Genomic DNA, 72,089 nt, shown 5'->3' on the forward strand with positions numbered 1-72,089 from the left:
GAAAAGCCCATCTTACACGAAAGAAAAATTACAAAATCAAGCGCTTAAAGAAATCTGCAGACTTGGAGCATGTTTGGATTGCAGTTAGAAATTACAAAAGTGTTTTGAAATATGTGAAACTGAGGTTGCAAATTGAGTTGGACAAAAATTGTTGTTTGGTTGAGCTAACTTTTTCAATTAATTTCTGGCTTTCAACCTTAGTTGGACTCAATGGAGAAAAATTTGACTTTTCAAACTACAATTTCAAATGGTGATTATCAAAAATGAGTATCCCACATTTACCCTCGCATTTTTCTCTCTGCCTCATCTCCTTCATTAGCATAATGAGCTTTTATTTAGACCCAATGAATTTTAATTTATATTCATGTTTGTCCATTATGTATACCTAATTAATTATCTATAATGTGTTTTTAAATTTTTCTTTGTAACAAATATTTTCATTTTATAATTTCACAAATAAACTATTTATATTTTATCATAATAATTTTACATATTTTTAAACTATTATCACATTAAAAACATAAAATTTCAAATACAACTATTCAATAAAGTTCATGTCCTTTTCAATTATTTTACAACTAAACTAACTTTTCTATTAATCATTTAAACAACTTTCAACTTTTTCAATTGACTTTTTAAAAACACCTATCCAAACATGTCCTAACTGACATTTACTTTAACTTCTTACAAAAATCAGTTGAGCTAAAAGTCAGTTTTGGCACATTGTGATCAGGCAGCGATAGGACTTCATTGACTAGTCTATATGGCTGAATATCTTCTTTGCTAAAATGGCCACGGCGGATTCCGATGGAGGAAAGAGAGGAAGCTAGTTGGAGACAGCGACGATGGGTTTGGGACCACGTGAAAGTGATGTTATTATAGATGATGGAATTGCAGTCACCGTAGACGGTGGAAGCTCTTTCGAGAAAACCTAAAGGAGTGAGGAGAAGAATTTGGAGAGCCTGGCTTGAGATCTTCCATGTCTACGACGGCGCCGACGACGACTTAATTATTTGCTTCAACTACACAAAACAGCATTTCCAGTTTAAACGATCAAGAAAGAGGGAGAAATGCGTCCGCCTTCCGCGCTCATCAGCCTGATGAGCGTGCTCAGCACTCGAACGGTAAAAAAGGGAGAAAAAGCAAACACTCTAAATTATTTTTCAGATATGTCAAGCATCCTAAAAATATTTTTCGATTCATCCATCACCTTGAAATATTTTGTCAAATCCATCTAATATCCTAAAATATTTTGTTATTCATCCAACGTTTAAAATATTTTTCAGATACATCAGTATTTTTACTGAATACATGTGAAAAAATATTTTAGAGTATTAGATGAAGCTTAATCCAAAAATAATTTTCATATACACTACCCCAATCCTTAATATAAGAATTGGTTGATTAATTTGAGTTGATTAAGAAAACTAGTTAAATTAGTTATTTACAATAAGTATGTGTTATCTTTTCTAAAATATTCTTACTAATCAAATGTATTGACTAAAACTATCATTATTATAATGACTATTTTGAGAAAAAATAGATAAATATAAGAGATAAAGTGGATTAGAATATTATATTTAGGACCAAAATAAAAGTTAAACAAACTTTCATATTAAGAATCCGAAATAGTATATATTTTTGCAATGAACAAGAAGAGGAAAAAAAGCACAAAAAAAAAAAGAGACTCAGGTTCCCACTGCTCAGCACCCAAAACACCAGCATTTTGAGTGTTGAGCAAGTCGTGCTCATCACCCTAATGCTATTTAATACATATGGTTTTCAAAGAAAATAACTATATAAATAAATGATAAAATAGTATATTTATGCCAAAAATTTAATGAAGTAACTTATATATAGATTTAAGAAAAACTTCCTCTGTACTTTATAAACAAGACGAATATTTTAACCATTTTTCCATATTTCGTGCTTCAGCAAATTGCAGTTGTTTGTTTTCCAAATGACAAAGACAATACACCTGCATGTGCATCCATTTATATAAAATATTTAGAAGGATCAATAATTTATCGGCTTTCGTCTTTTCTCTGCCTTATATAGGCACAAGTTTACATACATGCTTTGCATTCGGTAGTCATTATTATAATGCAATCTAAACCATTCGAAATCTAATATAGATAGTTTAGATTTAAAACTTTTAATATATAATTTTTTCAAGGATAAATTTAACTTTTAAAGATATGTTAATTATGATATTATATTTATTTTAAATTTGAATTTTGTATCTATTAAAACAAAAAGTTCATTAAAATATAGAAAAAATTTAAATTCGATCTGAACCATCTAAAATTGATCTGGATGGTCCAAATTGCGATGAGCACTCCATGCTTATCATTGTGATGAGCATGGGATGCGCTCCCGTATTAAATAAGAATAAAGTATAAAGTTATTATATTTTAATGAAAAGTTAATGCAGTTTAAAGTTTTTATTGTCTATGTAAAATATACTAAAAGTGTTTATAAATAAGACTAGAGGAGTATTAATTAAGTAAGTATTAGCTCTAGTTTTTAATATAAAACCTAATTGACTAATTTGAAAAGAAATTAAGAAAGCTGCTGAATTACTTTAAACTATTTATATTTATCTTTTTTTTAAAACTAATTTACTTTACTTATAAAGTGATATATAATCTAATGATCTACATAAGTATTTTAAAGAGATTATATAATATATGCTATAAATAAGAATTTAGTAATTTTCTTAATATTTCTAAATTAGTTAATTGGGTCTTATATCTAATAGTTTAATCTGACTCTTCTGGGTGCATTAAATAATAAGCGATATATAATTTTGAGATTGGCGATTTGGCAGATACATTATAATGGCTTAGTTGTCTCTAAAATGTCAATCTTAGGATTCACATGGACGTTATTCAATTACTTTAATGTATACAGGATAAGTCTCTGAAACTTAATCACACACATATATAGTCACATAAATAATATCATATATAGATATATATTACTTCCAGTCATTAATATAACATCTATATTAAAAACCAAACATAGCATATATTATACATAAGATGGGTTGGAACAATCTTCACGTACACTTCACCCTATAATCTTGATTACCTGAGCTAGTTTCCGGTAGCTTACACATACATTAAGTACCTAATTAAGCAATACCAATTATATACTCCCCTGGTACTTCATATAAGAATTATTTGACTAATTTGAGTAGATTAAAAAAAATTAGTTAAATTAGTTATTTGTAATACATAAGTTTTATTTTTTCTAAAATATCCTTGCTAATAAAATGCATTAGCTAGCATTGCAAAAAAAAAAAGCAAATTAATGATGGAATTTAGTGACAAAATTTTTGTCACTAAATTGGCAAAAATAGAACTACCATCTCATGTAACATTTAACATGTATAACTATTACAAAAATTACCTTAGCAAAAATAGATAAATATAAGAGTCAAAGTGAATTAGAGTCTTATATTTAGAACTAAATGAAAAATCAAACTAATTCTTATATTAAGGATAAGAAGTAGTATAATACTCCTCCTGTCCTCTTATCCCTAACATAGGAATTAATTTGGGAGTTAGATTTGATCCTAAATATAAAATCTTATTTCATAATATCTTTTATATTTGTTATTTTTCCCTAAATTAGTAACCTAACTTATAAGTAGATATATATATATATATATAATTTAATAATATTATGTAGAATATTTTAGAGAAGTCGCATATGTTATCCTTAACTAATTTATCTGACTCTTTTAATCTATTCAAATTACTGAAGTAGATTTTAGTTATATTAAGAATAGGAAGGAATAAATACTATGTAAGTTGGAAATCGGCCGGAAAATTGAATCTTAGTACGTAAATTAAATAACTGAAATTTATATTGTAAAACTTCTTCCCCTTCCTTTCTTCTTAACCAGGTGAGCTTTAAGGTGTTCTTAGCTTATTATTTAAATTATAACTGAAATTAATTTTCTTGTACTCAAGTTGTAATTATTTAAATTGGAATTGACTAATTCATTATTTGTAAACTAATGCATATGGATTATATTCATCTTGGTTTTTATGACACTCCTCTCCTTATTATGAAGCCATCGATTGTAATCTCCTACTTCCTGTCTCATTGTCCATGTGGTCTCCCCCAATAATAATATAATTCCATTCGATCTTTTAACTTTTTACTGATTTACAAGTAAAAAAATTAATAGTAGTTAAACTATCAGAAAAATAACATAGTTTTGTATAGATAATTATAACAAACCCATTATCATATTATTTTATATTTTTCCTTAATATTTTAACATCATTGTTTCCAATACAGGGTATTTAAAAATATTCGACAAAACTATAAAATGATTAATAAACGAGATGAAAAACACATTTTAAAAAATGCCTTGTACAAGACAATATTATTACCTTTATATTTATATATACATATACACATTTTAAAAAACACATTCTCAAGTTACTTTAGACTTGAGACAAATCTCAAGTTAACCTTGCATATGTGCTTCCTCGGATTCGAACTCGTATTCTCCTCCTCATAGGAGTAAGACCACTTGCCATCTCAACTAACAAAGTATAATTATTCTTGAGTTTCCTTTTTTAAAGGTTTGAATGGTTTTGCAATTAATGAGGGAAAATATGCAGGGAGTAGTGCCACATAATGAGTCAGAGAAAAATGTTATTATCTTATTTATGACTTAAATTATGAATTTTTTTTATAAATATACCATTTTATTCTTCATTTATTATATAATTTAGTTGGCAAAAAAATTATATAACTTAAATACGTACATAAAGAAGTTTTTACAGTTTAAACAGGTAGCTGCTTCTTTTTTGAATACTTTTTATATTTCAAAATAATACAACTTTTCTTTTTCAAACCATTGATGCTTTATATATAATCGATTAAATTGAGAAGATAAAATAATCAAAAAGATATAAATTCATGCTTATACATCTATATATTCCATTTTTCCAATCAGTGTCATCGTTAAATTTTCTGCATACCTTCAGCTCAAACACTTTTCTTCATCCTTCTCTTTCTCGCCTCAATCTCATCATCTTCGTCGGTCATCACAATCTGCTGTGTTTCAACGATCCCATATCATTGGCTTCTTTTCTCAGCAAGAACTTCTGAATCTTACCGGTCGAAGTCTTTGGAAGATCTTCCTTGAACACCACCGTTTTGGGCACCATGAAATGCGGCATCCTCCCTCTGCAATACTCCATTATCTCCTTCTCCGTCGGCGTCTTCTCCAATCCCTCCTTCAATCGCACGAACGCGCACGGTGTTTCTCCCCAGAACTCATCCGGCCTCGCCACCGCCGCCGCCTCGCTCACCGCCGGGTGGCTGTACAGCACCGATTCAACCTCCACGCTGCTCAGATTCTCACCCCCACTAATGATCACGTCCTTTGATCGATCTTTAATCTCTAAGTACCCATCTGGATGCATCACTCCCACGTCCCCAGTGTAGAACCATCCATTCTTGAAGCACTTGGAGTTGGCATCTGAATCTTTCAAGTAGCCCAACGTGAGGCAACCGCCTCGAAGAACTACTTCACCAAGGGTCGACCCATCTCGCTCCACGCTTATACCCGAATCCGGATCCACCACGTCCAACTCCGTCATCCCGATGGTTCTCACCCCCTGCCTTGCCTTCAGCCGGGCCCTCTCCGTCGCCGGCAACAAGTTCCACTCAGGCTTCCACGCACAAGAAGCCGCCACCCCACCTGTTTCTGTCATCCCATATACGTGGGTTACCACAAATCCTAACGCTTCCGTGCGGTGGAGCACTGCTGCAGGTGGCGGTGCTCCTCCGGTGAAGACATGAACAGGGCTTCTCAGTGGTTTCTGTCTTGCAGAGTTTGTTAGCATGCTGAGCACCACCGGTGCTCCGCACATGTGTGTGACGCCGTGGCGTTCGATCAGAGTAAATACGGTGGTGGCATCGAATTTACGGAGGCAGATATTGGTTCCTCCCACGGCTGCCATCCCCCACGAGAAGCTCCACCCGTTAGCATGGAACAGATTCAGCGTCCACAGGTAAACTGGATGTCTCGGAATGGCACAGTCGATCAGAGAATCTATGGTCATCACGAAAGTCGCTTGGTGGCAATGAACCACACCCTTGGGAGAAGATGTCGTACCGGAGGTGTAATTTAAGATCATCGGATCCCATTCACTTTTGGGTCGGATCCACTGAAAATTCGGATCACCTTTCCTCACCAACCCCTCGTATGTGTCAAAGAAGCCCTCTGATGATGTGGGCTCAACTGAGTCGTCGGTGATGAGGATGAGTATAGGCCGTTGAGTTTCTGGAGGCAACAAGGAGATGGCACCGAGGACCAGAGAGCGTGAGGCACAATCAACGAACACGAGCTTGGATTCACCATGGCGGAGGATGACGGAGATAGTGCGAGCGTCAAGGCGGGTGTTGATGTTGTTGAGGACAGCGCCGGCGAAGGGAACTGCAAAGTGGACCTCGTACATGGCGGGGATGTTGGGTGCCACGACGGAGACAACTTGGCCACTGCGAATTCCGATGGATGAAAGGGAGGAAGCTAGTTGGAGACAGCGACGGTGGGTTTGGGACCAAGTGAAGGTGGTGTTGTTATAGATGATGGAAGTATAGTCGCCGTAGGCGGTGGCAGCTCTATCGAGGAAGCCTAACGGAGTGAGAGGAGAAGAGTTTGCAGGGCCTGGCTTGAGCTCTTCCATGTCGACGATGATGAAGACGAAGAACTATGAAGGACTTAGCTTCGCTGCCCAAGACAGAATCAGTGGCAGTATAAAAGAGAGGAAAAAGGGTTTATCAAAAAAAAAAAAAAAACAGAGAGAGAGAGGAAAAAGGGACATGGTTGACGACTGATTTTATAATTATTAAGCATAAAATCATCATAAAAATTAATTTGAAAACTGACGTATTCCCTAATAATGAAGATGATAACTATAATTATGATGTTAATTATGAAGGCTGAGAATCACATATATATGTAAGGAAGAGGAGTCAGTTCAAGGGCAAGTAATAGGATAAGAAAATGGCATAGAGAAAGGAGGGATGCAGACTATTATTGATCCTTGCAAGTATTTTATATAAATGGATGCATCCAATTAGTTCATTTTATTAAATTGAAAAAATAGAAAAACTACAATGTCCTTGTGCACAAAATGGTTAAAATATAGGTTTTGTTTTTTCTTAATAAATTAAAATAAACTTTAAAATTATAGTAATTTTTTTAATCTCCATCCTACCATGTAAACACCCAAGATGAGGGTTTAGTAATGCTTAGTAAGATTTTATAAAAAGAATCAAAATAATTCAAATTTTAGTATCTTATAAATAGCACCTGTAAGGGTATAATTTGACTCTTGGGGTTACATAAATTAATGGCCGTTGATGTTGAAATTAGCAATTTGACAGATAAGCTATAGTGGCTCGGTTGTCTCAAAAAGTCAATCATAGGTTGGGACTCACATGGGATACTAATCTGCCCAATTATGTATGATTTCTCCAAGCTAAACATCATATGCTCTAGTTAGTCTACTAACAAACAAAGTACTCCTTCGTTTTTTATTATGAACTTTAAGTAATTAATTTGTGTATAATAAAAAATTAGTTAAAAAATAATAATTTTAATTTTCAAATATGCCTCTGTAATAAATGAGAAAAAGAATGAACAAGATTGTATAAAAAAATATGATGAGAGAGTGTGTGACAAATAAGAGATTAAGAGAATAAATTAATTAAGGACAGAATTGAAAAAAGACACATTAAATATTAAGACAAACTCAAATTAATGCTTATAAAATAGATAATTTCAGCTTTTTGAAAAGTTTAACCATCACAAACCAAACAACTGAAACTTAATTATTTTTGGAAGGGTTAATACAAACTTTGATCCTTCAAATTTACCATCATATTGGTTTTGGTTCCTCAAGTTTCAAACCATAAGTTTTGGTCCCTCAAGTTTCTTTTCATTTAAAACATTGGCTCCTATAATCCAATAAAAAATTAGACCATTTTACTCCTTGAGAAATCAAAACCTATGGTTTGAAACTTGAAGAACTAAAATCAAAATAAAAGACAAATTTGAGGGACTAAAGATTATATTAATTTTTTTTGGAAAGTGTAACCCTCTTCCCCTTCCTTGAGATATGATCAAAAGTCAAAACTAATAAATTCCAATAAAGTTCTTATCTCATCCTCTACTACAAAAGTAATAACGCTTTCATTTGAATTTCTAGATTACCAACTAAATAATTTACGTTGATAATAAATGAAATTATATCAATGAGTAATTAAATAGAAGTGAAATGAAAAATTGACCAAAAAAAATTGAAAATAACTTCTAAGTGTCTTTTACAAATAAGAAAATCCATACTAAAAAATTATCTCTTACAAAAACAAATGGAGGAAGTAGTATATCTTTCGGAGTCCAAAAGCTGTCATGATACATATAACCAAGTTTCCAAATTAATCTCCATTTTTTAAGTTCTTCTATTCTTATAGCATCATTTTTTCTAATCTTTGCGCTCTAGCATGTTGTTGATAATTCAATCTCTTCATTGTAATGCTCTTTGTCTATTTTTATAGACGAATCTACATTAAAATTATTGATTCACAAGACAAATAGCAGTTTAGTTTGCTTTGAAAGAAGCCAAAAAAATAATAAATAGTTGGGAATTACATAAATGGTATCATAGGAATACAGAGGAACATTATTTAGCCAGGACGTATTCATCTTGTTTTTCAAAACATGCTCTTCTCCTTTGCTTTTATTTTTATTTTATTTTTTTAAGCGGAAACAAGGTATCGTTAATCCGAGGAAACAGAGAGAAGATCGTAACAAAAGGGAATTAGACCAAGGTAATTAAGTTAATGAAAATTAAAAATGAAGTTTATAGCATTACAAGTATAGTTCTTTAATTTCTTTCCCGCGTTAATGTCAACACATAAATCTTCGTCATAGTCTGCTGTGTTTCAAGGACCCCATGTCTCTAGCTTCCTTTCTCAGAACGTACTTCTGAATCTTACCCGTCGAAGTCTTGGGAAGGTCCTCCTTGAACACCACCGTTTTTGGCACCATGAAGCGTGGCATCCTCTCTCTGCAATACTCCATTATCTCCTTCTCCGTCGGCTTCTTTTCCAATCCCCCCCTCAGGCTCACGAATGCGCACGGCGTCTCTCCCCAGAACTCGTCGGGCCTCGCCACCACCACCACCTCGTTCACCGCTGGGTTGCTGTACAGCACCGATTCAACCTCCACGCTGCTCACATTCTCACCGCCACTGATGATCACGTCCTTTGATCGATCCTTAACCTCCAAGTACCCATCTGGATGCATCACTCCAACATCTCCGGTGTAGAACCAGCCGTTCTTGAAGCACTTGGAGTTCGCATCTGGATCTTTCAAGTAGCCCAACATGACAAATGCGCCCCGAACAACCACTTCCCCAAGGGATGACCCGTCACGTTTCACGCTTTTACCCGAATCTGGATCCATCACGTCCATCTCCGCCAGCCCGATTGTTCTCACACTTTGCCTAGCCTTTAATCGTGCCCTCTCCGTCGCCGGCAGCAAGTTCCACCCAGGCTTCCACGCACATGTAACTACCACCCCTCCAGTTTCTGTCAATCCATACCCGTGACTCACCACAAATCCTAACGCCTCTGTTCGGTGCAGCACTGCCGCTGGCGGCGGTGCTCCCGCGGTGAGAACTTGAACGGGGTTTCTGAGAGGTTTTTTCGTTGACGAGTTAGTTAGCATGTTGAGCACCACCGGTGCAGCGCACATATGTGTTACACCGTGGTGTTCGATGAGACTGAACACGACTGCGGCGTCAAATTTACGGAGGCAGATATTGGTTCCTCCGACGGCTGCCATCCCCCACGGGAAGCTCCACCCGTTAACGTGGAACATGCTCAGCGTCCAGAGGTAGACCGGCCCTTTGGGGACGGCCCAATCAATCAGAGAATCGACGGTAATGACGAACATACCTCGATGGCAATGAACCACCCCCTTTGGAGACGAAGTCGTTCCGGACGTGTAATTCAACACCATCGGATCCCACTCACTTTTGGGTCGGATCCACTGGAAACTCGGGTCACCCTTCGCCACCAACCCCTCGTACGTATCCGAGAAGCCCTCCGATGATACGGGTTCCAATGAGTCGTCAGTGATGAGGATAAGGATAGGACGTTTAGTCTCAGGAGGCAGCAAGGAAATGGCGTTGAGTACCAAAGCGCGTGAGGCACAGTCGACGAACACAAGCTTGGATTCGCCGTGGCGGAGGATGACGGAGATGGTGCGAGCGTCCAGGCGGGTGTTGATGTTGTTGAGGACGGCGCCGGCGAAGGGAACTGCAAAGTGGAGCTCGTACATGGCGGGGATGTTGGGTGCCACGACGGACACGACATGGCCACGGCCGATTCCGATGGAGGAAAGAGAGGAAGCTAGTTGAAGACAGCGACGGTGCGTTTGGGACCAAGTGAAAGTGGTGTTGTCATAGACGATAGAAGTGCAGTCGCCATAGACGGTGGAAGCTCTATCGAGAAAGCCTAAAGGAGTGAGAGGAGAAGAATTTGCAGAGCCTGGGTTGAGATCTTCCATGTGGAGGATGATGAGGAAGAAGTAGGACTGAGCTTCCGCCGCACAAGACGGCAGTTGTAGTGCAATACACAGGGAGATAGGGAAACGGGGAGGCAGGTGAGGAGTAATGTATAATAATAGTGCTTAGTTGTCTCAAAAAGTCAATCACTGGGACATTAATAAGCCTTAACGTGCAGCATAAGTATTTTATCAAGTGTGTTCATTGTCAAAGTATTTTAATCTCAAATTTCTTTTTAATATCTTACAATATTTTTTAGATGTATTTAATACTCTAAAATATTATTTGGTCTACCTAGCATCAAAGTAAGAAAAATAGTCTAGGGTGCTAGACTCACTTGGAAAATACTTTATATTACTAAGGTGGTGTTTAGCATTAAGGAAAAGTGTTTTTAAAAAGTATTTTTCTGCAAAACGAGACAAACTCCTCCATATATTTACTTCGTATACTGTAAAAGTATTTTTAAAATCATAGTTTGAGTTCTATCCAAACACTCTCTAAATAAACCACAAAATACTTAAGAGTATTGGAGGCACCTGAAAAGACCCCTTATGTGCATATGATTAATTCTCTATATTGATAACATGCCTTCAACTTGGAATCAGGTTTGGTGCTTGTTGTTTTGATGAATGCCCTAAGCTTATTAGCTCTAGACTGTCCATATTTCATTGGGATGGTCTGGATTTGATTTTTTTATTTTTATTTGTTTAAAATAATTATTTTAATATGTATAGAATCTAAAATAAAGATAATCTCTTAACTATTATTTTTTTTTCAAAAAATAGTTTTTTATTTGAAAATAATTAATTAAATATTTTAAATCTAGACTGTTCAAATATAGATGATATAAATTTAATAAGCTTAAGATACTCATCAAAGTGATGAATACTGAAACTGGTTTCCATTCCACCATCTCATATCAATATTATGACGGCTTATTAATTAGCTATATATGGGCCATAAATTTATTTATAGAAGAATTACAATGAAATCCCAAACAAGAAAAATAATTAAAAAATAAGTTCCAAATATTGTCATTCTTACTATAAAACTTGTCATTATATACTGTTGAAGTTGTTATTGAGACTTTTTAATAATTATTTTTCTTCTGTAGAACTTGATTATAATTCTCTTTTTATTTATTTTAGGTACTAACTAAACTATTTGTCATTTTCGGCGGGCCACATCCCTCCTCACCGCCGCCAGTCCCCGCAAGATCTATGAGAAGCTAGATGCTCCCTTCAATTCCACTTTCCACGTATAATTAAAAGTTATTGAATTATTTGTGGGGATTTTGGGCTCACCGTTGTTTTGGTCAAAATTTTGGCTCACTTGTTATGAGATACTTTAACATTTTTACACATATTAAAACATTATTATATTATTTTATCAAAAAAGAGTTGTACTCCATCTTTATTAATAAAATGACTATTTTGATAAAAAATAATAAAAATGAATATGAAACCTCCTCTCACACTTCGTAAAGAACTTGATATATAGAATTTTTTGGGCGAAAATTTAAAAAAAAATTATTGGATACTTTTCTTATAACACCATATATTTTGAATCAAGAAAGCCTTTTATAGGAGATGACTTAATTTTAAATAAGAAGAGGAGAAAGGAGTAGATTATAAGATGATTACAATGAATTAAAAGACAGCTTTATTACAACTAAATAAAAAGATACATAACAACTATATAGACTTAGGCCTAACAACACTAGAAAAAGAAGCTAAGAAAGCTCAAGTCATGTTATGTTATAATTAAAACTAGGAGAAAGTTAAACAGAGACAACCATGCAGAAATGAAAAAACACAGTCGAGAAGGTGAGATCGTATCCAACATATAAATATCTTTTTAGTTTATCATATTAGGAGATTTTACTAAGTATATACAATGTTATTTTTCCAAATAACAAAAATAATATTTATAATTTAAAATATAAAGTCCTAATAAAAATTAGGAAAAATTACTATGAAGTCTAAAAAAAGAATGCAATGACTAAAATGTCTTACCGAACTTGTCATTGTTTGTGGGATTTGTTCAGTTATTACATGTTCATTTCCTATACCTTCTAATAATTATCTCTAAAAATTAATCTAAGGAAGCGTTTGGATGGAAATCAAACCATGGTTTCAAAAGTGTTTTTACAGTTTATGAAATACATATGTAGAGGAGTTTATCTCGTTTTGTAAAAAATTGCTTTTTAAAAGTACACCCCCAAAACTAACGTATTCAATAATAATAAAGATGATGAAGCCGATGAGGTTGAAGAAGAAGGCACGGACAACTAAGGGCAAGATAAGCAGAAGGGAGAGAAAGTAATTAGGAAGGTATAGAGAAATTATTATTAATATTTTATATAAATGGATGCATGCAAATGCATTGTCTTTGACGTTAATGGTTGAAACATATATAGGTTTTGTTTTGTCCTATATGCCATATGAAAATTAATTTTCTGTTCATCCCACCATGAGATGACCATTCAAGATGATCCAGATTTGATATGGAGTAACGATTAGAATATAGTTTAAATCTTGTGGATACAAAAAATAATGATTAAGGAATAATTAATACCCTTGCTTTTTTTTCCCAATTACTATGCTTAGCAATATATAACTAATGCATGGTTTTTTAACATTGAGGAATTACATGAAAATTAAAAAGGGAAAGTTACAAAAACGATGTTATGCTAAAATTATATTATTACTCATTAAGTTAATTGTCTTGCTTAAGTTAATTGTGTGAAGAACTTAACAGAAATTTAAAAGAAACAGAGGGATTACTTCTTGTTTAATTTGTCGATATGTTATTATAACTTTGATTAGCAAACTTTGTGTAATTGAAGTCATTAGATTCACATGGGATCTTTTTTTTTTTGCAAGCAGATTCACATGGGATTTTAATGAATTCCACTTAATATGATTCTCCAAATCATATATTACAAACTAGTTCCGGTCCTACATATAAAATGTAGCTTGTATATGTTAATAAACTTGTATAATATTAATCGGATTCTATTCAATAAAAATGTTATATTACATAAAATTGAAATATATCTCATTATAAAATTCTTACTTGAATTGGATTTTGTAAAAAAAAGATTTGTTCTTCATTTATTTTGTTTATATTTTTCCCGATAGAAATAGAAGAATATTAATGAAGGACTCGAAAATTTTAAAGTAAAAAGCTCTTATTTGTGGGGAAAATCTCGGTGGGATGAAAATACTCTCTTTCAGCCCCAACGTTAATTTACCACGATGAAGGCAACGCCTTTGTTGTGAAGGTAAAGGCTGAACATGGGAAACCAGGGAAGTGTTGTTGAGCAATAGGGGCTCATCTTTCCTTGACCAAGGTCAGGGGTTCGGTCTTTGCTTAGGCATAGAAAGCGTTAAATTTTCTGGCTAGCTATCTCACCCTTTGGGTTGCCTAAAATTAGTGAATCCAAAATAGTTTGAGTCGTTGATGTACTTGAAAGATGGTCAGTTTAGGATACTGGATGAGGTCACTCAAAAAAAAAAAGGCTGAACATGGGATATCCATTATTTACAAGTCTTTATTTTTATGACTTACTACTTCGTTTTTACATAATTTATGAATAATTTTCAACAATTTAAAAGTGAATTATGTAGAAAAAAATTAAGGTGAGAAGGTTAGAACTTTTTTACAAATTAAACTTTTATTTAATTAGCATATTCTTCCAAAGTAAAGTAATTAATTACAGGTAGGGAATATCCAGGTTAAAATTACAGAAAATTTATTTGATTTCATGTTGCTGATGTAAATTTATTTTACCTTTTTTTTATAGTGGAAACAAAATAGTATTAATCAGAAGAAACAGAGCACAAATGGATCATACAAAAGAGAATGAGAGCAAACAAATTAAGTGAAAGAAATTTACAAATGTTTCGTGTTATTACAGGTATTGTTATCAAAGATTATTATTTGGTGCTTACTATAGCGATGAACACCGAGTGCTCGTCATTATAATGAGATTAAAACCGTTAAAATTTAAAATTAATGGTCCAAAATTTAAAATTTTTAATTTATGATTTTTTTAAATGATAAATTTATTTTTTAGAAGTAACAACTATAAATTATCTTCATTTTAAAATGTAAAAATTAAATTAAGTTTTAACTGTTCAAATTAATCTACACAGTCCAAATTAAATTACAGAATGCTTATTAAAATGATGAGTATAGAATGTGCTTGTAATTGTCAAAACACTGAAGAGAAAAAAGAGTGGAAGCATATGATCTCATAGTCCTTTCTCTGATTTTTCTTTCCGTATCCCATCTCTATGGCTAGATGAAAAAAGATAGATGATTTAAATTTAATATTTTATAAAGATATTATTATAATATGAGATAAATTATATTTTTATTATTTTATATATTGCAATTGTGGACAGTCTAAATCAAATACTAAAAGTTAAAATTTATTTTTAATGTAATAGTAGAATATGTTATAAACTATGAAATCCTAACCTTCATTTTTTAATCTATGGACGGAGAAGGAATTCAAAGAGGAAAGGAAGACACAATAATTATGAGAGGGGGTCCATCCAAATCCAAAATGGGAACACATTCCATGCTCATAAGTTGTTCCGTCTTTTCCCGTGAATTTTAATCCATCTCAAAAATTGTACTCCTCCGGTCCTTATTATAAGACCCAATTTGACTTTTTATTTGGTCCTAATTATAAGACCCAATCCATTTTGTCTCTTATATTTATGTATTTTTTTTCAAGATAATCCTTTTAATAATGATAGTTTTAGCCAATATACTTAATTAGCAAGGATATTTTAGGAATGACAACACTTATTTATTATAAATAACCAACTTAACTTACTTCCTTAATCTCCTCAAATAAGTCAATTGGGTCTTATAATTAGGACCGGAGGAGTAGATTTTTTTTGTATGGTCAAAAGAAGGACTTGATAAAAAATTTACGCTTTATTATTGTCCACGTTCTGCGCATCATATATATGTGGCTTATTTATTATATTCTGAGTTTTTCCTTCCTTATTATTTTTGTATGGTCATTTTTCCTATATATTTTTTCCCCATAAGCTCCTTAATCCCAATTTTCCCCCAGTTCAAAGCTACATGCAGGAGATGGATCTGCCACTCTTCACATAATGTCATAATCAGCAGTAAAATAAAATGTATGGGTAGCACTACTGGTGGCTAGAGGAAATTTAGGGAATATTTTGATATTCATATTATTTGATGATGATTTTCTCGGATTCAGTTTTGAATATCCTAAATTTATCAGATTTGGATCATCTATATTTCATTTGAATTGTTCGGATTTATTTTTTTAAAATTTTTATTTGCTCAAAATAATTATTTTAATATGTAGAGAATTTAAAATAAAGATAATTTCTTAACAATTATTTTTAAAAAAATTATTTTTTTTAAAAATAATTAATTAAAAATTTTAGACCTTAACCCTTCAAATAGATTTAATGAGTTTAGATACTTATAATTGTGATAAGCACTCTGCGTGTCATTCCAATCTTCAGGCCGAACACCTTCCTAATTCTTCCCGCCTCCAAGCTCTTCACCTTCGCCTCATCAGGACTGCCGTATTTCAGAGACACCATCTCTTTACCGGTCGAGGTCTTTGGAAGATCTTCCTTCAACACCACCATTTTTGGCACCATGAAGTGGGGCATTTTCTCTCTCCATTACACCATTGAGATTATGTCCGTCTCCGTCGGCTTCTTCTTCAGTCCCTCCCTCTGGCTCACGAACGCGCACGGCGTCTCTCCCCAGAAATCGTCCGGCCTTGCCGCCGCCGCCTCGTTCACCGCCGGGTTCCTGTACAGCACCGATTCTACCTCCACGCTGCTCTGATTCTCGATCACCCCCACTTATCATCACGTCCTTCTATCGTTCTTAAATCTCTGAGTACCCATCTGGATGCATTATTTCTCCTGTACGTCCCCCGTGTAGAACCAACCAGCCATCTTGAAGCACTTGGACCTCGCATCTGGATCTTTCAAGTAACCTATCATCACACATGCGCTCAGAAAAACCACCTCCCCAAGTGTGCACCCGTCACATTTCACGCTCTTACAGTTTTGCCCGAATCTGGATCCATCTCCGCCATCCCGCTTGTTCTCACACCTCGCCTGTCCCTTAATCGTGCCCTCTCCGTCTCCGGCAGCAAGCTCCACCCAGACTACGCTGCTCACATTTACACTGTTATTATAAGGATTATCTTCAAAAAAAATAGATATATATAAAAATAAATAAATTATCATTTTACATTTAGAATCAAAATAAAAATTAAATGTGACTCAATTAAGGGCTGGAGGTAATAATAAATATGACTTTTTATTAAAAAAATCATTATATGCTCTTATGAGTTGTGATAAAGTAAAATTTATATGCACAATTGCTATTTGAATTGAATCTTACCACACTGTAAAATTATTACTTCGATTAGGTTTTGTAAATTTTGTCTTGTTCTTACAAGTTATCTTTACTGGGCCAAGAAAGAAAGTTACCTTATTGGTACGGACAACTACAATTTGTTTTTCTTAAAAAAAAAAAAAAGGACCCCATTCTTTCATTTTGGTAAAAGTCAACTTCAAAAAAAAAAAAAAAGAACCATTAAGACTACAAAATGTAAGCACATAAGCATAAACGAACGCATGTGGACATCCAAACTAAGATAGACAAGCGCATGCACATCAGCACATGCATATGGACGTACGTGCAAGGAACGCCAAAAAATTCTCACATGTTAATGAAACCAGGTAAAAATATTAAATTTGTCATAAATTTCAAGTAATTTTTAATATTAACTTCATTAATTACATTAAATTTTAACCTTATATTAATTTCTATTCTCCCCTATTCTCATTAGATATGGATATATATTGGAAAAAAACATTTTATACTCGTTAAAATTGTCAAAAATTCTTGTAAAAAGGATTTTTTTTGTAGAAGGGCTTCTATAATAAGGACCTGAAGGAGCACATGTAAATCGTTCTTGAAGAAAAGTTTGTTCTTAAATATTACTCTAGTTTTTAATATAAGATTTAATTAACAAATTTAGGAGGATCAAGGAAGTTAGTTAAGTTAGTTATTTGTAATAAATAGATATTTTCTTTTCTAAAATATCTTTATTAATTATGTATGTTTGAATTACCTATTGATAGTAACTTTTTAACATATGTAATTACTATGGAGATTATTTGAGTACAAAATAAATAAATATTGAAGACAAAATATATTAAAATCTTATATTTATGACTAAATTAAATGTCAAATTAACTCGTATATTATATTAAGGATCAGAGATAGTATAAGTCACTTAGCTTGCAAAATAATTAATTATCTTTTTTCAATTCTACCTGTAATGAATATGATAGATAAAATATACAACATACTTCTCTAGTCCTAAATATAAGACCCTTATACTAGTGTGTATAAGAGTCTTATATTTAGGACCGGATGAGTATTTTTTTAACTCATTTCCTTTGACAGGGGCAAGTGTGAAAATTTTTAATACATTTATTGATACGTGAAAATATAGTACGAGTGACTTACATATAAGACGAAAGTGTTAGTAACAAAAAAACAGGGTATACAACAAATCTCTTGAAGCGAGTTTGCCACCTTCATGTATCATTTTCCTTATTACAGCCTTAATGTAAGAGTTCTTTAAAATATCCTTGAATAATATTAGATTATATATTATTTTATAAGTTAAATGAATTAATTTTAAAAAATAATAAATATAAAAATAAAATTAATTAAAATCTTATATTTAGAATCAAAATCAAGTTACTTTTTATGCTTAGTACAAGAGGAGTACTGAGTTTTTTAGTGCCAAATGTTATTTAGCTCAACTCTTTTTTATATTGTTTCGTTATCTTGCATCAACTTGTGTTGAATCAACAAATTAAATCAATATATGACTTGACAAAAAAAAACAATATATGCTCAAATGAGTTACGATGAACTATAGTTTCCATATACTGATACTATTTGAATTGTTGCACTATGAAATTATAATGCGGATTAGGTTTCGTAATTTTTTCTTCGTATTCTCCCTTTATTCTTGGCTATATTTTTTCCATGATAGAAAATAGAAGTATATCACACTATGCATTTTTTATGAGACTGACCATTGGAATTATTAGAATCATATCACACTATGCATTTTAGAATATCTCGGGATTTATCTATAATTAAATTAGTTTTTGGTTTTAAAAAGCAAATGTTTTAAGCCCGACTTGGGCCTGGTGCAGGGACTTTTTATTTTTTAAATTGGTCTCTTCTACGCAATGGACCCGATTCTGATTTAAAAGGCTGCTTTTAGCTAGTTTAAACTTTAAGAGACACTTTTCTTACCTCCTGTTCCTTCTCTGTAAAGTTCTTTGATTGATTAATTTATATACCTTTCTAGCAAAAGAAAAAAAAGACATTTTTCTTACTCTCGTGAATAAATAAATTATCATTTCATTTGGATTAAGGAATACAATTAAAATTAAAAATATGTTTGGTATTTAGATTATTTTTTAAAATAACATGGTACTGCTAACTGTATTTATCCTCATTTGGATGAAGAAAAATGGGAGAGGAAAGAAAATTGGAAAGAAAATGAGAAGGGAAACCTTTTTTTTAAAATTTTTTTCTGAAAATTTGTTTTTCTTTCCCACTTTTGTTTGCATCCAAGGGCTTTTTTTTTTCATTTCCTACCACAATTTTACCTTTTTTTTTTTTTTAATTTCCAAAACATCCTCCCGTTGATCCTGAAAAGGCACGCGGTCCGAGAAGCAGTAGAGCAGAGAAATCGGTAGGACCCTTCTTTGCGTCTTGTAAATGCGCTGTCCTTTCAGCCATCAAATCCATTTCCCAGTACACACGCGAATAGCTTCATTAAATATCACTAAAATAGCCTCTTAAAATTCCTAATCCAACCCCGACCCGGCTTCCCCTCCCCAAAAATCCCAACTTTTTGTCCCCGTTTTGATTATAATATCCCTGTTTTCTTTCTTTGTCTTCTCCTTCCATCATCCCTATGTTCTACAGTCACTGTCAGAGAGAAAGACATGGAGCAGCAGGCAAAAGAAGAGCTTGAAATGCTGGAATCCCTCTACCCCAATCGGTTCCAGTATTGAAGCTCGAACTCAAGTCCTTCATTTCTCAACATCATCATCATACCCCCGAACCTTCCTCCTTCCTCTCATCCATCGCTGATACTCAAGGTTTCTCTGCTGCTCCTCTGCTTCACTTTCGTTTTCCCCTTGTTTTTTCTACAGTTGAATATGAGGTGTTTTGTTTGAAGCAGAATCGAGCAGCTTGAATCAGAGGAAGAGAAAGAACAAGAGCACTGCTGGTGAAGATTCCGAGTATTGTGATCAGCAGGAAGAGTGTTACGGGTCGGTGAAGAAGATGAAGAAGAAAAAAGATAGGGTGGATTTGGTTCTGGAGAGAGCAGAGGCTTGTCTCAGGAAAATACGACAGTTCAAGGCATCCTTGCTATCGGACTTGTGAAACTTTAAAGTATAGTGTTTTTTGTTTGTGGAGTGTGTAATCTGCTGATGGGTTTAGTGAATCCTGTTCTAGTTGGGGCTCTTTATCTTCGTTTGGAAATCACACGGCTGATACAAGTTTTTGGCTTCCTCAGGGACTCTGTTAGTCTCGAAAAGGTTATTGTAACGCAACGGTTAGTATCTTTGAATCCTTTTGTGTCATTATTTGTGTTTTCCTTCTCGGCCTCTTGTTTTTATTTCTGTAAAGGCATCACAGGAACATTCATTTATAATAGTAACAACGAATATTGCTCTGTAAGTAATAGTGTCTCAGATTTGGATAACTGGGTGGGACAGTGACGTATTTCAATCTTATTAACTACTACCACTTTGTGACAACGAAATTTTGACATGAGCTTGAGTTCATCTGTTATTTTCCGACCAAAGGCAATTACTTATACAAAGTAACCAGGGTTTTTTTTTTTTTTTTGACCGGAACAAAGTAACCAGGGTTAAACCCTTAAAAAAAAATTGCAAAAAAAGGTCCAAAGTGAAAGTCAGTGGGAGATTGCTGGTGCGGCTGGCACGTTTTCCTATCTCTTTTATAAACATAATCGTTGAGTAGAAATGATGTATTTGATTTTTTTTTTTTACCAAAAAATAGATTGTGCTTTTTTTAAATATAATATCTTTTATTCTGTATTGATGATTGTACATGAGGTTGTATTTCTTTTTCCCCTGAAAGGCGGGTAGCTTTATTTATCTTACAAAACGCGTTAATCTTTAAATAATGATCTTTAGTGCTATTTATTAAACATCCACTTTGTTAAACAATTATATATTCAGCCAGATTAAAAAGCTAGTATTGATTGCTTTTTCTTTTTGTTTTTTCCAATGATCTAATGTGCTGAGCTTTAGTCAAGAGTTTATACTATGATACAATTATTGGTTTGGATACAAAACTCTCCATTCCATTTCGCTGTGCAGAGTTAAAAGTCAATCAACTCCGTTCCATTACAAATTGTTATTTTCATATCTCACTTTCAAATAACAATAGCAGTAAGCCAAATAACAAAAGTAGTAAGTGAAATAATAATTTTGTGATCAGGTTTATCATGAAATTAAGCTTTATGAGAAGCTACTTCTATATTTTACTACCCAATAACAAGAGTGATAAGCCAAATGACAAGAGCAATAAGTCAAATAATAAGTTTGATAAACAAAATTATAAGTCTGTGACCAGGTTTTCTGATAAAATTGAGTTTTATAAAAAATTATCATTATTTCTGTATTTTACTACTAAATCACAAGAGAGGTTAGCCAAATGACAAGAGAAGTAAGTCAAGTAAAAGTTTGGTAAGCAAAATTATAAACATGTTATTGGGATTATGATTTCTTAATTCTTTGCTTTTTGTTCGAAGAAGATTATTGTAGAGCCAAAGAAATGCCAAGCTCTCATGAATGTGTAATATTATATGATGAACATGTTATGAAAAGCAATTTATAGAAAGGATTCATAACATTTTTAAACATATTTTTCACTACTTTATGGAAATGAAACATGGAAAAGAAATAGGTTAGAATACAAATTCTTGTAAGTGTTAAAAGGTTAGTATTAGATATTGGGAGAATTACAACCAAGTCTCACAGAAGAGAAATAATTACCAAAACGTCCTAATAATAATTTCAACAGTCTATAATAACAAGTCTTATAATGAGAATGACAACCTCTAAGATTTGTTTTTTAATCATTCTTCTTGCTTGGGACCTCATTATAATTCTCCCTTAGATATTTTAGTTGTACAGAAATATTACATCTTCATTTAAAAATAAACGGTGAAATACAAATAAAACAAAAGAATGAATTATGTTAGTTCTTTATCAACATGATTCACTCATTTATTCTTAAGTATATATGTCGGTGATGTTAGTGATTAGGGAAATTAAGTAAAAATAGTTGTTGTCATAGCCATGAGAATGTTATCACTTCCCATATAAGTGTTGTTATTTTTATTATGGTAAGGAAACATTAAAAAATATTGTTAGTGTTTTCAATTTCAAACTTGTCATTTTATATTCAGAACTTGTTATTCCCAACTTAATTGTGGAAATAATATCATTTTTTTTATTAAAAAACGTTATTGGTATTCTCAATTTGATGCTTGTCATTTTATATTCAAAACTTGTTATTCTGCATATTGAACTTGTTATTTCCAAATCAGTATTTGTTATTACAAGTTTGCAATATAGAATTACAAGTTTGTAATCAGAAATAACATGTAATAAAGAATTATAAGTGTATGATAAGAAATGACAAGTCTGTAATAGAAAACAAGTCTAAAATAGAAAATTATAACTTTAAAATAAAGAATTACAAATCTATAATTAAAAAGAAGAAGTTTGAAACAAAAAATTATAAGTCTAGAATAGAAAGTTACAAGTCTAGAATAAAAAATTACAAGTCTATAATAAAAAATGACAAACCCAGACAACCATCTGACATCAGTGACATCAAAGCTAATTTTGGACATTTCTTGACAAAGGATCAAGCAGAGGCAATCATCTGTTAATTGCATTCATGGATAAAGGAACATATACTTATTATGAATGATAATTGAGGAATCTTCAAATAGGCAACCGGGCAAGAACTTTCAAGAGAGATGATCAACGAGTTCCTAAAATAAATTTGAAAAATGCTCGCTTGTATGGAGTTTAAGAGAAGAAAGGACTTCCTTCAATTATGCTCAATGCGAACTGTATAGCTAATGCGCAGTGGCGTTTTTTTTTTTTTTGGGGGGGGGGGGGGAGGCAATCTCAGAATTAACATAGTACTAAATCGGAATGTTATCCTTATGCTTGAATCTCGTTGAGCTAATTGATTATTTGTTCATCCCTTCTAACTTCAAAGATAAAAAAATGTTGGGAGCCAGACGGGTGCTCTCTTGCTTAGTTGAAAGAGGGATAAAAGAAATCCCACCCACCCACAACCCAGCACAGATACAAATGAAATGCATTGGATGTATTGCCTCAAATGCTTAGTTGAAAGAAGGACGAAGGGAGAGAGAGGAAGAGAAGAAGAAAAGAGAAAGAGAGGATGAGATGGAAGAAGGAGAATAAGAGGGCCTTGGGAGAGGAAGAGAAGAAGAAAAGAAAAAGAGAGGATGAGATGGAAGGAGAATAAGAGGGCATTTTTGTCATTTTCTCAACATTTGATAATTTATATTTAGGACTGGGTCTCTGACAGCAATTTGGTGAGTTGAAGGCAATTTTATATGTTTCAAGGTCTTTTATTGCAATTCTCCCTAAAAAAAATCTCGAGGTAACGATCTTTTTAGAATTTAAAATTGAAATATTCTCATAGAGATTTAGTTATAACCAGAGGAAAAAGGAACCAGAGGAGAAATGCTTTTCAATTGCTAGTATATGCAAATGCTCTATGGATACTACAGAGCTTCCTACTACAATAAGATCCAACAAACTTCACCTGTGCATGTCCATGGGATGAAATTACTCAATATTTCAAAAATTTTCTCCTCCTCAAATTAGTCAATAGGGAGCCTAAATTATGATACGTACACTGAGATGTTTTGTGATTACTTCATCCTTTTCTTTTCTTTTTTAAAATACCAAATAATCACTTCATCTTTAAATTAGTGTTGAGAACAGTGCTAGTGGAATTTGGACACCAAGAACCAATATATTCAGAAAAATTAATAACAGAGGCCATATCCATGCTTATATAAAACAGGGGTCTTAAAATATAGTTTATCTTGAATAATGGTCAAGAATATTGGAAGAACACACCTTAGTTTCCACTAACAGGCTACCCTTCCAATCCTATATAAATTAAGCCATAAGAGAGTCGTGCATTACCAAAAGATTCTCAGGTTCCTCGAGAAGCCTTAGTCCCAAGTGAAGCATTTTCAGAAGCATATGATGATGTCCCACACTACACGATGGCATGTTTTCAGCGTGCTGCAGAATAAACCAAAACTATTTAAACTTTGAACCATATGTTTTAAAATCGCAAGCAACAAAAACCAAAACCTTAAACCTTAATTTTGCTGCTTCTTTTTTTTTTTTAACCATTTAAACCTTAATCCTTAAAACCTATATTTTTCTTTGGTAAAAAAATATTTAAAAAGCTTTTTCCATTTCGTTACAAAGATGAAAAAAATTCTAATAAAGCCAATTTTCAACGCAAACTTTAGTATTTCCAAAGTATCAAAGTAAATCTATCATCACAACTATTTTTCTATAAATTTTATTGGCACAAAATAAGGACTACACAAATGCTTATCAAGCACCAAATACTAAAAAACTAAATAAACTAAAACCCTTTTTTTCATTTTATTACGAAGATGAAAAAAAAATCTAAGAAAGCTATCATTGAAACTAGATAGATATATAATTTTCGAAGCAAACTTTAGTGTTCCCAAAGTATCAAAGTAAATCTATCACACAACTATTTTTCTATAAATTTTATTGGCACAAAATAAGGACTACACAAATGCATCTTAACTATTGCCCCTTAGTGCACTAGCTAGTAGTATTTGACTTGACATGGTTCAGGATCTAAAGTAAAAAGTACAACTCTTAGAGGTCAGAGAAAAAACAAAAAATATATAGAAAATTCTTTATATTGCTAATTTATCTGCGTACAGACATATGCAGATTCCAGTATCATATGAATTTGGAGATTCTAGCCACTGTTATGAATGAGTACCGTGAGGTTTCCCCAAGGTAAAATAGATGTCATGTTCAAGCCCTTGCCTCTTCCTCTGGAGCAATTCTTGAACAAATATGGTAGCTACCACCCCAAGAAAAGTCTTCCGTTTTGATTGCCATGCACTCTTCGGAGAGGAACCGTCTAAGAGCTACCACAATATTGAAAATCAGAGAACATTAAAGAATCAGGAACTGTGGCATCGTATTTTGCCTCTGCAGCAAAAGTTATAATGCTAAGTAGATGGTATATAGAATTTTTGCATCCTTTTAATGTCACAAAAAGATAACTAAAATTACATGTCATCGATTGTCAGCTCAAATTAAGGCAGCAACACAACGAAAAAGTATTAAAAAAACATTTCAACCATTCACGCTGACCATCTACCATAGAAAAGCCTCTCATTAAATAGGATATTTTCCAGATACCCAACATCTCCATAAGTTGCATCTGCTAATGACTTGTCCAGAAAATTTGAGATCAAAGTTTTCATCTTCATTACAATAGCAAGCATCTTCAGAACTCAAATAGTTGAAATATTCAACCTCTTAAAAAGGCAGAGTTATTCATGGAATGAATTACCTTGTACCAGCAGCAGGAACATAAACATCAAAGACCGTCAAGCGACATGGAAAATAGAACCTTGTTATCGTTGCAAGTGTCGTAAAGCTCCTGTCAAGGAGATTATGAGTCATGTCCTTGTCGGCTATACTCTTGTTCATCCTCATTGTCACTGCTTCGATCCTGGTACTTGGAATTAACAGCAGGTAGACCCCGACGTCCCAAAAGAACAAGATCAAGAAGCCTTCTCCTTGCCTCGTACACAGGATTTGGTTCAATCAAACACCCTCTCTCATAAGCTTCCCTCAGAAATACAGTGTGCCGTTTTCCCTTAGTTGACAAATAGAATATCCCCGGGTGATCCAGGAACAAATCCCTTATGTTCAAGTCAATCCCAAACCATTTTCTGAACTGGCTTATCTTCTCTACTTCAATCATCTTCTCCACTGTCAAGCCAAGGAATTCATGAACAACTGACACGGCTCTTTTTTCTAAAGCCATCATTCCAGCCTTGGATTTCTTCTTCTCACCCATCATCTCATATGGCCCCAAATATGGCAAACTCTGCCATTTCTTCACCTTGGCCTTATAACTCTTACTCAGCCTCATCCCTGGAGGATGCGTGTGTTTGAAACTAAACTGCATTTCCGTTCGATCGAGCTTGCAATCTTCTTTACAGCATTCAACAACCCTCCAATTCTCAACTGCTGCTGTAAAATGACTGTTGGGAAGCACATCAACCAGTTTCAATAAATGAGTATTAGGTTCATGAGCATCGCACAGTTGAAAGAGATGAGGATTTTGACAAATAACCGAGTCCTCAAAATCATCAGGAAGCCCAAGTTCCCGCCAAACCTTGAAAATAGCACGAAGAGGTACCATTTTAGATGCAGACATGGACAGTATCCGGACTAGTCTATCAATAACAACAGGTATCGAATCATTGATGGCTACTGCTTCCTGATGGAAAATATCGAGAGCAGCATCAGTTAATTTACAAAATGGCTGGGACTTACTTGGTTCATAGAAAATATGGAAAATATGAGGGTACTTGCGCAGAAAAGCGGTGGCACCACGGTTGAGATGGAGCTTCTGGGAGAGTCTGGAGAGAAATTCAACTGAGACTGACTGCTTCTTCGGGTTTGCAAGGATAAGATCCTGAATTGCAATGACTTTGAGAAGGTTTTTGTACTTGTCCATCAGCTTCTCAAACGTGGGGTCTCTAGCCCTAGAAGCTACATACTGGGAAGATGTCGTTTTTGACCGAACACATATAAAATGACTGACCGGATTTTTTCTTAGAAATTTCACCAGGTAGGTCACCATTTCACTGCACAATCAGATACCCTTTCCTCGCTCTCTCTCTCTCTCTCTCTCTCTCTCGGCGCGCTAGCCCCCTATCTCAGTTCGGCATTTTTTTTAACACAGTAAGCCCCGTACCAGTGAAACACAAGTTTCAGAATCTATAATGGAAATTTTGCCCAAAAACAGAATCTTTACCAGAAAAGCGAGTCAAGAACCACACTAACAATTTTGCCCGTATAGGTAAAAGAGGGTTCAGACTTTCACCACCTCTCCTCTCTCCCTTTAATCTTCACTTTCTTTCTCTTCTATCTGTGCTTCTTCTGCTCTCTCAACTAGCTTCGGTGAGTGGATGCGAAATCAGGGAATAAATGGGGGACAGAATTTGAAGAACCACACTAACAAAGTTGAGGCGCTCCGAGATTATCGTAGGTCCGTCGGTGCTGATAGCACAATTCCGAGTGCAGATGCTCCTACTGTTTAGCCTCTCTCCCCCCGGTGTCTGAATCGCGGCTGGCTGAAGATGTGGAAGGGGGCTTGGCCCATGCAAAACGCCGCACTCCACTTTTGTTTGGAAAACATTTAGGGCCTGTTTGGTTTGAGGGGAGGGAAAGGAAGGGAGGAGAGGTTTCATCCTCATCTTGTTTGGTTTGATTAAAAAGGAGAGGAGGGAAGGGTATTTAATGATCCCTTGTTTGGTTCAAGGAGGGGAAGAGAGGGATAGTAATAATCAATTTATCATTTTACCCTTATATATTAGTTTATGTTTTTTATCGATATATTATATAAATTAATTTACATCTTAATTTAAATTATATAATTTAATCAAAATTCAGTCTTATCATGTTAATATGTGTATTAAAAAATTGGTATAGTAATTTTTCATTCTAATTAATATAATAATATATTTAAAATAATCAAATTAACAAATTTTATATGCTCTAAGAAAAATGAAATTTTATTTTCTTTAGGCTATCTTTTTTTCCAGTTTTAAAATATATTTATAAATAATATATTTATAAAAAACAATTAATTTTATAATATTATAATTTTTTATTTAAATAATTTTTATTTTTAAATAATTTTTATAATATATTTTTAATTATAATAATGTATATATTTTTTATTTTTTTTACTTAGGATAATATATTTTTTATTTGAAATAAATATTATAATAATATATTTTATAGGTAGAAATGAAATATTAAAAAAAATCATAAGGGCATAATGGTCCAAAATTTTGGCTCCCCTCTAAAAACCTCCAATTTGGAGGGGAGCCAAAATGGGGGGAGGGAGGGGAGGGGAGGGGACATTTTAGCTCCCCTCCCCTCCAAAATTTTTAACCAAATGAGGGGAGGGGCTCATGTCCCCTCCCTTTCCCTCCCCTCCAACCAAACACACCCTTAGACCAAATTTTTTATATTTATTTTACCAAGCATATGGCCACGTCATTTTTTATGTGAGTTTATCAAAGCAGGACAGGTGGATATATGCTATATGAGAACTTAACATGATAGATATGAAAACTTGATGTAAGTATTGCCATATTTATAATTATTATCGTGTATATTGCGATTATAATTGTAAAATATAATTTTAAATATATAAAGATAATTATAAAATTGTGATTTTATGTTTTATTAAAATATTTTAAAAAATAACTTATATGAAATAAATTAGAGTTATCATATCAAAGTACTTTCCCTTCTCGTTAGTTCCTAGTAGGGCTACACATAGACAGGGTTGAGCAAGGCAAGCCCCTTGTCCAATGCTGAGCCCGAAAGATGAGGGGGCCGCAAAACCCGACCCTGCCTAGTAGAAGTCCTAACCATTTTGGACAGGACAAGGGCGGGCTAAGCAAGGCAGGCTTTTCTGCCAAGTTTAATGACACCATGCCTTATATCATATGTAGAAAAAAAAATTCAATTATCGTGTTTTGAGATAAGTGAGAGGAAAAAAATTATCACGAATGAGTCTATCATTCATATATATATATATATGAGGCCTACGTCAATGTTTTAAAAGCCGGACCGGAAGTCGAACCGGAAAGATCAACGGGTCATGGTTCAATCGGTCAGATCGGTCGGACCGTTCGGTCAGACCGGTGACGCAATAATTAATTTAAAAAAATATTATATACATATAATTAGTATATATGAAAAATATCAAATTATTAAATAATTTAGAAATGCATTTAAATAATCTAAAATTATAATAAAATCATTGAAAATGGACTAAAACCTTATATATTTAATTTTATGTATGTTTAAAATATTTAATGTATTACAAATTATCAATTCATTCAAATCAAAATATTTTTTTAAAAGATAGATCAAATATCGAAACAAAAAGACTAGCGACTCACGATTTTAACACCACAATATATGAAATTTTCAATGAAACAATACTATATGGTTATAACTAGTCTAAAAATATATTAGGATATTTAAGGGGATCAATTTTTTTATTTTTCTTCTATTTTTTTTTAAATTTTTAGTATTTTTCAGTCAGGCTAAAAAACCGTCCGGTTTTCTGAAAACCATTCCGGTTCCCGGTCCAACTCCGGTTTCCGGCTTAATAACGGCTCAACTCCGGTCCAATCCGGCTCAACTATGTGAACGGTTTTTTGGTCCAAACCGAGCCGTTAACGAGTCCGGGTGACGGTTCAACCGGTCCGACCGTCCGGTCCGGTCCGGTTCTTTAATCATTGGCCTACGTAGTCTTGTTCTTCAATTTTTGATTTCTTATGAAAGGTGGTTTTATTTTTCTTTTTTTTTTTGTTTTAAAAAATTGGATGTAAGAGAAAAAGAAGAAAATTTGACTTGGAATAATTTAGCATATTGAATCTTATATTTTGATATTTAGCTCTTTTATATAATTATAATTTTTAAGTTCCTTTCATTTTTTCTAATTTTACCTATTTTTTTAGCCAAAATAAAAAAGATAATTACTTACAATAATATTATCTTATATATAGGCAAGGTATGTTGCCCTGTCCATTTGGCCCTGCTCTGCCCGTGAATCAGCCCGGCTCGAAGATGCCTATTTTTGCTTGGGCAGCTTTTTATTGGGTTGGGCTGAGCGCTTTTCTTGCAGGCTTGAGTGGGCTTATTGAGCATGCGAGTCTTATGCACACTTCTAGTTCCCAGTAGGGGTGGAAACAGGCCATGCCTTGCTCTTAACAGGCCAGGCCTGTTTTGAAGCCTATTGGCCTGAGCCTGGCCTGTGGCCTGTTACAGACTTATTTTTCAGCCTGAGCCCGGCTTGTATAAAGGCCTGGCCTGGCTTGAAGCCTGTTAAAAGGCCTGTATTTTTAAAAAATTCAAATTATAATTATTATTTTAAAAAAAAGTTAAGATTAAAAAAAACGTACATAATAATTAAATTTTTAGTTTTGTCTTTTATTTAAATTTTAGTATCATAAGTACTATTTTAAATCTTAATTATAATTTATAAGAATATTATTGAAAACTAATTGTAATTATATGTTAAAATTTGGAATAAGACTATGTTTTTTTTTAATTGAATTAAGACTACATTTAAGTACACACAAAAAAATTAAAATTAAGACAAATAAATAAAGAGGAAAAAAATACTAATTTTATAATGAATAAAGAGGGTATCATACTTAAATTAACATAATACGTAGGTTAGTTAATTTATCATTCTTGGAACAAAATTTTTCTTTCCTATTTTCTTTATATTTTTAAGATTTAAAAATCACATTATTTATTGATATTATTATTTTAAATTATATTTTTATCTTCATTTGTCATCTAAACTTCAAAATCTAAGAAAAGATTAAGCTATTAACTATATATTAAAATTAAAAAATAAATTAAAAGAGTACATTAACAATAATAGCATTAATTAATTTTTAATATATTATAATTATAAATTCTTAACAGGCCCAGGCCCAGGCCGGCCTACCAGGCTTTTTAAAAAGCCTAAGCCTGACCTATTTAACTAAACAGGCCTTCAAACAGGCCTAAGCCTGTCTTTTTTGGGAAACAGGCCAAGTCAGGCCAGGCCAAATACAGGCCAGGCCATAGGCCCCTGACAGGCCGCCTGGCCTGTTTCCACCCCTAGTTCCTAGAACTCCTCCCCTCCCTTTCCTCTTTTCTGATCAATTCAAGCAATGTAAAGCATGCTTGGATGTGAGTCCAAAAAACAGAATTTAGGTTTACTTGATTTATAAAATTGATTTTTAATATAATTGAAAAATAGAATTAAAAATATGGTAAAACCATTTTTTAAAATATTCAAATATTTTTTATACATGCCAAAATTCTAATTTTGAACTTAGAGTTAACTATGATTCTTTTGTAAACTATCAAATACTCCGGTACATGTCAGAGTTAACTATAAACCCAAACTTAGAAGTTATTATTACTTGCTTTTTAATCATACATGCTTAAAAATTAATCCAAACACCCTATTTTACTTAAATAAATTTTGCCAAAATTATGCTTATAAAATCAAGATTATTATAAACTCTACTTTGCCCATTTCTAGTCCAAACGCACTTATGGGAGTTGCTTATATGTTAAATCATGCTTAAGAGTCATATAATTGGTCAACAAAATTTATTTTGAAGGTATCCAAACAGCGAAGCATGCTGTGTTTTTAGAATCCACTGCCGTTTGGGTGATAGACAAACGGCATGTCGTTGCTTGATTAGCGTCGTGCTTCTCTTCCTCGCTTCTTTCAAACAGCCAGCCAGTCTCCGCGGGAGTCATTGCTAAGAATTAACGAAGGAAAAACTTGGAAGCAAAATGGTGTGGGGTCTCTTCCCCGTCGACCCTCTTTCAGGTACATTTCTTTTCCTGTTTCTATGTTCTTGTTGAAATGTTTGGTATGGGGAATAGATAGATGCTGACAGTTACGGTTGCTACGAATTTTACTATTTGCAAGCTCTAATTCAGAGTTGATCTTATTGGTTAAAGAATATAGCAAAGTTTTCGTCTTGATACTGTCCACACAAGTTTGGATGAAACGGAAACTAAACCCTTGAGGGGATTAAATCTTTTATTTTCTTTGCGGTTGACCAATTTATGGCTACAGAGAAGACTTCAAAAATCTTGTGATTAAACACACACTGAGCTTTATGTCTTGGATTTTAAATGTCTGATTTCAGTAAACAGATTTTATTCATGTTCCATTTATTTTTATATTATTTTGTAGTTCTTGTTTTGTTCACAAGTCTTATACCTGGCATTATTTTAACCCGGCATTTTCTTTTTTAATCATACAGAGTCTTTGGTGAGTTGCACTGCTTATGAATATTGCATCTTTCTATCACTTTTATATGATATGATATATTGACAGGTGAAGATAAGTACTACATTTTTAGATGTGGAAGCTACAAAGTTGGGCGAAAAGGTACGGTATTCCTACTAATTCTCTTGCAGTACAGGTATTTATTGGTCTTAATTATGTTACCTTCTTGCAGTGAAAGGTCTACCTTACTGATGATGCATACATGCTGCATAATGTGAAACATAGATACCACAAAAAAGGCAAAATAAAAAGAAAAAAGCTCGTAAACTTGAAAATGAAAGACCTAACAAAACTCCCAAGGGTACAAACTGGACTAGTATGATCCAATGTGTATCACCAAGGTGGCCTAAAATGGCGCTTTCTTTATATATTTTATCTCTTCATTTTATGAAAAAGAATTAAGAACTGTGTTGTTGTATGCTTCTGAAGTTATTTGCAATGGAGAAAAAACTTGGTAGGACTGTTGTTCTACATTGTTGATGGGAGCTTATTCTTTCCAGAATTACATTCAGGTCTTTCACTAAGTTGAACTCATACTTCATGCTCCACATCTGTGCCATTCAGGTGACAGTGAGTCATTTAGGTCAATTAGTCATGCCTGCTTTCTGAATTCAGGATACCTTGTCAAGATCCTATTATGGTACTATGTGATAATTTGGCTGCTACGTGAGCATTGCAAAAAAACTTAATTCATTATGTTAGAACAAAGCATGTTGAAATTTATTGCCATTTTATGGAGGAGAAGGGAGAGTCTGGAGTTCTTGATCTTATGTTAAGTTGCCATTTTAGAATGTCTGGTTATCACATTTGGCTGCTTTCTGTGTTCCTGTGTCTAAAAATTTTTATTGAATAATCATAAATTCATTACAATTTTTCTGGACTTCATGGATCATATACTGATAACTTGTTAGTTGCCACTTACAGATTGTGATGTGATCATCACCAAAGATAAAGGGGTTTCACGGGTTCACGCTGAAATTATCGTTCAGGCAATGACTAATGAGCCCTCTTACTTATCATCCAGAGTACTAATTAGAGATTGCTCTAAGTATGGAACATTTATTAGCAAGAATGCGGGGCCCAAGAGAAAAGTTCATGAGCTTCCAAATAAAGAAGCAACACTAGAGGATTGTGATCTTATATCTTTTGGAACTGGTAGTGCAACCTACAGGTATGTGAATGCACTTCCGACTATGGTTGTCCTTTATTACTTGTGCTCCCTTTTTCTCCCCGATCTTATGGTTCCAAATGCATTTTATTGATGTGGTTCTTAGCTCATAAAATTCACAGCTGAATTCTGCTTTAACACATTTTACATAAAACTTAACAGGTTTTCCCATGTCCCGCTAGTTTTCTTCATCTGTTCGTTGGATAAAGCAGATCAATCTCTAGAAGAGAGACTTTCATCATTTGGTCAGTGAGGAAAACCTTTTAGAGGCTGTTCAGTTCTTCTTATTGTTCTGTTTGTATGCATTCTTTGAAAACTGATTTAGCACCTGAAGTTCCTAGTTCCTTACAGATTGAAATATCATAATCCAACTTGTTAGTCCTGTAAGCATTGATTCATGTTGATTCTACCCATTATTTATGTTTTGTTGGTCTCTACCAATGCGACTAATTACTGATATTGGAAGAAACTTATAAATATGCTGTAAAGAAAATAGAGTTTGCATTATAGCTAGAAAAAAAAAAAAAAAAAAACAGAGAAAATAGAGTTTGTGCACGTCTTTGATAATGATAACTTCTAAAATATGGCATTTTCATATGACACCCATGTCCACTCTGCTTGTCTTCTAAATGTAGAGCTTGTGGCACCTTGGTGTAAAAATTTTGCTATCAAAATAGTCAATTGTGAAAAGGCAGTTTATGAATAGCTGCTATTTAAATTTTCCTTCTGCTTTCTGTTTCCATTTTTAGTAGAAGCTCCAAATAGCTACTTCTCTTCCTGATAGGATCGACCTATTTAAAAATACCTATAAGAGGTGACAGAGGCAGAAGCAAGCAAAAGGCAATAGTCCTTTCTAAGCAACCAGGGAGTTGACTTCTATTTCCTACCTTTTTGGAGAAAGTAGCACACTCTAATGTCTTTTAGGTCCGTGTACTAGGTTATTGTATTTTGGGAGACTGTGCTGTTTACTTTTAAGTATTTTAGCCGTTGTAGCTTGAGGGAGGCAAGGAGTTTTTTGCATGAGAGTATGGTGAGGAGAGAGCTGACCTCTCGAATGTCAGGATCATTGTATGAGCTGTGAGCGTGTGAACCATTTTGTAATCTCCTATCTCCCACTGAGTAGGAGGATTGCCATTCATTAATCTTATTCGAGTATTATTTCACTGTCAGGAGCCCGTTCACTGTTTCATTATCTGCTTATTATTGTTCCTACTCTCGGTTCCTATCACTTCCATAATATAAAAAGTAGGTTCTAAATCCATGTATTTTGGTTGATGGCAAACAAGCATCAGAGTTATTATGGAAGATTTTTTTCCCAGAAAAAAGAATTATTTTGAATCGAACAGCCAAATAGACACTTGTTGATCGAGCAGAAATGCAGAATGGTCTTTAAGGTTCTTAATTTTTTCGGTCATAAGTTTTAAAATATATTAAACAGATTTAAAATGGGAACATATCTTTGGTGCAGCATCAGCCTCGGGTCTTTAGAATATCTTAACCTTTTTAAATACTGTGATCTTTCATTAAAGTGAACACTGGCCAACTTTTATGTTCATAATAGGTGGTCGCATTACAAATGCAATAGGACAAGAGTGCACTCATGTGCTGGTGGATCAGAACATGCCTTTGAAAGATGATCTTGTTGACGCTGTTGTGGCCAGGAAACCTTTGCTTCTCAAAACTTGGGTTGAGGTATTGAAGCATTTAAATATGCTACATTATTTGACATTTGTCTTGGGTATTCATTGTGCTGCACACTCTTTACTGTCAAGTGATCAGTTGTCTTTATGCAGATACTTGTTAAATTTATTAGGTTGAGGACGTAATAGTCTGTTGCTTACATGTTGTTACTGGCAATTAGTGGTTAAGGTAGGTATAGTCTTGAGTCAAAACTTGTGTGACCTTTGAAGAACTAGCAATTTTCTGCCTGGGAACGGGTTAATCAGGATAAAAATAGTAAATGCATATAAATAATAGTTGATAATGAAGGCTTACTACAGTGTCTTTCACTTCTGTTGTGAGGCATTTACCAGGCTTTGGCCTTGAGGTATATGCCAAAAAGAGGGGAAATGAGCATACCTATTTTATGTAATATACAGTCTACAAATGTGAGGTTTAATTTGATGATTTATGTCCAGAACAAATGGGAAATTCATAATTCATATGATTCAGGTTGTGGCATGACTATCTGTTCCATGTGTAGGTTGTTGCAGAAAAGAACATCAGCACTGAAATTCCTAGCTGTAATTCGTAAGTGTTAATTTTTTGTGGCTTTTGGCTAAATTAGCTATATATTCCATGACATTAGCAGCAATTAAGCTTACAAATGATTTTTTTTTTCCCCTCTTCCCCCTTTCTGCCTCCTTAAGCAGCTACATTCCAACAGTGTCAGTGGAAGGAGCATCTGTCAGAGTTGTTGACCCTAAAGCTCGTGAACACTGCTTAAAGGGATATACATTTTTGTTGGAATCAGTTCATTTGGTATTATTATTATTATTTTTTTAATCTTCTGTAATATTTGAATTGCTATATTGAATATATTGTATTTTAATCTGAGAAAACCTAGAAATGTATACTGAATATATTTTCTCCTTTTCCTCCCTGCTTACAGTATAAATTTGGAGCCAAGTTAAAATCTTTACTGGAAGTGGCTGGTGCAAAAATTGCTTCTTTTGAAGAATTCTGTACGGATAGCCAAGTAAGAATGTCATTGCACTCCATAATTAGCGAACTTTCTTTGTATTGAGGTAAATATTTCATTTGGAAAAGTGACACAAAATGGTTAGTGGCTGACCCGTATTATGTTTTTTTATTTTTATTTGCAACACCATTTTATGTTTGCATAACTTAAATTGTTTATGTTCATACTATTCCTTGTGGAGTGAGGTATGCTGTAGAAATAAACCTTTCTGGAGATGCCTCTGTTTTTAACATATTCAGGGATCAACTTTTAAGCATCATTCAGGTGATGTATGATCATCTGTGTGATATGCATAATCTAGACTCTCATTCCTCCGTCTAATTTAAGTGTCATCCTACGATTTCTATTTTAATGCTAATCTCTGTTTTTTTCATGGGCAAAAAAAAAACTTCTTGTGGAAATTGCTACTATTGGTAGTTCGTATGAAAGCAAACTCCATTATGAATTACTTCTGTAATTCATTGTTTTTAAGTTCCTCTACTTTCATCTGTTCTATGATAGTATCTGGGAAATTGCTTGGTTCTTCCTGTTTTGTTTTTTTTGTTTTTTAATACCTTCCCTGTACATTATTACTACTAATCCTCATTTAATTTCTGAAGGGATTAGATTATGGGGAAGATAATCGTGTAGTTTGCATCATCCCAGGAGGACCAGCAAGCAAGTCTGACCGCTTCAATAAACAAAGTTCCTTATCTAGAGTGAATGAGATGGACATAACATGTGCTGCTTTAAGTGGACAGTTAGATCAGTCTATATTGATCTCACCCTGTGGTAAATATTGTTACCGTCTCAAGTAATATTTGTTCGTTTTTTTCTTCTTTCCTTGTGATAAATGACCTGAATCCTAGCTTATTTATTGGTAATTCGGTTGACTGCTTAGAATACTTGCTTGCAAATTATCGATAAACCCCATCGACCTAAATTCTTGTACTTGAGTCGAAGTTGGATAGGATCTAATCCATTATTTTCTGATTCATTTAAATGCCCATATTTATATTTTGAAGAAGACAATGGCTAGTAGGGATAGGCAGGACAGATTTTGAGATTCATTTAATTTGGGTGATCCTCCTTTGGCATTGGTAGTTGTTTAAGATTCTTGCTCATATTCTAATAAAAAATTTCCTTCATTTTTATTAATTTTTGAGATTAGACCCTGATTTCATATTTTATAAAGCCTTTCCTTGTATCTCTATCTACTTTGGATCCCATCACATTACTGCAACGATAACAGTTATCCCACTTTGCCAACTCTTCGTGAAATGGTATTCCATTATTGTCGAAACTTTTTGAATTTGAATGGACAAAGTGTATTCTATATCAAGTGACACGTATTGGCTTAATGAAATGGGCAAGCGTGGCATATCCTCCATTTGCAATGAATAGTAAATAGTGCTTACAAATGGCAATTGGAAATATTGACATGGTTTAGGGAATACATTACTTTAATCAACAGCGCGGTGATGTCTAGAAGAAGTAGGAAAGAGGGAGAAAGAGGGAAAGAGAAAGAAACAGAGGGAAATTGAGATAGATAGATAGATAGACAGACAGACAGACAGACAGACAGACAAGAGGGAGGGAGAGTAACTCAATTCATTATCATTCCTGTTTACAGTTAGTCCTAAGCCACTTATTTGTAGCCCTTAGCTACTTAGGGTAATCTCCCCTCCTTACCCCCTACTAACTCCTAGCTAACTTCTCTCATTCATTATATTTACATATCACACAGTTGGGTTCTGAGCATACGGTTGAATAGAAAACGTGTTATTTCTTTGATAATATTTATTTCCTCTCCTTATCAATGAAAATTATCGTGGAAGGTAAAAAAATGCACCGAGGTACTGAACAAGCTGAACCTGTATTGTGCAGTACTTGTTTCATCTTCATGCTCTACGGATGAGACAATAGTAGCAGATTCCGATACTGAAGATGAAACTGCCACATTATCCCGTGCGAGGGAGACACTGTGCAAAGGAGATGATATAAAATATGAAAAAGCTGACATATCATTGGATGTTGCTCCTGCCAGATTTACTAATATGAAATCTGACAGAAGGGAGACATCCTTGGATGGTGTTTCTGCCAGATTGGCAGAAAAAGGTGACGGAAAACATGAAAATAGAGAATCAGCTTTGCATGACGCTTCTTCCAGGTTGGATCCGCAATCTGCCAGCTTCAGGGAAGGTGGTGTTGGTGTAAGAGTGAAGAAAGACGAGGTTGATGATTATGAAAGTAGAAGTTCAGATATTATTTACAGCCAAGATTTAATTGTCCGGGATATAGATTCATCTTCTGGCACAAATGCTGCATCAAACAGCAGTCTTCCAAATTTTAAACGTTTTAGAAAGGTTTGGTTTTGAAATCCTTATTCTATGCTTATAAGGAGCTTATCCAGTTTTATGATTACATACCTTTGGACACATCCTAACTTGTCTGGTTTTATTTGTCATGGAATTGCAGGTACATTCAGGATCAGGGAATAGTTTCACCAATCTTGTTCCATTCGCAAAGTATCCATACAAGTAAGAACAAATATGAAACTGCTGTTTGTGTGACTGTATGCGTGTTATATTAAGCATGATTTGATCTTGACATCACATTTCATTCTCTGATATATGTGTTTGTCACTTTCTCTTATCTTCAGGGACTCTGACTATGAAAATGATGAGATTAACAAGTCTATAAAGGAAGAGAAAAAGAGAAAGAAAATGGAAGCTATTGCGGAAGACTTGTTTAATAATGAGAAGGCGAGAAAGCGAGGCGCAGCTGGTTCTCTTCGAAGCATTCTTATTTCATGAAGGCAGCCATATTTAATTCGTCTGAATTATGATATGCTTTTGTGTTTATCTAATAATGTATTGATCAGAAAGTATATTTTCATTCTGTAGTAACAAATTCTAAAGTAATGTGTTATATATTTGGGTAATTAATTAATTCGAAGAATCGTGGATTGTTTCTAATTGAAGTTTTATTTATCAAGGATCATGCAGTTGAGTTGAATTACACAGACACTGAAAAGAGTCCGGATTTCAATCCCCATCTATCTTTGAGGAAAAAACAACATAAACACAAAAATTCAAAGAAAACAAAAATCTCATGTAGCATTAACACCTTGGTTCGTGTCCATTTTATCATGGGTTGGTTGAGCTTAAAGACTTTAATTGCATTATAGGGCAAGTAAATTCTAAATAGACTAGAGCCCTTTTTCCTATTATAATTATAAGTTTTAAAATAAAATAATACTATCTTTTTTTTTTTTTTGGTAAAATAATACTATCTTTGATCAACTAAATTTTATATTAAAAACTTGAGGTGGTAGCTAATAAGATCATAGGTTTAAATTAAGCATCTTGTTAGTATGTAATATGTTAGTATCAAAAGTATGCTCTGGTTTTTTTTTTTTTTACCAGAAAAAGTATGCTCTGGTTATGGCAGGCTGTTTTCAACTCCCTCGAATTTTTTTAATAAAAAAAAAATCAAACCAAAGCAAATTAAGTGGTGCCACATTAACTTTGTAGATTAATTATCGCTATCTTGGCAATTGCTTATTTTAAAAATTATCTCACGCTTTCTCAGTTTGTTTAAATTATTAGTGGAAACAAGATAATAATATTCTGTCACACCAACAACGTACACTTTGACAAAGAACAGAAAAATACCACCACATCTAAGAGGTGTTTGGATAAAACAAAAGCATAATTTAGAGAATAGCTTTTAAAAAAAATTATTTTGAGAATGGATTTTGAAAAAAATAGTTTTTATGAAAAAAGTTATTTTAATAAAGTAATAATGTTTAGATAATTGTTATTGGAAATACTTTTTCCATGTACAGATTACTAAACATAAATTAATATAAAATTACATAAAAGATATATTTTAATTTATATTTTTGTCTGAAATAATAAATTTGCAAGTAATATATTCCTTTGCCAACATAATAAATCATATATGAAAAATATAATTAACTAATAGTTAATACGTGTATATATTTATAAAATATAAGATTAAATATGTTTCTAGAAAAATGATTATCTTACCTTAAAGGTTTTAAATATGAAATCTCAAAATATTTTTTAAAAAATTAAATAAACATTCGTAAGAGCAATTTATTGGTTATATAATTAATGAATAATTAGTGCGTATATAAAATATAAAATTAAATATTTTAGTAGAAAATTGGTAATTTCATATCAAAATTATAAAACACTGAGTATCATAAATAATTGAGAGAATTGTAATTAGGTCACATCTAAGGAAATTAAATACAAAAAGGTTCTTTGAAATCATGAAATTATTCTGAAGTCCCAAGAGACCTTTTTGTAATAAATTTTATTTGTTTAATTACCAAATTACCCTTCTTTTTTTTAAGTTTGTATTGACAACTGAAAGAGCAATGGTTGATAACTTAGGATGCAAGGATTGATAATTATCATGGTTGGTTTGACAACTTAGGATGTGATATGCTGAGAAAATATATTGTCAAATCAGCCGCGATAGTTATTAATCATTACACTCTAAGTTGTCAACTATTGCTCTTTTAGTTGTCAACTATTACTCTTTTAGTTGTCAATACAAACTTAAAAAAAAAAAAGGTAATTTGGTAATTAAACAAATAAAATTTATTACAAAAAAGTTCATTGGGACTTCAGAATAATTTCATAATTTTAAAGAACTTTTTTGTATTTAATTCCCTTAAGTGGGATCTAATTGTAATTTTTTCTAAATAATTTCATTGAGCCTTCCCTCCCTTTTTTTTCATGGGCGTCAGAATTTTGTTATAAAAAAGGAAAGTATGACCCCATATGTACGGACCACATTTTCTCTCTCTATTTTGTCCCAACAGCAATTAGAAAGCAAAAGTTTTTCACTTCTTCTAAAATCTTGATTTTTCAAGTTGAAACAATAGTTTGAGCTAAATTATAGTTTTTTTAAGGTGTGTTTGGGTGTCTCCCCAAATCATAGTTTGGGAAAAAAATGATCCAAATACCTATAAGAAATCAAAACCATGATTTTGGATCAAAACCATAATTTTGACCCAAAAACCATAGTTTTGAAAAAAGCATTTTGAAGCTGTTTTTTAAAAAAATTAGAGAGTGTCATACGGATATGAGGATCATTTTTTTTACCAAACACATATACCCCTCAAGCTTGAATCTTCTGCCTTCGGTCCTTCATTGTTCAGAGAGGTGGCATGTTGTTGTTGTTGTTTTTTTTTTTTTAAACCAGAAAGAGGTAGTACGTTGTTACATTGTACTTTTTTTTATTTATTTCTTTTCTGTTTACAAAAAATTATTTATCTTTTTGAAAAATATTTTAATCTTATATTTTATAAATATTTTTACACATGTAGTAATAATTAATTAATTATATTAAAGATGAGAGGTAGTATGTTATTATAAAAAATAATTGTGAAAAAATGTTATAGAATTTCATGTTTAAAATCTTTAAAGCAAATTAATATTTTTCTATTAGAAAAAAAATAATCATTTTTCTATAAACATATTTAATCTTATAATTTATAAATATATATACATATTAATTATTTATTAATTATATTATCTTATATATTACTAATTATGTTGGTAAAAATTATTTTATTAACAATTTTATTCCTTCAAATCAAAATATATTATAAAATCTATCCATTATATAATTATCATATTAACTTATATTTTTTTAAGTAATTTGCACATGTAAAAAGTGCTTCTGATAACAATTATTTGAACACTCTCACTTCTTAGAATCACTTCTTCATAAAATCTAATTCTCTCTAGAAGCTAATCTTCAAACCATAGTTTGGTGTCATCCAAACACCTCCTAAAATAGGTGGTATTTGGATGGTTTCCAAGCCAAACCATAGTTTGAGGCTCAAAAGTGCTTTTTTGAAGTTTGTCAAACATTGGTTTGAGGCTCAAAAGTGCTTTTTTGAAGTTTGTCAAACATTTTTGAAGTTTGAAGTTTAGATAACAAGTCAAACTATGGTTTGAAAATGCAACCATCCAAACATGTCAATTTTTTGTAAAATCACTTTTTGATTAAAAACCATAGTTTGGAAAAATGTAACCAAGCATCATGATTTTTGGTAAATCACTTTTGAATTGAAAATCATGGTTTAGGGTCTAAAACCATGGTTTTTCATAATGTGAAATTTTTTTTGCTTTTGAAGGTATAAAACCATGATTTGTGATATAAAAAATAGATATATATGAGAAATAAAGTAGATTGTGATCTTATATTTAGAATCAAATTGAGTATCTAGGTAGCTCTTATATTAAGGACGAGAGGTAATATTAATTAATTATATTTTTTTATATACAATTTATTATTTCAAACAAAAATATAAATTAAAATCTATTTGTCTATAATTATTATATTAACTTATATCTTTTTTAGTAATTTATACATAAAAAATGATTATTATAACAACCACTCAAACATTCTCACTTTATCAAAATTACTTTTTTTACAAAATCTATTCTTTTAAAATCTATTCACAAAATCTATTTTTTCAAAAACTATTCTTCAGAAATTATTCTCCAAATCATGATTTAGTTTTGTCCAAACATCTTAATCTAAATGTTTTTTTGATGAAAGACTCAATAGCAAACACAAAAAGTGGAAGCAAAAAAATCAAATATATATATATATTATATACTACAATAATCAATGATCAATAATGACTATGTGTGAGTACTAATCAATGGAATCAATATTATCCATTCACAAGCTAGTTCCAAAAAGCTAGTTACTACAGTAAATCCTAATATAGTTTTTAGTAGTAATAAGACTATCCACCCTTAAGCCAAGCTACACCTCATTTGAACTTTATAAACAAAAAGGCAAAACTGTAGCTTTGATTTCTAGATTTTAGTTTGATGCCTTAATTTTATAAAGTATTTTTTAGTCTTCTAACCTAAATATAAAATATTTTTTAATCTTCTAACCCAAATATTGCTAATATTAAATAATGATCTTTTATGCCAATTATTGTTATCTTAAAAATTTAAACTTGATATGTCAATATTTGAAAATGTTTTGTCAAGATTTAAAATTTTAAGGGTAGTAATTTTATTTTGGTTAATGAAACTGAAGATGTTAGGATTAGATGACTGAAATATACTTTATAAAATTTATAAATAAAAATAAAATTTTATATAGAGGATTCAAAAGCTTTTTTTTTTTTTTTACTAAAGAACTTGATTATTTTTGGGGGGGGGGAGTTGAGGTTCAATATCATAGAATTCAGTTTTTGACTTATAAGCTACTAGCTCCATGATTAGATTATTTGAATGAAGGCATCTTTTGAATAACTCACTGATTTTTTTTTCATTAGATGTGAATAAAAATCATATTTGTTTTGAGAAAATATTAAAGTCATTTGATATAATAATATCTACCTGATTCTATCTTTTATTTATCTTTTAGTATTTGCATTATCTCAATAAAATTGGGTACCTAGGTTACTATAGAATTTTCTTAAGAATTTCTTTATTATCTTTGTTATTTTTATATTTCAAAATTATGATTTATTATTATTTTAATATTTTAAGGCCCACTCAATAGCTCTCCTCGGCTTTGCTCCACTCGTTTTGGTTGGGCTTATTTGGGGTGAAAAGTAGCTTATTTTTGCTACAAGCCCAATTGCAAGATGGTCACCCGATTGGTTGGGCTTAACTTCAAAAGGAGCTTATCTGTGTTAAGCTGTTAGACCAGCGTTGGGGGGAGAAACTGCATTTTGTAGCTTATTTTGGAGCTTATTCTGCTTTTTCACTGTTGCACATGTATCAGAGCTTTTTTTTTCCCTCTGACTTCGGTCATATTAACACATTTCACTTCCCCAGTTTTTTTTCATCTCAGACTCTCAGACCTCTCCTTTGTCCTCCATCATTTTTTTTCACTTTTATATTTTTTCATGTTTCACTTTATATTTAGATTACTTCTCGAGTCCTAAATATAAGACCCCTTTTATAGTGTAATTTACACTATAAAAGGGGTCTTATATTTAGGACCGGAGGAATATTTTTTATGATTTCTCTAAAGTTTTAAAATTTAATTCATGTTATGAAATGGATCCAAAATAAAACCACAAAAGTAGAATAGAGAAAGATGAAGACAAGTGAATGAGAGAACTTTTGTATTTCTTCACTTGCACTACAACACAAATGACATGACCTATTTATAGGCATAGTCTTATACATAGGTTACAATTGTCCTTAAATGACAAATAATGGATAATCAATCCCATGAATATGAATGGAGGTGAGTTGCAAGAGTGAATGGATAGTGGAGGAGTAATAGATAGTGTAGAAGTAATGGATAGTAGAGGAAGTAGAAGTTACTTGGAGAAGATGAAGAGGAAGGGGTAAATAGACATCCATATAATATTCATAACACTTCCCCTTGGATGTCTATTAGACAAATATATGCCTCGTTAAAAAACTTCAATTACAAAAAACCCTGTGGGACAAAAACCTAGCAGAAGAAAAAGAGTACACATTCATTGATATACTATTTGGTATTGCTTCATTAAAAAACCTTACTAGGAAAACCCCATAGGAAAAACTATAGACAAGGAAAAAAAAAGTACGTGTATTTAACTCCCCCTTTTGAAAACATCAATTGATATCCTTGAGTCTATGGCATCCGATATCATGAACAAGTTTTTCAAATATTATAATTGGAAGCAACTTGGTGAACAAATCTACTAGATTTTTATTTGAACGGACTTGCTAAATATGCATTTCACCATCTTTTGAATGTAGATAAGAAAAGAATCTAGAATTCTATTCTAATGTCTTTGGTGAAGAACTATGTCTTAGTAATAAGTTAACAGCAAATGATATGTCAAGTTATGAGTGACTGATAAGATATAATATGGTACTTCTTGACCTATGATTTGGTACTTCTAGACCAAATAGTTCTTCATCGCATTCTCGAAATCTGAAAGGTTCTTTATTCACCTCCACAAATCTCACAACCATCAAAGTATATAATGGATGTGATTTATCTATATAAAAACACTTTAAGGCCTTTCTTGTATCAATTATTTGATATGCAAAAATCTTCATTTCTCAAGTATTCAATTTGCAATCCAAGACAAAACTTTGTTCTTCCTAAGTCCTTCATTCCAAATTCTTTCTTTAAGCAATTCATAGCTTTTGTAAGTTCTTCAGGAGTTCTAATAATATGTATGTCATCAACATAAACAACAATTATAGCAAACTCATTTTCAGATCTTTTCATAAAAATGCATAGACAAATTGGATCATTTTTATATCATTTCTTCAACCAATATTTACTTAGTCGGTTATACCACATACACCCTGATTGCTTCTGGCAACTTATTTAACTTAATCATTGTTCACAAGAACTTGAATTGTATGCTTCTGGCAAGTGAAATTCTTTAGGGAATTTCATATATTTTGATTCAGAACTATAAAATGAATGATATATATTAAAATTATTTTAATTTTCATAATATTTCATATACTGAAAGATTTTTTTATATATGCTCCTGGCATATTTTTGATCTTTCAAGGATTATCATGTAAATTTTACTATTAATGATCCTCATCCATGGTCATAATAATATCTAACTGGCACATTTCATAACTGCAACACTATTTAAATATGTAAAATTATATTCACCACAAAGTAATATGTCTCATTATTTGTGAAAATCTATATTTTCACATAAACGTCTATATATTTTATAGAAACTTTATATGTGTTGGGACTACAGGCTCATTTTCACATATCAAAATAAAATTTTCATCATGTCTTTTCTCTTTTCCTTTTCTTCTTGGCCAAATTTATATCTACTTTGTATGATAGATCTATATGTAAGATCCTCTTTTTATCATGTGATATTCTTATAAAAATCATTGTCGACAACTTTACCTTTTCGGTTCCATTTTTTCTTTTGTGACATAACTTGTTGAGATCTCTTTCTTCCTTTTCAGATACCTGAACCTCTTCTGGGGTTTTATAATTAATTATGTCTTGACACTCTTCTAGAGTACATGCCTTCTCAATACAACTTCTAAGTTGTATGCTCCTCTTTATTCAAGATATATATATTGGAACCGATTAACCTCTCATGCTTCTGGCATGTCCTAATATTCAAAATAATTGGAGCATTTTCACTTGGAATAAGAGATTTAAAATTTTTTATTTAGGTCAGTAAAATACTTTGCAGCATTTCATGAATGCAATTTTGATGAACTTCTGGTCCATACTAATATATTTGAGGATCTATATTTGATAGTAGTAATGCATTTCATGCTTTCTCTTTTCCAACTACTCAATTTCTCCCCCTCATGTTAGGAAAACTTTATTGAATAACAATCGACTAATTATGTAGTATAAATCTCCTAAATCCATTTGCTTCTTTTAGGAACATTGTTTTGTTCCATTTAGAGATAAACAAGAAGAATGAGGTTCTTACCCAACATATGTCCCAACTTTCTTTTAATATCCATCTATGTGCATTGTGGTGGATTGGTAGGAATAAATATTACACATTTCAATTTTTTTAGATAAAAAATATCTGGCTCCTGAACCAAAGCCAATTTTATTGGGAGAATTTTGTTGCCTTGATGTCTATAAGTGCTGCAATATATTAAATCAAATATGACAACACTAAAATAAAAAAATTTGTTCTTATAAATATTGATCAAGCTACTCATTGAGGCATTAACAAATGATTTTGCTAGATCAATTTGTTAAGCAGGCTTTTCAATATTAGAAGCCTGATATATAAATTCACTAACATCTTTAAAATCAAGTTTTGGGAATCACTTAGTCCAGAAATATTTATCTAAATAATCTTACAAACTTCAGGTTGCAAATTAATGTCAATCACACTTCTTACCATTTTATATAGATGTATCTAACAAATATTGAATACTTGTATGGCTTATGTACTTCTAAATGGGCCCATATATATTTTCAGAAATGTAGTGATCCATTCGAAAACAAAACATAACTAGTGATATTTTATAATCAATTTTCTTTGAGAACAAGCAGCACATACGGATTCTTAAAAATGTTGGCTATTCAGAAGAATCTTCTGGTTCTTCAATGGATATCAATACATAATCTTCAATAATTATATAGTTTAAGATAATCAAACAAGTCATGCCAACAATAAATCTAATTATATCAGTAAACTTTTGGTTTACTGTACCATGTTTCATTACCAATAATAAATTTTTTAATATAATATATGATTGATGATATCCATTTATGAAATTGATATGAAAAATATATCCAGTATCAACTCATACTTGTATTCCAACTGTTTTTCCCCTCAAGATTGAGTCATTCAAACATGATTCCTTTATTCATATATTTCATAAATAGCTGCTAGCATATAATAGGTTAAAGCCAATAACCTATCTTTTGTTTGGAAGCCCAAGTACTTCCTAGTTCATATATAGTTTCGGACTTTAATCCAATTATACTATAACATTTACACTTTTTGGAGAACCAAAGTTGTGACGTAGGTCTATGGGTCATATTTTTCACTATCAATACTTTGTCTGCTCATAAAGAAAAATCAATATTAGTTCTTCTGGAACTATATTAATACTATTACATCTAGTTTTTCAAGAACAATATAATTTAAGACGAATATGAAAGACAATTTTATTTCAATATATCATTAATATAATAACAAATAATTATGAGTATAACAGATTTAACTTGCAATATACATAGAGAACACACAAAAATGATAAAGAACATTTAAAAATGAACTTTTAAAAATAAAAAATAAAGTACAAATAGTACTTAACATTCAAAACTTCTCAATATTGATTAAGGTACTATAGACATTTAAAATGTTCAAAACTAATATTAAATTAGATCATATAAATAAGATATAAATAAAAAAAATATAACTAGTAACTATTGAGTCTATTTGATCTATTTAGTTTTATATCACACACTTATTAATATTACAATATCAAATTCTTACAACATTTGTTTCTCACAAATCACAATAAATTTAAAGACTGATAAAAATTAAACATTATGCACATAGCCTTCTAGGCATATACTTATATGTTTTCTATTTTTATATATACTTTGGGCATCTATCTTTTTTCACAACTTATTGTTTTCAGACATTAGAATTAGCTTCGATATTTTCATAATATCACATGGTCTTTTTGATTCCACAACCATTTTTTCTTAACATTTGTTTTTCAATAAATTGATACATATTTGTTTATATGACTTCTGGTCATATTATAACAGTTATTCATAATTTTATCATATTGATCATAGGGCCATTACTAATTCTGCTATTATGATTCAATAGTCAAGCCCCAAGATTATTGTCCTTTTAGTTATCAGTTCCACTGATACAATGTGATTATACTCTTTATCACTCTTATAGATATATTCTTTGCTTTCAATAGCACACCATCCATTTTCTCAAATATTAGTCTTCCGGACTATAACAAAATTTTCAGAACTACGAAGTTCTTTTGTATCGTGAGTTTTTAACCATCAATCTTCAGGACTTTGATATACATTATCAAATTGTGACAGTCTTGTCATGTCATCTGCTACTACCACAAGATGGTCTTTTATCAAATAATCATCAAAACATAATGTGGCTTCTGGCCATCTAATCACAAAATCAAGAATATAATGGCTATTAGCCATTCATTTATATGTTTAACATTTTACTTTCTAAGATAACAATTAATTAATATCAGAGATGATATGATGAAAATAAACCCCATAGCAAATCAATGAGTCTAATGATAGTAGAATCATGAAAATATAATAAATAAAAACAAAAATTTTCATATCTTAATACGATAAATAAAATATTCGGCTACCAATGAATCAATAAGATTAATATACAAAACCACTATTTCCTCTAAATAAATTGGAGAAATCTTACCAAACTGTTCAGATCAAACTATCTTCATTCAACAAACAAAAAACGTGTATCAACTAGGAGCCATGAACTCTGATGGTAGAGTGTCGTGCTGATAACATGTTATGAAATAGATCCAAAATAAAACCATAAAAGTATAATAGAGAAAGATGAAGACAAGTGAATGAGAAAACTTTTGTATTTCTTCACTTGCACTACAACACAAATAACATGACTTATTTATAGGCATAGTCTTATACGTAGGTTACAATTATCCTTAAATGACAAATAATGGATAATCAATCCCATGAATATGAATGGAGGTGAGTTACAAGAGTGAATGGATAGTGGAGGAGTAATAGATAGTGTAGAAGTAATGGATAATGGAGGAAGTGGAAGTTACTTGGAGAAGATAAAGAGGAAGGGGTAAATAGACATCCACATAATATTCATAACAATTCACTAATTAAATTTGACTTCTTCATATTAAATTATTTTAATTTCATTGTATTATGTGAAATTATTTTTTTAATCATGTTTCATTATTTATTAAAACTCATACCTATTTTGGTCATTTTTACAACCAAACTTATTTTTACTCAACTATAATCCAAACAACCTTTTACCAATCTTACTTTTACAAATTAGCTTTTCTGAACTCCAATCCAAATACAATTCAGGGTGTGTTTGTATTAGCGGTGGTAGAAGTAACTTTTTTTCAATCTAATTTTTATAGAAGTTAGATTGGGTAAAAGCCAAATAGTATAGTGTGGTTTATGTTTGGATTGGATTTTGTTAAAAAGTCAGTTTGAGAGGTTGAAACTTGTTTGGATGATAAATAGAAAAGTAAGTTTGGATGTAAAATGACTTAAAAGATTATGAATTTTATTAAGCAGTAGATATCTAATAATGTGACCATTTTAAAAGAAGTAAGGAAAATAATACTTCCTTTGGTTCAAAATATAAGTTAAACTTTATCTATTTATGTTTATCAAGAAACTAGTTTAAATCAATTTAAACTAATAAATATGTAAGGCATATATTTGTTTTTTCAAATATACCCTTATTAATGAAGAGAATAAATAAAAGATGCAATAAATGAATTAAAGAAGAAAGAGAATATATGAAAGTAAAATTGAATTCATTAAATACTTAGATAAAAGTGAATGTTATCTTATAAAAAAAAAAATCAAGTGACTTCAAAGAAAATTTAGCTTATATTTTAAACTAAAAAGAGTATTATTAAAAATAAAGGAGACACTGGGGAGGCCTTTGTTATATTTTTTATGTCTCGTTTTGTCTTATCCCAGGTGAGGGAAAATTTTAGGTAGCAAATTCCAATGATATTGTCAAATGCCCTGTAAACTGAAAAATAAAAGCAGTTTTGAATAGCTTCTTGTAGAAGTCCACTGGCATCCCAAAAGTCAGATTCAAAAATCGTGGACCCAAACATATTTTTTGCCCCCATCTGTAATTTTTCCTGTTGGGATGCATGTTTGGGGGTCCAAACAACATCCTAAACATGCCATCAGCTTATCTCATTTAGTTTTTATCCAACTTTACTTTTCTATAAATTACTTTTTCAATAAGTAACTTTTTCAACCGCTGATCTAAAAGGTCTTTCTATCTCTTTCCTTCCTTTTTCTTATCTTTCTTTTTTTACTTTCTTATTTCACATTCATTGGTATTTCCCTGGTCCTTAAGATAATATCCAATTAATTAATTTGAGTAAATTAAAAATATTAGTTAAATTAGTTAATATGATATATTTTTTTCTAAAGTACCCTAAACATCTTTCTTAATACTCTTCCTCACTATCATGCTTGATTATTATTACATGAATATCAACAGGGTTAATTTAAAAAAAAAACATAAATGTATAAAATAGATCTTACATATAATATTAATATTAATTTTTTAATTAGATCATACATTAAAGACCGGAGGAGTATTAGAGTTGGGTTTTTCCATTTCATCTTCTGCTGTGGTGCTATTCAATTTCCAAGCCATGACACCCCTTCAACCTCCACATTGAAGCTTGGATTATTTTTAATCACAATTTGAACTATTCATGTTGGGTAATTTCTTGACACCAAAATGCGACAAATTTTATTGGGGAAAACACTTAGGCATAAATATACGAATACAAAGTCCATCACTTGGCAATGATTTCAGGCGTATCATAATGATTACAGGAATAAATTTAATTAAAAATAAGATGAAACTATTAAAACTAAAGCCTCATTGACTAATTTTCATTACATTAAATCAATTCATTTTTTTTTTGGAAAAATCCAACTAAATTCTAGGAGTAAAGTCTGAAGAATGTCAGAATGAGTAACAAATGAATATAAAAATAATGTTTCGTAATACCAATTGGGAGCATATTCATCACAAGAATGAGTTTAAGTACTCATCTTAATATGGACTTTTTAGACTGATTTTGAATGGTCCAGATTAAATTTAATTTTTTTATATATTTTAATTAAGTTTTTATTTAATAACATTTCTTTAAATTCATCATTTCAAAATTGTATATTAAAAATCTTAAATTCGAACCATTCAACCATATCAAATTTTGAATAGTTCAAATTGTATTATAGTCGCCGTGACTAATAATGAACAACAAAGACCCGGTAAAGTATATGTATATTGAAGAACAACATAACCACACAATCCTAAGGACATCATTAATGGAGTAAAACAACGACATCTGTGTCTCCATTTTTATTTTGGAAAAAATCAATATTCACTACACAAAAAAAATAATAATCTACAACAATAATCGATAACTACATATAAGAAACCTATCAAGTAATGGGCTACCCTCTCACAAGCATCCGACCATGCCTCCTATAGGATACCTTGATATAAATGAACATATAAAAAAAAAAAAAAACTACATATATGAATGTATATGATGATCAATGGAATGAATCAAATAATATTCATTCATAACCTAATCCCACGAAACTTGCAGCTGCTATTCTGAATCCTAATACCATTTTGAGCCGTGAGACTATCCACCACTAACCTACACCTCACTCTGAACTTAACCTTAAACAGCTTCAACTTCCCAAGCTTCACTCTCACAGGTTGCTTCACCTTCAAGTTCAGAGGAATATTTCCTGTCTCTTGTTGCTGCTGCTGCAACCTGTTGAACAACCCAGAAGCATCCTCCGTCTGCCCCGTCATGATGACAGTGAGCGCCGTCGTATTCCGATGTCCCTGGTAGAACTTCGGAAACGATCCTCGTGCCAGGTTGGTTTCCTCGTACCATGCCTCGATGTTGCTGCCTCCTTCGTAGTATATTCCGATCCTCTTGTTCGGGTTCGTGGCGGTGATTCGAGCGTCGAACGTGGCGGAGAGGCTGTTGCTGCCGGAGAGGTTGAACTGGACGACCTGTAACTGGTCAACGGAGAATTTCGGCATCTTTGGTCTGAAGATGAGGTAGATGACTCCGACGGTGATTCCGACAGCGATTATGAGGATTAAGAGGAGAGAAAAGGTCCAACATAAAAGCCTGCAGAGGCAGCTTCTTTTTCTCTTTGGTGGCTTTGAGTGGCTCACCGGGAAGGTTCGTCTGGGAATCGGTTGCGACGGAGAGCGGTGGTGGTCGTCGTTGGGGTTGTCGGACTTGGAGGTGTTTCTGGGGAATAAAGGGTGGGTAGGTGAAGGTGATCGTGGTGCCTCAACGTCGGCAAGTGGGTGGATTCGCTTCTGCTGGTTGTTATGATCTGCCATGGCGGAAGGTTGAAGAAAGATGGAAAAGATGAGAGATGAAGCTAGCTATGAACTTCTTCTTCTTCTGGTGATTGTGTTTACTTATAAGCATAAAGAAATGGAGTAGTTGGGCTTATTGGGAAGAAACGTCTGAAGTCTGAATGCATTGAGCAGGTCAAAGGCTTTGTGTGATTCTGCGTAAATAATTATGGTTGAAATGGCGTACTACATAATTATATATGAAGCTTCCTTTGTGAATTTGAAAGGGAATTTATTTATTTTTAAAAAAAAAATTAACGCGTCTGAAATTCGGACTAAATGCCATGTGGCTTCCTGTAAGAATAAAATTGTAGTTTTTTATGTGTACTTTCTCTCAAGCTTTTTTTTTTTGGTTTTGTTTTTACACTGCCATAAGGCTTTTCAACAGTATGACAAAGAAATTAATAATGTGATTTGTAATTTTTTGAAAAAGAATTAGTAGTGCAAAATTTTGGTAGAATTAATTAGTTCTACAACATTAATTTGACAACGGGATGAATTAATTATTTAATATTCAATATATTATATCAATTAATTTAAATCTAAGTGTTATTACACGAAAATAAACTATAAATCTCTCAACTGATTTTTGTTCTTAATAAACTATATAAAACACTGTAAAATTTTCCACAAAAAAAAACGACGATAACCAATCTTAATTCAGTAAGTACCATTATATTTTATGATTAGCTAAATTTTTGAATAAATTATTAACTAACAAATATCTCCCTTAATTGAATAATGTTAAAATCTTCAAAGAATTTACAAAATATTAGATGTGGAACAAATTGGGATTTGCACTTGCAGAGTCATTATCAGTGGTGAGTATAATATTTAAGACTTCCCAATCACATGTACGATAAATTCAACACGAATTGCGTCCTTACGCAGCTGCCTCTCAACGGTCATACCTTCCTTAATACTAATAACAACAACAATAGGATATTAACTGTTTTTATCCTTATATTTTGAATTTTAACTTGATCGTTAACTCGTTTTTTGAATTTTGACTGGGTGCGACTTGATCTTTCTAGTTTTAACTATTTAAGATATTAGTCTTTACATTTTAGATAACAAAATTATATATTTTATAAAATTTAGGGATCAGTTAAAACTATATGACACTGCAATGAGCAGTTTCAATTGAATCAGAACTATAAATATTAAATTACGCTGAGTCAAAATTTAAATATTGAGTTACAAGTGAATCAAAATTATACAAAAAAATTCTCACAATAAAAATATCATCTCTGTTCCTTAATATAAGAGCTAGTTTGACTTTTAATTTGGTCTTAGATATAAAATTCCAATATACTTGATCTTTTATATATATTTATTTTTCTTAAAGTAGTCCTTATAGTAGTTGCTTTCATTACATGGTAATTTTAAACAATGCACATAATTAACAAGAGTATTTTAAAAAAAATAACACATATTTAATTTATTATAAACAACTGACTTAACTAATTTTTTTAATATATTCAAATTATTTAACCAATTTTTTTTTTAAGAACGGGAACTATTAGTCCATGTTTGGGTATTATCGCTGATGTTTCTTTCTTTTGACATAGGTGAGGTTCTTGTCCTGTTTCTGCTTCAGCCGCATGCCACGAAAGCTTCAAGTTGTTTCACGTTGCTTTCTAGCCCTTTGATATATTTAGCCAAAATGTTTTAAAACAATTTATCGCATAAGAAAGCGACTCAAAAAAATTTGAAATTACAATTGGACTTATTTTACTTACAGAGAGATCTGAAAAGTTATTCTAGCATGATCATAACACAAACTTCTTAAAATTAAAAAGAAATTTTTACCGTTAACTCGTCATTACTACTATAAAGGGGCCCTTGGCTGTAATTTTTATTGATAATAATTAATATTTAATTAAAAAAAAGTTTATTAGAAGGTTCTTGCATGACGTGTTCGGTAGTCAGATTAGATCTAATCTTGGCTTTATTTACTTTACGCGCTGCTGTTTTGGAAAGACTAATTCATTTATAATTCTTTAAGAAAACACCACCATCTCAATATTATTTAACTGATCTTGACTTGACCTTAAGCCTCTTTGAAACTTTTTTTTTTTTAATTTACAATGAGCATGAGGGGGGAAAAGGAAAAAAAATGTAATTCATTCATCATTCTTTAATTATTTTAGTTAATTTTTTAATTTACCAATGTCCTTTCTTATGTATTCATCACATCATTATAATTTTTATCGTATGGCAATCATATAAGGAAGTAGTGCTTTCTAAGGACTCTTGGTTTTTTTTGCCCGAAATAACAAGGCCATTTTCCTAACTTCGAAAATGCAACGAGACTTTTAAGAATTCCTAAAAGCACTTAAAAAAAAGTTTTTATGTAAGCCGAGATAAAGTTTTCTTACATACTTTCTTCGAATACTGTAAAATTATCTCTAAAATCATTTTAGTTTTAACCTAAATATCCTCTAAGTCATATCTGAAACTATCCCTATATCCACTCATGACATCAGAATTATTATAGTGAAGTTGCTTTCAGTTGCTTCAGAAAACCATTAATAACCTAATTAGTCGTCCAACACCTCTTCTCTTCTCTCTTGCTCTCTCTGGGTTAGACACCACCTCTAATCATTAATATAAGACTCAGCTGATCAAGTTGAAAAGATTAAGAAAGTTACTAAATTACTTAATTACTGCATATGTAACATAATCTCTTTTAGGCAAATTAATTTGGATAAAACAATAAGTCAAAAATACTTTAAAGTAATTTAGTAACTTCTTTAATATATTTAAATTAATTAAATATGTCTTATATTAAGAACATGAGGTAGTATAATTTTTTTTACCAGTGCCTCTTATAGTTCCACTCTTTGATTTGTTAGAGAAGGATGTATTCCTGAGGTACGTCTGTGCAAGCAAAGATAATTGTCTAAGGAGAGTCACATGACTCCAGTCCATAATATTAATTGGTCACGCTAAGGGTTTTGGATAAATCAAATTCTTCATTGGTCAGGCCAAGAGTTTTGGATAAATTGACAGAGTTATATTATACTTAAGGGTAAAAATAGGCCAAGCAGCCTGTCAGGGGCTTCTGGCCTGGCCTGTTTTTGGCCTGATCAGGCCAGGCCTGTTAAAATATAGGCATAGGCTCAGACTTCTTTAAGAGCCTATTTCGCTTAATAGGCCAGGCTCAGGCCTTATAAAAAACCTATAGGCCTGAGCCTGTTATGCCTCTGTAATATTTTGTATTTATGTTTAGATTTGTCAAAAAGAGGCCTTGAGAACCCGCGACCTGGAGGTGAGATGGTGGTCACCTTGCCGCTGCCTCGCCGCTTGTTTTTGTTAAGCGTCGTGCAAGATTTATGATTTTAAACCCAAAGTTCGCCAAAAAAAAACCTCAATGCATTTACTCTGCCCTAGTCTGTTAGGTTTTCCTTATCTATCTTTTAACTCCTTGGCTTATTCTAGCCGCCACCCGAGCAGTCGAGCTCTCCATCTCCAGTCTCGACTTTGTTCTCCATTCTCCAAGTCTCACCAGCGTCATTCACAATCTCCAGTTCCGACTCACACGGTCAGACCTCACAAGCCATAGCATTGCCGTCGTTCACTCTCCAGCTCCGAGCTCCCACGGTCGGCCATTCGCACACTATCCCAATTTCTAGACCTAATCTCTCCTCCTCTTCACTCCTCATTTAGCTCGTACGTCGTCAATGGGTAAGCTTTTTGTTACAAACTAAACTTTGATAACTAGAACACTACTTTCTCTCGTCCATCGTATTCCAATAAATAAAAGCAATCGACTGGTGACATGATTTCATTATTCATGGCAGAAATTTGAAATCTGAATGTGATTATATATATATATTCATGGAAGAAATCTAACATGAATACACACACGCAAGGTCCCATGTGTATATTCCCCCATATATATATATATATATATATATATAGTCTTGGGAGAAATCTGAAGTCACCGCCATGAATATATGTATAATATATATGGAGAGTAACAGATTTTATCAAAATTTTAATCATACAGTGTTGTGCTTATGTTTTATAATTTTTCATTGTTTTTCTTCTTGTTTTTTTAGGCGTGCCTTGTTTATAGATTCTACAGTAGCCAGTATTGTGCCACTGGATCAAGATTTTATCAGAATTTTTCTACAGAAAATTAGGAATTTTAGTGTTGTGGATATTTTTGTTAACTTTTGATTTATCAGGTTTCTTACTCATTTTCCTAGAGGGTGGAAGCATGTTTTTAGTCATTCAACTGATATATGCTAAATTGCTAATATGTGCTTTATGATTCATTGCTAGTTTATGAATCATTGTCAATATATTATACACTTCATTTCTTCTTTTCAAGGTGTTCAAACAAGAAGCAACTACGCTGATCAGGAAAAAAAAAACAAGAAGAAACTGGACGGACGTCTATACTTTTATTTGGTCAAAATTATTGTAATTGTGATGAACCTTGTTCCCTTGTTTCATTTGGTATTATATTGTTGATTAATTAGATTATATTAGATTTTCTGTTGTATTTTAGATAATTTTGAATTTATTTATGTGTATATAGCTTATTTTTAGCCTGTTAATAGTTTTTGAAAAACATGTAGGCTTTTTAACAGGCTTCAGGCCAGGCCAGGCCTTTATACAGGCCAAGCTTAGGCTGAAAAGAAAGCCTTTAACAGGCCACAGGCCAGGCTCAAGCTGGTTTGTTACAAGACAGGCTTAGCCTGTTAAGAGGAAAGCCTGGCCTGGCATGGCCTAGCCTGTTCCCACCCCTAATTATACTAGCTACTTCACTCAGGCTGACTAATTTGAAAAATTAAGGAAACTGAAAAAAAAAAAACTTAATTATAAAGTACTACCTCTGGTCATTAACAAAAGAATTATATAACTCATTTAAAGATATTAATAAAATTAGCTAAACTGGTTATTTCTTTTGATCTCTCTAAATTATCTTCTTTAATCATATGCATTAGATGATTTGAATTATCCCTTAGTAGAATCCCCTTACACATAGGGATATTTTAGGAAAAATTAAAGATAGATTAGATTGAAGTTTTATATTTAGGACCAAATTCAACCACTAACTAGTTTTTATATTAAAGACCAGAGGTATCATGTTACCTGATCTTTTTAAAATATTTATATGTATCATTAGATTGTATATCAATTTATAAGCCAAACAACTTAGTTGAGAGAAAAACTATAAATATGATACTTTTGCGATTTTTAATATAAGATTTATTTAATTAATTTGATTAGATTAAGAAAGTTATATAAGTTAGTTAATTATAAAAAAAATGACATGTTTTTTTTCTAAAACACCATAATAATCTTTCTTAATATCTTTTCTCCCTTTTCTGCCTGATTATATTGGGGGAATATCATAGGAGTAATTTAGAAAAAATTAATAAATATGAGAAATAAGTCTTATATTTAGAACTAAAATAAACTCAATAATTATCTTAAGGACCTAATGAGTATTTTAAAGGAACTTATTTAACTTTATTAATATCTGAATTAGTCAACTGGATCCCCTATTAATAACCATAAATAATACATATACTGAGCTTAAAAAAAAAAAAAAGGGACCTTACATTATAGTAATAATTTTCAATACAAACGATTTTAAAAATAGTATTTTAGAAGAATCAATTTCCAATTTCAATACATATTTTGTTATACCAATTAATACCGCAAGTTGTTCCACATATAGACTGGCCAATGATTCGTTTGTTTAGATAGATGTATGCCATCACTTTTAAGTATTATTGGTAACTTTTTTATTTGATTTTGGTAGGAGAATGATTTTTTATGCTTTAAGTTTGTCTCATTCAAAGCTAAATTTAAAGTGGACGGCCTTAATTAGAATTTAGAACCTATCTAAAAATACAGATTCTTTGATGCATTAAATCTATTAGTCTTTTGGTAAAATAGGGCATTACTTTATTTTAATAAGAAAAATTGATATACTAAATCTACCCGAAAGGAAAACAAGTTGATTGATTGATTGATTTGAACATAATATCCTCTTCAGGGTTGGTTTTTGGAAGCTTTCTAGTAATAAGAACGACCGGTGTTAATTTGTCCATTTTTTAAAAGAACACATTTTTATCTAAGCTTTAAAATTTAAGTATCAACTAAAAATCAAATGGGCTAGTTATCAACTTATAAACATTATTAGAATTAGTTAATTAAATTTAGCATCCATGAAAAGTATGAGCTTAAATTTTTTTCCCCATAGATCAAAGTTTAATTATGATGTTTAATTAACTTCTTTCAAATTTATTTTATGTATATTTACTGCCTAACTAGTAACTACAAATAATTTTTAAAATTTTAATTACAAACACATAATTAGAAGTTTTCAATTTTTCATATTCTGAATAGAAATAATTCGATTACAATTCAATCACCGTATGTAACTACTATTGGTAACGTGATTTTTGTTCCCACATGTATGCTTGTATATCACTCATTCCACATAGGACCTGATAATCTTGGAAATTAAATGAAAATTTTCTTATTCATTTGGTGCATATGAAACTTTGATCAAGTCACTCTTGGAAGAATAAAAAAGTGGACTGCAACTTGCTTATCCTTATATATAGAAATTTAAAAGAGTTTAGTTACAAATTTGTTACGGAAGTTTTTGTTTAAGAGTATTAGGTAAGAGGAATTTTTTTGGCTCAATATTACCTCAGAAGTTTTAAATCATAGTAATGTTGCCCTAGTCGTTATTTAAGTTTGACTGTTAGTTGACCAAATATGTTGAGTTGAAAGGTCCATGTGAGATCCACTTTTTTTTGGATTAAGATGCAAATTTACTCTGAAAGTTTTTATTCAGGAGCACTAGGTATCTGGAATTTTTTTAATTCAATGTCACATGAAAATTCCAAATCTTAACAATGTTATATGTTGATATTTCAATTTCATTCCAAAAATTTTAAAATTTGCCCTAAAAGTTTTTACCGAAAGAGAATTCATTTTATATAATATCTTTTTAATCACACATCGTGCATGAAAATACCATACAAATTCTTAAACAAATTATTTTAAATTCTCTTAACTGTTATGCAAATTAAGTTTAATTTGACCATTAGCCAAATATTCTGAGCTAATAAGACCACTTGTCATCCATTTCACTTTTTTCAAGGTGGGCACTTAGCATAACGCTGGGAAAATCATTGCTTTCCAGGCCCATGTTATTCCCATAATCGACCCCATTGTTTACATTTTTTAAGAACTCTCACGAGCTTCCCCTCTACATATATAATTTACTTATTATGGTTATGATCCGTGAATGAAGTGTGGAAAGAGTTGTTTTTGTGTGGAAGAAATGGGGTTAGGGTTATGAATCAAGAATGAGATGGATAACTTGGGAAAAAAAAATGAAGTGAATTATATGTGGGTTTACCAGTGTAACTTATTTGGTTAATTAATGATCAAATTTAACATGGATAACAAACATTGCTACAATTTGAAAATTTTCGGACACCTAGCAATCCTGAACAAAAACTTTCTAAGCAAATTTACACTTTAACCTTTAAAAAAAAAAAAACTTCCATAAGTGAAAATTTCCTGAACAAATTTACATCTTAACTCAATTTAGAAGCATGTTTCTTAATTATATATCATTATCAAGATAGCTTAATCAATGGGAACGGAATAAACTTTGTCAACTTATTTTATTGGAAATGAAATCTGGAAAAATCATTATATCGTTATGTTGAACATCAGTTTATTCAATAATAAAACCTATAATTCATTTTCAATAACTATGACAATACGTGACAATAGCATCTTTTACATAACTAAACAATTTTGTAGTACGTTTTGTCTAATTCTGGAATTTATAACTGCAAGAAAACTCTCATCCTCCCTTAATTAGATCTTCCACGACATGTATTGCAAAATCGATGAATGGGTGAATAAATGTAAAATGGACGAGATCTAACATTGATTTAGCGGTGGAAACTCGTATAATTTTTGAGTACTATAAAAAAGTACTTATGAAATCCATTGACATGTTTGGGTAGTTTTCATGACCATATATGAATGTTTTTAATTAAATGATATTAATTTAATCAATACTAATTTGATCCAAGTAGAGCCAGGGTCACCTGCCAATCTATTAAAAATGACGAGTTAGGATTAATTAAAAGCTAAACTACTAATAAATGAGTTTTTTTAACCTATATTATACTACTATTGTTAGACTCGCAATTTGTTGCTTGTTTGACTGCAAAACCGTGGGCTGAGTTTTTTTTTTTTTTAATTTTATTAACTATTAAAATTATAGTATTATGTGTTATATTCTACCTAAAAAATTAAAAAAAATTCATATTTTCAATCAAGTATTTAAAAGAAAAAGAAATTTGATTATGTTTTTAATATTGTATAAAGACAAAATTTAAAAAACATATATTTTTTGAAAAAATAAATAATTGTTGCCTAAATAACACATTAAAGATACGGGGTATTTGACAATTATTCAAAAAGCACTTTTAGATCCCAAGTCATGGTTCGAGTCCAAAAGTATCTAAACACTCTTATTTTTTGCAAAATTATGGATTGGGTTACAACTATAGTTTCAGCCTCCCAAATAATAATTTTGGAGAAAGCAAAAAAAATTTGTTTTTGGGGTTAAAAAACTGGATGTTGGAGTAATTATCATAGGCGTCAGAAGGGAGGCAATAGTATTTGGACAAAAATGCCCTTCAGATTGAAATCAAAATCTGACCTTATCTCATTAACTGCATCCGATAAAAGGTTTCACTGTTCACTGTCTTTGGTTCTAATGTGTGTTTATTTAATTTTGTAAAAAAAATTATGACATTTCATGTTTATAATTTTTAAGGTAAAATATTTTTTTTCTGTTAGCAAAAAAAATCATTGTTTCCAAAAGAATTTTTAATTTTATAAATATATATACAGATACTAACAATTAATTAATTAATTATATTGGTAAAAAATTATGAGCAAATTTATTACTTCAAATGAAGATATAAATTAAAATATATTTTTAATGTAATTATCATATTAACTCATGTACTTTTTGATAATTTAGATCTAAAAAAATATTTCTATCAACAACTATCTAAACACTCTCATTTTATCAAAATCACTTTTTTTCCACAAATCTTTTTTTTAAAATTTATTTTTAAAATTATTTTTCTTAGAAACTATTCTTCAAAGCATGTTTCAAATCCAAACACCCCCTCCTACAAATAAGTCCTTTTAGCTCTACTATTGCCCCTCCTAATCCTGAGTTGACTCGGTTGAACCATTACCCCTATTTTGGCCGATTGAACAAGGGGTCTGATTATAATTTAAGCTTCTAAATTTTATATTTATTTTTACATTTCAATTTTAAGAAAGGAAAATGGCAAATGAAGACCCTCAATATGTGAAGTTGTGATTTGGGACCCTCAATTTGAAAAATAACAAATAAAGACCCGATCCCATATTACAAATATGAAATTTTGGCGAAATATCTGAAATGCCACTTAGCCAAGTTGTAATTTGGTCTACTGAAATTGTCATTCGCTAAAGTGAACTTGTCATTTTTCATAGTCAACTTGTTATTTGGCATACTCTTAGCCAAGTTGTGATTTGGTCTACGAAAATTGTCATTCACTAAAGTAAAGTTGTTATTTTCCATAGTCAACTTGTCATTTGACTGAGGGGTATTTCAGATATTTCACCAAGAGTTCATATTTGCAATATAAAATCGGGTATTTATTTGTCATTTTTAAATTGATAGCCCCAAATCATAATTTCACATATTAGAGGGCCTTATTTGCTATTTTCCCTTTTAAAAATGCTTAAATTTAATTTTCAACAATATTTCTTGAAAATTTCTAGCCTTAGACAAAACGCATCGAACGAGTCACTTTCATATACACAATAGATATTATCAAGAAAGAATCTGTTATTCATCCAAATTAAGCTTGGACCGTTTTGTTTATCGATTATCACCTTTTGCAACAGGGATCTTGCATTGTATTTGTATTCAAATGGTTGTTTTCGAGCCTATTAGTTGAGCTTCGGAGTTCAGATTCGCTTATTCAGTTTTGTAACTTGCAATTTTTAAGCGTCATAATTTCAGAAGAGTACATGAAGATGAAGTCACTCAGGGCCACTCCTTCCTCGCTCCTGTAAGGTGTAAATATCGTAGTGAAAGCAAACCCAAAAATATCAGCGCATCGAGTTAACCATGGCTTCGTGGTGCTCGTCGTCTTGTTCAGTCACCTCCATCACCTGCCGCTGCTCTGTTCAGTGTCACTCTTTCCAATTGCACAATCGCCCTTTGCTTCATCTGAATGCTTTCCCACCTACTTCGTCTTCTCGAGTTGCCCCTATTAGAATTAAGCTTCCATTTCACAGAAACAACTCATTCAAGCACAGGAATTCAAGTGGGTGTAGTAGAATAATTGTTTGTTGCACGAGCAGTGATACAGAAATGGACTTGAAGGATTCATTACGTTCGCCGTCAGACATCGACTGTGTAGGAACAGGGCAAGACGTTGAGTGCCTCATTGAGCCGGATGAAGAAAACGGGAAATCGGTGGAAGTGGAATCGTTGGGAATTTCTATAGAGGGGTTATTGGAATGGGCTGTGTTGGTGTCGCCTTTCTTCTTTTGGGGAACGGCTATGGTGGCCATGAAGGAGGTGATTCCCAAATCTGGACCTTTCTTTGTGTCTGCATTTCGTCTTGTTCCCGCTGGTTTTCTCCTTGTTGCATTCGCTGCTTCCCGAGGTCGACCTTTCCCATCTGGTTTTAACGCTTGGCTGTCCATCTCTCTCTTTGCTGTTGTCGATGCTGCTTGTTTTCAGGTGCGTGCCATCTTGTGTGTTCCTTCATATTTTCAGTGATGTTATATCACTTGCTGCTGGCTTTTCTCTGTCCAGTAAATTTATAATAAGTATTAAAGGCAGCAATCGTTTGCCGCAGGGCTTTCTTGCTGAAGGATTACAAAGGACATCAGCTGGTTTGGGCAGTGTACGTTGGCGGATAATTTCTTAATCTAGTTAACTGTTTAAATGATTTTGCCTGAGATGTTTTTTTTTCAGTCGTGGCATACTGAAGTTATGTCCATTTCCAACAATAGAAGATCAGGTGTATATTAGATTGGCCATTATGAATGATTTTAATAATTGTTGGCAGTGAAGTTGCTACATGAATCAGCGCCTCGGTGTTATAATAAAATGTTTAATAAGTAACAACAAGACTTTGTTTTCTATGATTTTTTTTATTAATTCACGAGAGATTATTTAACTCACATGTACACCAAGCAAATGGGAGGTCTGACGGTTGTTAAGTAAACCACATCTATGATACGTCTTTGGGTTCATTTTTTATTGGCTTGGTATACTTAGGATTGTCTTAAAATGTTTTAGTCCATTTCTCTTTGCTTTCCAATCATAACAACTCTCTTGCAGTCTGACTAAACTTTCTGGTTCTATGACTCATTAAATATATTGCAGGTCATAATTGATTCACAACCTTTGACTGTGGCCGTTCTTGCAGCCTTATTATTTGGAGAGTCCATCGGAATTGTTGGAGCTGCGGGGCTTCTTTTGGGTGTAATAGGACTTGTGCTTCTTGAGGTAAATTTTTCAGTCGGTATTTCTAGTCCAATTTTACTTTAGCTTAGGATGTGGAGTATCATGCTCATCATATTGAGTCCTCAATCAATATATTATTGAGGTTCGACAGTTGACCCGTTAATAACACCTTTCCTACAGCTTACCCCAAAAAACCAAAAAAAAAAGAGGAGAAGGAAACTGCGCTTCCCACTTTGACTGCTGGGAGTGCCAATTGATAGATTCTACTTACCTTACACAGTAGCTGTATGAACTAATCAGCTTTCAACAACTTGCATATTTTATGTTATGTGAAAATGTCACTAGATTGTAGGGACATACTCTGCATCCAAACACCAATGTGAGGCCACCTTTCATGTCTTTAAATAAAAGGATTCCTTTTCCATGGTATGTAAATCAATATATGTGCAATATTTATAATACTTGCTATCATTATTCAACAGTAATTTTCTCGTAGTAATTTTTTTCCTTTTTTATTTACGGACATGACTTCTGCATATGCAAAATAATGTTTTTTTTATCTCATTCCCTTTTACCGTGTCATGCTCAGGTGGCGGAAATTTTTGTGTGTAAATCTAAGCCAAGTTTGTTGCAATATCATTATTGTTCTGCTGTGGAACAAAATGTCTGCTGTATAGTTTTAAAATAACAGAAAATCCATTTTGATTCCTAAATTATAGGTGGACTTTCATTTTGTTTCTCCATAGATCATTTTTTCAGTTTAGTCTTTGAATCTTTCAAATGCTTGCAGTGTTGTCCTTCTATCTCATTTGCTTTCAACTTTCAATCTCTAAGGCCAAACCTGACTATATGAAGACTTGGATGTTATTGAGCGGCAAAGAATATCCAAATCAGTAGATTGTCCACTTTAGCATTAAATTTTGGAGGAAAATATGTTGAATGTTACTGATCAATTAGTTATCAATATGTTAGATGTGTTTACCCTCTCACTTAAGTTCTTTTCTCCTTCAATTTCTGTCTATTGTCTTCCTCCTTTCTCTTTATATCTCCTTCCATCCTCTCCCCTCAAGGCATTATTATAACCCTAACAATAAACATAAATGCACACCATTCTACAAAAAACTTTTCTGACACCAAGTTTTATATGTTGCAATTATCTTTTACGGTTTTATATCTCCCATCCAATCAGTGCGTCATTCTTGTAGAGATTGGGCTACGTTATAAATCATTATGTGCCAGTGCTTTATGTGTTTCTGCCTCTATTCATTCCTTTTTTCTTCTTCTTCCCTCCTTTTTAATTTTCAACAGTACAAGAAATCGCTGGTCTTGACAATAAAGTTAAGGTTCTGTCCCGTTACACTGCATCATAGAAATGCATTTAATCGGACTTTTTTTCTTTTCTTTTGGCTATCTGTTTGTGTAATATCTGGATAATTATCCTACTCATCCCCTTGGTGTCCGTACTTGTCACTTTAAGGTTCAGTTTCTGCCTCCATTGAAACTTGGTCAATTTAAACTTTTTCAGCCTTTATAAGAACAATGTTTTGGAAACTTGACACAGCTCCCCACCTTGTATTGCATATTGACAAACTCAATGGAAGCATTTCGTCAGATATGATTAACCTTATCAATCACTGTAAAATGCACCTATCTAAGATGTTTAGCTGAGCTACTGCTGTGGCTCCTCTCCCTATCCTATTCACAGTCTAGCCAGGGGAGAAAAAACTAAAGTTATCTTGCCACCCCAGCACAAACTGGAAACAGCAGTCGAATTTTTATACATGAAGTAAAGGACATATCTTGAATCACTTACCACAATAAAGATTTGGGTTACAGTGCATCCATTACCCCAAAATATTTTCTTAGGTGCATCTAGCATTTCGAAGTATTTTGTGGTGTATCTAACACCCTGAAGTATTGTTTTAAGTGCATCTGTCACCTTGAAGTATTTTTTTGGTGCATCGAGCATCCTAAAATGTTTTTTCAGGTGCGTCTAGCACCATAAAATATTTTTCCATAGCAAAAAATATACTTCAGGGTGCTGGATGCATCACAAAATACTTCGGAGTGGATGCTCTCAAGAAAATATTTCAGGGTGCTGGATGCACTACAAAATACTTCGGGGTGGATGCGCTCAAGAAAATACTTCAGGGTGCTGGATGCACCTTAACCCAAGATATTTTTGTAATTTTTTATTTAAAATTAATAATGCATTATTCCTTGAAGCCTGTTGAATTCCCTCCAGATTTTATTCAGTTTTTTAGTTGTTTTTTTTGGTAGTTGCCTGCTCTGTCATTTGATGAGAGCAATTTCTCACTCTGGGGGAGTGGGGAGTGGTGGATGCTTCTTGCTGCTCAAAGCATGGCAGTTGGCACGGTCATGGTTCGCTGGGTCTCTAAGTACTCTGATCCTGTGATGGCAACTGGATGGGTAGGATTCACGGTCTTTCTGTAGTGTTTCATAGTCTTATTGATTATCGTTGTTAGTTAAAATGCAATTTTGGCGGATAATTAGTTTTCTTTCCAATCAATTCATACAAGTTTCAACCTATATCTCAGCTCTCTTATCCGTATAATTATTTAATATATTGGTAGCCTCTATATTCATTACCAGTAAATAAAAAGGACAGAATGGCAATTTTAAAAACTATACAGATAAACATGCTGGACTCCTTTCACTGAAGTTATTGGAGTTGATGAGTATTGTTTTATGCTAAGAAGGTTAGATTACAGGAGGATTATGGAGAAAAGCAAATTTATCATGGTTTTGCAATGATGTAAGGAAGCAAGGTTAATGCATATGCTATTGTGGTTGCAGCACATGGTAATTGGTGGTCTCCCTCTTCTGGCAATCTCCATTCTTAACAATGATCCTGCCATTAGTGGAAGTTTTAAAGAGTTCAGTTCAACTGATATACTGGCGCTCCTCTATACTTCAATTTTTGGAAGTGCTGTCAGCTATGGCGTATTCTTCTATAGTGCAACTAAGGGTCTGTATATTTCTCTTATACTATTATATATCTTCAAATTTCATCAACCAACTCCAGCTTTCTCTTGACGTTCAGAGTTGGAGTGACTCTTTTCATATTCCATTTTGTAATTCGCTTGTGTTATTGATACATTATTAGTAACATATGCATGATTCAACTCTGGTTACAAGTAAATCTTAAAACTCCATATTAATAATGCTTTTGTGATGTGTTGCAGGTAGCTTGACCAAGCTCAGCTCCCTCACGTTTTTGACCCCAATGTTTGCTTCCATTTTTGGGTAACGGGCTCTTTTCCTTGTCCAACTTTAAACCGTTTTCACTTTTATGATAGTACCGAAGGCCTACGACTCATGCCATCCAGAGCAAGAAGCTTAGTATAGAGGGATAGAACATATCCTTAGTTGAATTGTAAAAATAACCAATGCTTAATTGTAAAACTATCTTATTAAAATGCTTTTGCACTAAAGTAAGGGAAAATGACATCCAAGGGCTCAACTTAAAAAGCCGACAACTAAAGACATGAAACATAAACCAAAGACCACAAGCCACTACTTGTGATCCCTCAAGTTAGAACATTATTTACTGATATTACATCGGTGTTTTTGTTTTGCCATTGTTCTTGAATGAAAATACGGCGTAAAACTTTGGAAGGTCAAGTTGTTACTCTATGGAGCAATAGTGGTAACTTTGACACCGATGTTAACAAATGGTTTTTCAGGGAGATATGATTTTTAAGGTCCTTTTATATCAATATTATACGGCTTTGGTTCTGTAGGTTTTATTTTCCCAGATATTGAGTTGAAATGTAAGACCCAAAAAAAAGAAAAGACTGAAAGCCGTGAGAGTCTTTCCTATTGTCAGGCCAGATTTTAAAAGATGACTAAATTCTTAAAAGGCGATGGGGGTTTGCTACCAATGGCATCATTCACAAGTCATTACTTCTTTCTTTGATCTTTTAACCTTCTTTAGTGTCGTGATTTCTTTATTATCTATCCCTTTCCCTCATGCCGTTGTTATTTACATATTTATTTTTAAATTTCAGGTTTCTGTATCTGGGTGAGACCTTCTCACCTTTACAACTAGTTGGGGCCGTTGTTACTTTGGCTGCAATATACATGGTTAACTATAGAAACACTTCAAAATGAAGAATATACTGAAATACTCCATATTTTATAAGTTCTTTGCGCCTGAACAAGATGTGAAACAATTGCTTGGGGAATTGGATGTTTATATGAAGACATCAATTTGGAGATATGCCACGAGCAAGGTTTGGTTTGAGAACCGGACAAGAGAAAATTGAAACAACATCATCTACAGTTTCTGAGCTTATCATTAATTTCTGTAAATAGTGTTTCAATTGTTGCTGAACCTCAGAGTCATAGGTTAAGCCGTGGAAACCTGTCTAGGTACGATATATATGTAGCATGCTCTTTAGAAAGCTTGAAATTTACTATCAAGCTGGATTCCAGGCCTTATTTAGGAATCAGTTGTTTTCGTAAAAGTTGCATTGTCGTCTTGGGGACCTTAAATGCTGCAACTTGACAGAAGCGATAAAAGTGTATAGATTATAGTTTTTGTATTATCAAGAACATTATTGATAGAATGCCAATTTACCACATCAATGCTCATATTCTCCCGTTTTTCTGTCTTAATTACTTTTATTACTGTATTTTAATTAATTTACCACATCGGTGCTCATATGTAAAGTAAAAAAGGTGAAGCTGTTTCTTTCTCCCACGAGCAGAAAGTTTGCCGCAAAAGCCTCCCTCTTTCTGAAGCTCAAATTTCAAAGTAAAGTGAACAAAGTTGGGAACAGCTAAATTTTCTTTTTAGTGAAAAAAAGTTGCAAAAGTTTTCTCATCAACGGTTAGAAACCAGGTTCAGTTTTTCACTCCTACCAAGAGCTACTTTGCACAAGCCTTTTCTATAAAGGGCAATTCACGGTCAGATCAATACACCTTCATATCTATAAAATATTTAGGATTTAGGATGCCTTTGAATTTTAAATTTCATTGCTCCAATGTTACATTCAAATTGATACACCTTCCTAAAGCATTCCATAAAGGATAATTTTAGTCATGGTTTTTTGTTTCGGTGAACAATTTTTAGTCATAGTTTTAATCAATACTCCCTCCGTTTGTTTTTTTCCCCACATAAGCAAATGCTGAATATGATTTCTCTTTTTCATAAGCAGAAGCAACAAAATTTGAGATGCATTTCAGACGTCTTTTCAAAATTGCTCATTGTTAACCACTTTTTACTAATGAGTATCATTAAAATAGTAAAGAAAGTAAAGCATTAATTATAAGGGCATTTTACTTCAAAACTTTTAGTTTGCAAAATACTTATTAAGATAAACTTTTTTTTTTTTAATCTGCGTGAGAGCTGGTTAAAATTTGCTTCTATTGGCAGACAAAAGGATATTATAACTATGAAAATAAGGCCATTGTCCATTTTTATTCATTTAATTGATTTTTTTTTTGTATTCTAATAAAAAATGGTCTGATTCTACGTGAGGCTATTCTGGTATATAAATAAAACTTACACTAAGCCACATTATTTTCTATTTATGAATAGCATTTCCCATTTCTTACCTTCCATATAATATATTGAAAAAGGAATAAAGTACATTTAGCATTCTAAAGTATTTTGTGGTATATTTAGAAATATTTTTGAATGTGTCCAACATCATAAAATATTTTTTTTCTCTTGGTGTTAAAAAAATATTTTACTGTAGCTGTAAAGATATGAAATATTATTGTAATTAGTATAGGATATCAGATATGATAGCATAGGATCAGATTAGATATGATACGATATTATCTCCTAATAATGAGCCATTAATGCCTAGGCTCCTCCCTTGTGTATATATCTCCTCATTCTCAATGTGAATAATAGAAGAAACATATTTCATATTATTTCCAAATCAATATGGTATCAGAGCAGTCCGTTTAGGAGTAATTTCCCTATGTTTAAACGTTGCTGCGCCGTACACGTACTGTTCCTACCGTCCAGCTTTGTGCCCATCATTAGGGCTTCTGTATTTGGCCTCTGAACGGAGCACGCGCCGGCCAGGGAGGATCGCACGGCGCCGACCGGCCGATCCCTGAAGTTTCGCGGCCGTCCGAGCAGCGCGTGACCGTCACGCGCCGTCACCGCGGCGGTACTGTTCACGCGCCGCCGCGTTTTTCGCCGTCCGAGCAGTTCGTCGACTTCGTCTTGCATTTTCCGGCGCATCCCTGGTACTTTTCAGGTCTGGATCTGTCCCCTGTGTGTTGATTCAGAGCTGTTTGGTTACTGTGCCTTGTGAACAGTAACGTTTCAGACTGGTATTGCTGTTCCTGCCTTCTATAGATTGTAGGAGGTGTTGTTTGGTCCCTGGAGTGATCATTTGTGGCTACTTATTCTTTCCTGTCATTGCTAGACTTATTATCTCTTTTCTATTTATCTCTCATGGGTGATACTAAGTCTACAGTTACCTCTGAGGTGGTTCCCGTAGTCGTTAAGATTACTGAGCACAAATTAAACTGGACGAATTATCTAGATTGGAGTAAAACTATTCGTATCTACTTACGGAGCATTGAGAAGGAGAATCATTTAACTGAAGACCCTCCGACCACAGACACCCGTCAATCGTGGTTAAGGGATGATGCTCGGCTCTTCTTACAGATTCGCAACTCCATTGACAGTGAGATTATTCCTTCTATTTCTCACTGTGAATTTGTTAAGGAACTGATGAATTATTTAGAATTTTTATACTCAGGCAAGGGTAATATTTCTCGTGTTTATGAGGTTTGCAAAGCGTTTTATCGCGCAGAGAAGCAGGATCGCCCTCTCAAGACCTACTTCATGGATTTTAAACGGATGTATGAAGAATTGAATGTTCTTATGCCTCTTAGTACTGATCTGAAGGTCCAACAGGCCCAACGAGAGAACATGGCTATTATGAGTTTTCTCACTGGTCTTCCGCCTGAATATGAAACTGTTCGCTCTCAAATTCTGTCTGGGTCTGAGATTCCTACCCTTCAGGAGGTGTTCTCTCGTCTGATGAGGACTGAAAATCTTTCATCACTGCCTACCACTGCTCCTGTTAGTGCACTAATCAGTCGAGGCCAAAATGATGGTCGTGGAACGACTAACCGTGGGAATTCAAGGCAAGGGGGAGCGACTCCAGAGTCGAGTGGAGTGATATGCTACTACTGCAAAGAACCGGGCCATACGAAGCGTACGTGTCGTAAGCTGCAAAATAAGCAGCAACGTAATAATTCTGCACATGTGGCAACGCTAGCCAAGGACACGGTCACGATTTCTGCTGATGAATATGCCCAATTAAAATCCTCCACATCATCCGTGAGTGCTCCTACTGCTACAGGTAATCAGGCTACTGCTCTTGTCTCTTCTTCCTCCAAATGGATCATAGATTCTGGTGCTACTGACCACATGACAGGTAACCGCCATCTCTTTTCCACTTATAATTCTTACGCCAATCCTTCAACTATCACTATTGCTAATGGCTCCCATTCCCGAGTAGTTGGATCTGGCACTATTAAACCTACCCCTTCTATTCCCTTGTCATCTGTGCTAGATGTCCCTGACCTTGCATTTAACCTGCTTTCCCCTAGTAAACTTACTCGCCAATTAAACTGCTGGGTCTCACTCTTTCCTGATCATTGCTTGATACAGGATCTTTTGACGAAGAAGATTATTGGTAGGGGCTATGAATCTGGTGGACACTATTTCCTTGACGAGCAGGGTTCGCATGCAGTAGCCTGTACCGGTGGTGTCACTCCCTTTGAAGCACATTGCCGTTTGGGTCACTTGTCTTTGTCTTCTTTAAAAAGGATTTATCCTCATTTTCAATATTTGTCATCTTTAGATTGTGAGTCGTGTCAGTTTGCTAAACATCATCGTCTTCCTTTAGTCTCTCGAGTCAATAAACGGGTTTCATCCCCTTTTGAGTTAGTTCATTCTGATGTTTGGGGTCCATGTCCTACTGTGTCCACTGCTGGTTTCAAATACTTTGTTACGTTTGTTGATGATTATT

At 32.6% G+C, this 72,089-nt stretch overlaps 6 protein-coding genes, 1 long non-coding RNA gene and 1 pseudogene across 11 annotated transcripts; 3 read left to right on the forward strand and 5 right to left on the reverse strand.

Moving 5' to 3' along the window:
* Positions 1-4,996: 4,996 nt before the first annotated feature.
* LOC114755849 (probable acyl-activating enzyme 6) lies at positions 4,997-6,719 on the reverse strand. Its single transcript, XM_028944733.1, has one exon. The coding sequence runs from the start codon at positions 6,717-6,719 to the stop codon at positions 5,073-5,075; it is 1,647 nt and encodes a 548-aa protein (XP_028800566.1). The 3' UTR covers positions 4,997-5,072.
* Positions 6,720-8,684: 1,965 nt separating this feature from the next.
* Positions 8,685-10,625, reverse strand: LOC114755841 (probable acyl-activating enzyme 6). The gene is made up of 2 exons (XM_028944720.1): positions 8,926-10,625; positions 8,685-8,894 (listed from the first exon to the last, which is right to left on the reverse strand). Exon 1 carries the CDS (start codon positions 10,610-10,612, stop codon positions 8,966-8,968), a length of 1,647 nt encoding a protein of 548 aa, XP_028800553.1. The 5' UTR covers positions 10,613-10,625; the 3' UTR covers positions 8,685-8,894; positions 8,926-8,965.
* A 5,462-nt stretch (positions 10,626-16,087) lies between these two features.
* LOC114755780 (probable acyl-activating enzyme 5, peroxisomal) lies at positions 16,088-19,646 on the reverse strand (annotated as a pseudogene).
* A 4,138-nt stretch (positions 19,647-23,784) lies between these two features.
* Positions 23,785-26,852, reverse strand: LOC114755730 (protein ROOT PRIMORDIUM DEFECTIVE 1-like). 3 transcript variants are annotated; one of them, XR_003741352.1, is made up of 4 exons: positions 26,411-26,852; positions 25,416-26,249; positions 24,834-24,984; positions 23,785-24,082 (listed from the first exon to the last, which is right to left on the reverse strand). XR_003741352.1 is itself a non-coding variant. In XM_028944603.1 (2 exons), the coding sequence occupies exons 1-2, from the start codon at positions 26,417-26,419 to the stop codon at positions 25,518-25,520; spliced, it is 741 nt and encodes a 246-aa protein (XP_028800436.1). In that variant the 5' UTR covers positions 26,420-26,852; the 3' UTR covers positions 24,519-25,517. The 3 variants fall into 3 exon arrangements, 1 of the variants encoding a protein (XP_028800436.1); XR_003741351.1 differs by having other exon boundaries at positions 24,834-26,249; XM_028944603.1 differs by lacking the exon at positions 23,785-24,082 and having other exon boundaries at positions 24,519-26,249.
* Positions 26,853-31,367: 4,515 nt separating this feature from the next.
* On the forward strand, positions 31,368-38,827 carry LOC114755812 (nijmegen breakage syndrome 1 protein). Of its 3 annotated transcripts, none has more exons than XM_028944690.1 (12): positions 31,368-31,508; positions 32,025-32,078; positions 32,901-33,147; positions 33,307-33,389; positions 34,706-34,836; positions 35,348-35,394; positions 35,514-35,625; positions 35,756-35,842; positions 36,445-36,616; positions 37,712-38,190; positions 38,303-38,364; positions 38,487-38,827. In XM_028944690.1, exons 1-12 carry the CDS (start codon positions 31,472-31,474, stop codon positions 38,638-38,640), a joined length of 1,665 nt encoding a protein of 554 aa, XP_028800523.1. In that variant the 5' UTR covers positions 31,368-31,471; the 3' UTR covers positions 38,641-38,827. The 3 variants fall into 3 exon arrangements, with proteins under 3 accessions (XP_028800523.1, XP_028800530.1, XP_028800536.1); XM_028944697.1 differs by having other exon boundaries at positions 31,369-31,508; positions 35,517-35,625; XM_028944703.1 differs by having other exon boundaries at positions 31,369-31,508; positions 33,001-33,147.
* A 12,545-nt stretch (positions 38,828-51,372) lies between these two features.
* LOC114755834 (NDR1/HIN1-like protein 6) lies at positions 51,373-52,638 on the reverse strand. Its single transcript, XM_028944710.1, has one exon. The coding sequence runs from the start codon at positions 52,479-52,481 to the stop codon at positions 51,690-51,692; it is 792 nt and encodes a 263-aa protein (XP_028800543.1). The 5' UTR covers positions 52,482-52,638; the 3' UTR covers positions 51,373-51,689.
* A 3,386-nt stretch (positions 52,639-56,024) lies between these two features.
* On the forward strand, positions 56,025-56,996 carry LOC114755722 (uncharacterized). The gene is made up of 2 exons (XR_003741349.1): positions 56,025-56,189; positions 56,842-56,996. It is a non-coding gene; the product is annotated as an uncharacterized LOC114755722 (long non-coding RNA).
* A 5,525-nt stretch (positions 56,997-62,521) lies between these two features.
* LOC114755715 (WAT1-related protein At3g02690, chloroplastic-like) lies at positions 62,522-68,682 on the forward strand. Its single transcript, XM_028944583.1, has 7 exons — positions 62,522-63,324; positions 63,443-63,490; positions 63,976-64,098; positions 66,337-66,486; positions 66,874-67,045; positions 67,263-67,323; positions 68,088-68,682. Exons 1-7 carry the CDS (start codon positions 62,704-62,706, stop codon positions 68,188-68,190), a joined length of 1,278 nt encoding a protein of 425 aa, XP_028800416.1. The 5' UTR covers positions 62,522-62,703; the 3' UTR covers positions 68,191-68,682.
* The last annotated feature ends 3,407 nt before the right edge of the window (positions 68,683-72,089 follow it).

This window comes from Neltuma alba, unplaced genomic scaffold (assembly GCF_004799145.2).
Source record: "Neltuma alba isolate B1F8T4 unplaced genomic scaffold, ASM479914v2 tig00001344_pilon, whole genome shotgun sequence".
In the NCBI taxonomy this organism is placed as follows: Eukaryota; Viridiplantae; Streptophyta; class Magnoliopsida; order Fabales; family Fabaceae; genus Neltuma; species Neltuma alba.

Excerpts from the sequence above, each read along its gene's own strand:
- LOC114755849 (XM_028944733.1), bottom strand. The coding sequence starts at position 6,719 with ATGGAAGAGCTCAAGCCAGGCCCTGCAAACTCTTCTCCTCTCACTCCG.
- LOC114755841 (XM_028944720.1), bottom strand. The coding sequence starts at position 10,612 with ATGGAAGATCTCAACCCAGGCTCTGCAAATTCTTCTCCTCTCACTCCT.
- LOC114755812 (XM_028944690.1), top strand. The coding sequence starts at position 31,472 with ATGGTGTGGGGTCTCTTCCCCGTCGACCCTCTTTCAG. Across the intron at positions 31,509-32,024 it reads CCCCGTCGACCCTCTTTCAG|GTGAAGATAAGTACTACATT; the intron begins GTACATTTCTTT and ends ATATATTGACAG. Across the intron at positions 33,148-33,306 it reads ACTGGTAGTGCAACCTACAG|GTTTTCCCATGTCCCGCTAG; the intron begins GTATGTGAATGC and ends AAAACTTAACAG.
- LOC114755834 (XM_028944710.1), bottom strand. The coding sequence starts at position 52,481 with ATGGCAGATCATAACAACCAGCAGAAGCGAATCCACCCACTTGCCGAC.
- LOC114755715 (XM_028944583.1), top strand. The coding sequence starts at position 62,704 with ATGGCTTCGTGGTGCTCGTCGTCTTGTTCAGTCACCTCCATCACCTGC. Across the intron at positions 64,099-66,336 it reads TAGGACTTGTGCTTCTTGAG|TTGCCTGCTCTGTCATTTGA; the intron begins GTAAATTTTTCA and ends TTTTTTTGGTAG. Across the intron at positions 67,046-67,262 it reads CTTCTATAGTGCAACTAAGG|GTAGCTTGACCAAGCTCAGC; the intron begins GTCTGTATATTT and ends GATGTGTTGCAG.